Raw genomic sequence first — 61,330 nt, forward strand, 5'->3', positions numbered from 1 at the left:
GCAGCACAATCGTTGGAAGAGGGGTGCAAGCTGTGTTGGGAACTTTCTAGGGTTCTTCGTACCTTCAAGGGGGGTGGTGACGCTCACGAGAACGAGAGTGAAGAAGGGCATTTGGTGTGGGGGAGAGAGAACGTTTGAGAGAGAAAAGAGAGATGAGGTTGAGAGTGTTTTAAAAAAATGAGAAGGGAAAAGGGCGCGTGAGAAATGAAGAGGTTCTTATATAGTGTAACCTAAACCTTATATCTATTCGTTTCCCAGAGGTTGGCAGTGAAGGGTTGCACAGGAATGGTTTTAGGGTTAAGTTAAGTGAAACACCCTTTTGCCTCCCCTTCTTTTTTTTTTTTTTTCCTTTTGAAAGGTTGCGCCTCACGGTGTCCAGGTGCATGCGAAACGTCCCTTCAAGAGCATTAAATGCTCAGAGTGTAAAAGAAGCAAGCCATTAATGCTTCCCACGTCTCCATAGGCCAGCCATTATGATGGAGTGACTAAGTAGGGTTTTGACTTGGGCAAGAGTGAGTGGCTAGAGTATATTGGCGACTAGGGTTTTGATTTGTGGAGGGAATGGGTTTAAACCCTTCGTATCCCATGAAATTGAAAGGGTTGTGTCTCTTGTGTGGCTGTGTAAATGAAAAGGTCTTTTAAGTGGAATTTAATGGTGGCACGGTTTCAAGGGAAGTGATTGCCCCAGGTGCAGAGTTTTAAATGTGGGTGGCAGTTTAAGTTGTTGGAGAAGGGAATAATCATGCAACGTCCATTTGAATTTCTCATAAAGTGACGCCTTTTTAGGGTAGTACACGCACATAATCTTGTAATGATTAGCCATGAATGCAAAGCAATTAAGGCAAGGATACTCAATTAATATCATGCACGATTTTAGGGTTTTAAATGCATCATGGGAGAGTTTCTACATTGACTCACGCTTATCCTTAGTGTGGTTGACGGTTCCAATCATTTGGGGGAGAAAATTGGGGTGTGTCTATATGTTTTCCTCGAGGGGATTAAAGCTGAGTGGGAAGTAATCAAGCATGATTAATTCTCTAATAAATGGTCATTGAAATAAATGTCAAACTGAAATTTTGTGGCTGGCTAATTAAGAGCACGAGAATTTGGAAGGGTTACGTTTTGGGGAAGAGATTTTGGGGTTCCTAATTTCCTTTAATTCACGGCTGCACCATTAATGAGGGGGTTATAATATTTATCACACAAAAATGGGAGTCTAGGGAAAGAAAAACGGGTGCATCTAATTAGGGTAACTAGGGAATTAATAATCTCATTAAATACAATGTTTCATGCTCCAATTCTAGGCCATTATGGCCGGTTTTTCTCTCTCCTGTATAAGCAAATAACGAAAATCTGATTGCCTTATTTAAAAGAGGGGTATTAAATAAAATCATAAGGTGCATTAATGAATAGGGTAGCAATTATGTGTAAGTGCCGAGAATATGGAAAGTTTTCTTAACAAAGGTTATTGGGTTCTTGCTAATCTCGAATTAATCATAATCAAATGCGTGAGAATATGGAAAGTCTATTCTTGTAGAAGAGGATTGTAGCTTTAAATTTTTGGTTGCACTATAAAAGGAAAGTTTTTAAATAAGGTCCAAATTAAAATATGGCAGTCCAAGAGGTGGCGGCTGTATTTATTTAGGGTAAGTAGGAATTATGGATTTTGCATTAAGTGCAGTCAATTTGGGTTAGAATCTAGGTTATCAAATTTGATTCTCTCCCTCCCCTGGACATGAATGACTTTTTAGTTACTAGCACTAAATGAGGAAAGATTGAAACTTGCCTCTTGGATCCTTTGTAGTACACGTGAGTTCTAGGGTAAAAAGGATGGTGGCTCTCATTAATAGTCTAACTTAGTGTGCATGGTACCAGAATAATGGAAAATTTAAGTACACCCATTATTAGAACCTAGTGAACATTCAATATAAGTAAAGAAAATCACACATGCAGTTCCACTTAAATTAAGAAAGCATATCACAAAATTAAATAATAAGAATTAAAAGAACTATGTAATATTAACAACAATAATCAGGGGATAAAAAAAAGTCTACTCATCTGACTCAAAAGACTATCTCACCCCAGGTTAATCTCATTAACCTTGGGTTAAGTCAAGGTAACTTCATCACATAATCATATAGACATGCACATACGAAATTAACCCCACATGCCCTGGGAGAAATAATTATGCAAGCAGGGAACATAATATGATTAAACAATTGTAGCAAGAACTGAACTAGAGTGCTAAAAATCAAATAAAAGAGTTACTAATTAATAATTAACACTCTCTGCCATGCAGGCCAAAATTTGGGATGTTACAGCGATCGTACTTAAAGACTGGGAACACATCTCACACTCTAGTTTGTTATTTCTTTTGATTATGGCTTTGTTTATGATTGTTTTAGTTCTTTTCTTTAGCATGAGTAACTAAGTCCATAGCTAGGGCTATGGGAACTATTGTTCATGAATTTATGGAATTTTGATATTTAAATTTAAATTTGACTTCCGTTTTGTGATTAGATTTTATCCTATTGCTCTTCTTTCTTAATCTTAATTAATTATATCGTCAGGCGACCGTACCTCGGTTAATTAGTAGATCTATAGGGTAAAACGAGACAAAGGATTAGGTGGACCAAACCAATATTTCTCTTCTAATTGTTATTAAATTAACAAGTTCATAGGTTCCTTAAGTTTTCTCAAATTGATGTCTTGCATGACCATTGGGGATATTAATTTAGAGAAAAGAATATTAATATTGCATGACCATTGGATATTAATAGTATTCGTATGAATGATTGGTAATCACAAGGAAATCGAATTTAGAGTTAAATAGAAAAATAATATAAAGGATTGAATGAGAAAACCCATATGCCCTAGGTTCCTCTTCGATAAGTTCAACCAAAACGTGCATTTTTATTCCTTGCTCTTAGTTCTTAGTTTTATAATTGAATTTATAATTTCTTGTTTTTAATTAATCTCGTATCTTTGAAGCTTAAACAATTGAATTAGAAAATTCTTAGTAATTGAAAATCAATCCTTGTGGGACGATATTTCAGGAACTTAATTTAAGAACCCTTTATTACTTCTCGATAGGTACACTTGCCCTCCAAACAGTTAGATTTAGAGCAAGTATATCAATGACAGCTTCTACAACTTGAAGACATGTGGCGCGAAACTTAGGGTAGAATTATGGCATAGAAGAGTAATTACGTAGAACTGTGTGTCGTGTGCTGTGAGATAATGTGGGTCTGTGTGCCGCGTATGAATATGAATATTGTATGTAGCTGAAATGTGTGTGTAAGGGCGTGTTAAATGCAGTTGTGAACGTGCTATGAATGGTTCAGCAATACATTGGAGGTGTGGAAGATGGAGATGGTAGAAATATCTTGGAAAAGAGAGGGTGGTGGTGACGCCAACACTGAGCGTGGGTGCACTATCGGCCGCACACTCTCCTCTTGACTAGACCTTTGACCAACACCTTTGTCAAGCGACTCGTGACCGCACACGTTGTATCTGTGAGGCAGGGGTAACTGATGAAACGAATTTAGCTACTCGTCATGCAAAAGATTGTCGTTAATCCTCATCAAATATGCAAAGAAATGAATGCAGTACTAGGGTGTTATCCTAGGTCGTCTCCAAGGAATTTTTGGTTGAGAACATACATTGAACAAGTGTGAACATGTATTTTAAAGCAAGTAAATTGGGGGGAGGTTTGTCAATTTCCAGATTTTAAACAAGAACGAAATGTAAATTAATGAAATTCAATCAATTAAAATGAGTAATCCCTAATCTAGCAATGAGTTCTATCATTATTCTTCCAAATGATTCAATAATCCCCTTTCTTTCCCTTAAATTAAGTTAATCTAACAAGCGAAGACTAACTTTAACATCCCAATTAAAATTAAGCATCTTAATGGGCTCCAATCTCTATCCCTAAGATTAAGCAACCTCAAGGATTAACCAAAATTAAGCAATTTTGAATTAGAATTTCGTTAGGTAAATTAGGGTTCATTAAGCAATGTTCCCTTCATGCAAATTCCATTTCATTCAGAGATTGGGGTTAATAAATTCAAGAAAAGAAAGATTTGTATTGCAATTAATCCCAAGAATTCAAGATTCATGTGCATTGACTAGGAATTACAAGGAAGTTTAGCCCTCCATGTGGATGGGCTTCACAAAAGAGAGAAAGAAATGCAAGAACGTAAAAATCATTAATGCAAATTCAACAAAAATCAAAAGAGAAATTGGAAATTAAAACCTATAGAGGACCCTTGGCTGTCACCCAAGACTCCAATGTCGTAAGAAATTATCCCAATTTGGCAAAGAAAATTGTGTAAAGTGTCAAAAGTCCCGTACCCTAATTCCTAAAATCTATTTATAGTGGATGACATGTCACCAAAGTGTCCACTTTTGCCTTTGAAAGTGTCCACTTTGGGCCTTGAAAGTGTCTACGCGCATGATGGAAGGATTGCCGCTTCTCTGGAGTTGCCACTATTTGTGCTGAAAGTAGCTACTTTGGTGTGTGTGGTTACTTTGAGAGCCCATAGTAACCACGCGCAGGAAGGCTTCAAAATTAGCGTCCCGGGAGCTTCTGGAGTTGTCACTTTTGGGCTTGATAGTAGCTACTTTGGTGCGCGTGGTTACTTTGAGAGCCCATAGTAACCACGCGCAGGAAGGCTTCAAAATTAGCGTCCCGGGAGCTTCTGGAGTTGTCACTTTTGGGCTTGATAGTAGCTACTTTGGTGCGCGTGGTTACTTTGAGAGCCCATAGTAACCACGCGCATCATGCTTCCAATTTAGCGTCCCTGGAGCTTCTGGAGTTGTCACTTTTGGTCTTGAAAGTGGCTACTTTGGAACTTTTAATGCCCAGACTTGCTGTAGTTGCCACTTTTGCTCCCAAAAGTGGCTACTTTGGGGGCAACTTTCATCTAAGGACCAAGATTTCTCAAATTTAACTTGGGCATTCTGCAAAATCATCAAGATAATTAAAATTGCAATTTATATCTATGTAATTAAATGCAAATTAACCAAAAATTAATAAACCTATGATATTTACTCAAAATGTGATTTCTATATTATTTGCACTATCTAAGTCTATTTTTTCTATTAAGGAGCACCAAAAAGGCAAGTAAAAATATAATTAAAAATGAATTCATATCAACCCCAAACTTAAACTTTTGCTTGTCCTCAAGCAAATCAAAATTCAAACAAAGCAAACGAAGAGGGTTGGATTTATCCAAATTTTTTTTTTTTTTATTAAGAGATTTTCATTCCAACTTCATGCTTTAATTAGCATTTCCAACATCTTCACAACCATAGACTCATTCAACAGAGTAATCATATTCATGTCAAATATTCCATGCAAAGTCCCACTAAATTGAAACAAAAGAATCAAGCAAGGTTTCATGTGACTCACATAATGCAAAGAAACTATCTATCTCACAAGGTGGTGTTTCATTCATCACTCAACAACATTTCAGGCTAAGTGTTTTCCCTCAATCCATGCATTTAGCCTCACCCTACCATAGGCTTGCCCATATTCTCAATCTCCTTTGCCTAGATACAACGAACCACCTATCATGAGGGCTTTGTTGGTCACAAATGGGGTTAGGATAGGCTCAAATTTTAACCAGGGAGGGTGACAAGATCAAGTAGGTACTCAAGAGGAGAGAGTTCTTTTGAGTGATTTAGTGCAACAACTAGAGTGGAATGCCTTAAATGATGTAGCTTAAGAGGTTAAAGCATTCTTTCACCACATTAATTTTTTTATTTGCCTTATGTGGAGATCCTTTTTCAACTCAAATGCCTTGCTATATTTTTCTTTCTTTCTTTTCTCCTTTTTCATTCATTCATATTTTTGTGATATCAAGGACTTTGACAATCAAATTTTTTTTTTTTACATGTATTATGAACATGTATGTTGTCCACCACCCCAAACTTAAGACATTGCTTGTCCTCAAGCAACTACAAGCATAATCAACACCCCAAACTTAGTTTCTTGCACTCAATCTTGAGGCAACTCAAAAGAAATATCTCTATTAAGGAAAGGGAAATATATTTGTTGACTAAGTTTGGCAAAAGCAAGAAGTGGGGAACAGGGAAGTGAAGTGCAAGGGTGGGGGGGAAAGGTATGTGCAAAGAAGGCCTCAATCATCTAGATGAAAAATTGCACAATGCATATTGAATTAAGAAACAGGGCAAGTTCTAGAGGATGAATGCAACAATACATGTAATATGCACACAGAAAAAGAAGTAAGAGGCCCAATTCACTACCATGGTAAAAGTGATAATAACTTGCAAAATGAGAGCACAATTCACCCGACAAGAAAATATGTTCAAAATGGTAGGGACAGTAAATATGTACAAAAATGAGAATGAGTAGGAGTTAGATGGGAAATTCAATCAGAGCATAAAAGCAAAATACGAAAGAGAACTAGATTAAAATGAAAAGAGAAGAAATGAAATAAGGAAAATATTTTTTTTTTAATTATTATTAGTACTGTGCAGGAAAAGTAAGCTACAAATAAATGCAAAATAGAGACAAAGAGTTCACTCCCCCTTTTATAGATGGTGTATTCAAAGTTCAGGGTAAAATGATGCTCCTCTTGATGGAACTGAGGGCATCTCTGCACAATGATAACAAGAGTTCAGAAAAAGAACGAAAAGGGAGGTAACATAACTGTTTGAAGGAAAGTAACATGAAAGCAGGAACGGAAAGACAATAAAAGGACAAGTGGTTCCTAATTACTTGGGAAAATAAAAGAAAATAAGTACAAGCAGAGAAATAAAAGAAAACACGAAAAGTGGACTAAATGGCATCTTCATCAGAGGTGGATGAGGTGGCGCCTTCATCTTCTTCTACTTCTTCTGCTTCCTCTGAGGAACTGGAGTTGCGGACATCTCTGGGAGCATTGGGATTGAATGGGGGCAAGTCATTCTGAACAGCAGCTCGGAGGAAAGAGGCAGGGAAACAATGGGCCTGATATATCTGGTCTGAAGTCATCCCCATCTTCTTGCCAATGTTCAGCATCATGGTCTCCATGAGGAGGAGCATGTTGGTTTGACCAGAGTGGATGGCAGACTGCCTCTGTGCTATTTGCTGCAGCTGCTCCTTGATTGTTGCAGGGGTTTCCTTCTTGTATTCGGGTGGCAAGGTGAGACTGGGGTCTGAAGACTTCTTTGGCTTAAATAGGTCCTTTACCAAGGCAGTGGAAATGGGAGGAAGTGCTCTAATTCTCTGCTGGTAGTCTCCAAAATCGACACCTGCATCCTGGCACAACATAGTGATTAGAGAGGGAAAAGCTAAAGAATCTCTGCTCCTTTTAAGGACTTCCAGCATGGCGCTGCTAATGACCTCCCCAACATGGATGGGCATGCCAGTGAGAATAGCATAGATGAGTTCTGCCCTCTTTACTGCAATGGTGGAGGTGTGGATGACTGGCATGAATGAGCTGACAACAAAGATACTCCACACCTTGGCAGGAGGGAGAAGGTGTTTAGTGGTCAGATTCTTGGGCTGCATTTTACAATCAAATTCCTAATTTTCTCCTTCAATGCAGATTGCTTGAAGTATAGGCTGGTAATCCTTTTCCTTTTGTTTAGAGAATGCAGTGAAATCCAATTGGCCAGGTTGCTTCTGCAGAGGGGGGATGTTTAAAACCCTCTGGATGGTGGCTGGAGTGAAACTAACTTGCTTACCCCTGACCATGGTGTGCCTGGGAGGGTAAGTGCATCTTCCAGGCGCAGGGCATTAGCATAGAATTCCTGGGTGATGTCCTTCCATCCATTGCCTACACAAGAAGTGAAAAGTCCCCAGCCACGTCTGTCTATCTCCTCCTGAAACTGTGGAAATGTCCCCTGCTGGATTTCAAAATTCCTGTCCTGAACGATCTGGCGCCGCAGGATGTTCTCTTTGAAATATTGTTCATGCTCTGGGGACCTAAACCTTGGGTCATGAGTAGGAGGGGGTTGTGATGAAGAGGCTTCAGCTGTCCTACTCCTCTTGGTTCTAGGTGTGTTCCTTCTAGGATTGCCCGACATTATCTGCAGAGAAGAGAGAATATGTGAATGAATAGTGTAGGGGCTGCAAAATAATTTGATATCATCTTAAGTGATGTGTGTGCAAAAGGGTGTATTTTGCTACATATGACCCAGAGGGCAATCAATTTCAATCATAGCCTACAAACATAGAGCTCAAATGGGATAGACAAGAGCAATTAAGCACAAAGAATGGTGTGACATACGTACACTATGTATAGCAATCCAATGGATAGTAGAATATGACTTTTAAGGCTTTGAAGCTCAAGGATCATAATGCAGCAATTAATGAAATTAAAATCACGAAAAGCATGTTCAACACCCAGAAAGAGCAACAATTATGGTTAATTTTGTAATATGCATGAGAATCAAGTGCAGCAAAAGTAAAATGGCATGGAATTGAAAAGCAAAACAGCAAAATGGAGGGGCCAAAACTAAATGGAAATAGGCACGAACCAAATTTAGGCATTAACACACATGAACAAGAAGTTTAAAAGCACTATTGGCATGTTTAGAGCATAAAAATGAGGGAGGGGAGCATAACAAAAACAACAAATGAGAGTTTTGGCAAAGAGGGAGTGGGCGTGGCCACTATTGGGGCCAAAAGTGGGAACGCTCACTTGAATGGGATTAATACGCTCCTTTGGGTGTAATTTAGTGACCTCTCCCTCTCTAATTCAAGTAAGAATGCTTAATTGTACAAGAATTACACCTCAATTTCAAGAAAAAACAAGTAAAATTGAAAAGCCCCAAATTGGGGAATCTATGAACCCTAACCATAAATGGAGAGAAAGTGAGAGAATTACCTTGTTTGAAGCCTTGGGTGTGGTGAAGGGAGGTGCGTTTTGGCCCTAGGAGTGAGTGGGTGTGAGTAGGTGTGAGTGGGTGACATGAAAATGGTGCGTGCTGGACGTTGGGCGGTGTGAATGCGTCGTGAAGTGGGAGGTGTGTGTGTGAAATAGTGAGCGTGTTCACTTTGAAGGGAATTAGTGCCTACTATGGGTTGGGCCCAAGGGGAATAGTGCAAATGGTGTACGTGCCTATCCTAAACAAGTAACGTGGGGCACCTAAAAAGCCAAAATTTGGTTCCAAATTGCGCGTAGCCACTATGAAGCTTCAAAGTGGGAACTACAGTGAAGGTGTTTTGTGGGATGTCATTTGCGCGTGGCTACTTTGGAGGCCTAAAGTGGGAACTCCAGAGAGGCTACAATGCAAGGAGATTTACGCGTGGCTACTTTGGAGCTTCAAAGTGTCCACGCGCAAATGATTGAGCTCCTGGGCGCCAAAGTGGTCACTCCCACTCTTAAAAGTGGGAACTACAGAGAAGGAGTTGCTTACCTTGAGCCAAAGTAGTCACTATAGCCTACGAGAGTGGCCACTTTCATGAAGGATGAATTGCATCTAGCAAGAATGAGTGCCCAAAGTGCTGCTGCTGCTAGAATTCCTACAAAATTGTGCATCCACAAAGAATTATTTACACAAAATTGAAGCATATCAAAAATTGCTTAGCTCATTACACCTCAAATGAAGACAAAAATGTAATTGAAAGAATGCAAAGGAGAAATAATGAAAAGACAAAATTGCTTATCCACTTGTGAGTTGCCTCTCACAGAGCACTTCTTTAACGTCATTAGCTTGATGTTGGAAGTGATTTACTCATGGCAAGGGTCTTGGTTGGAGGGAATGATGGGGCAATACACATCCATCTCTTCAATCTCCTCCACAGGAACTGAGTTCTCTAAAAAATGCTTCAGGCGATGTCCATTCACTGTGAAACATTTGGTAGTGGATTCACTCTTGATTTCCACTGCACCATTAGGAAACACTTGTGTGACTATAAATGGACCAATCCACCTTGAGCGAAGCTTTCCAGGCATGAATTTGAGGCGGGAGTTGAACAAGAGCACCTTTTGACCAACACAAAATTCTTTCTTGGCTATCAACTTGTCATGGTATCTCTTGGTTCTCTCCTTATACATTCTGGAATTTTCATATGCCTCTAGACGTAACTCTTCCAACTCTTGCAATTGAAGCTTTCTTTGCTCTCCAGCTGAGTCATAGTGCATATTACAAGCCTTCACTGCCCAGTATGCCTTGTGCTCTATCTCCACTGATAAATGGCAAGCCTTGCCAAAGATTATTCCGTAAGGAGACATGCCCAAGGGTGCTTTGAATGCAGTCCTGTGTGCCCATAAGGCATCATCTAGTCTGCGGCTCCAATCTTTTCTGTGGGGCTGTACAACTCTTTCAAGTATTTTCTTTATTTCTCTGTTGGAAAGTTCTGCTTGGCCATTTGTTTGCGGGTGGTAGGCTGTGGAAACTTTGTGCAGAACTCCATATTTTCTCAGCAGGACTTCCATTGTCTTGTTGCAAAAATGACTCCCTTGGTCACTAATGATGGCACGTGGGATGCCAAACCTGCAAAATAGGTTAGAGCGAACAAATTCTGCAACCACTCTAGCATCATTAGTCTTGGTAGCTTTAGCTTCTACCCATTTTGAAACATAGTCAACAGCAAGTAAAATGTATAAGAAACCAAAAGAAGAGGAAAAGGGACCCATGAAGTCAATACCCCAGACATCAAAGATGTCACAATATAGGATAGGTTGCTGAGGCATTTCCTGCCTCTTGGTGATCATTCCTCTTGACCTCTGGCAGCTCTCACAGACAGAATATGTTCGCCAAGAGTCCTTGAAAATGGAGGGCCAGTATAATCCTGAGTCCAACACCTTTCTTGCTGTTCTTTGAGGTCCAAGGTGTCCTCCCACAACCGAATTGTGGCAGAACTGCAATATGGATGGGATCTCTTCATCAGGGATGCATCTTCTGATCACTTGATCATTACAGAACTTCCATAAGTAAGGGTTGTCCCACACATAATGTTTGGCATCGCTCTTAATTTTGTCCCTTTGAATTTTTGATGCATTTGTAGGGAAAATTCCTGAAACCAAAAAATTAACCAAATCAGCATACCAAGGTACATGGGATGTGCACAACTCTAAGAGTTGTTCATCAGGAAAATCATCCTTGAGGGGAATGAGTTCAGGGACTCCCTCTATTCTGCTTAAATGGTCTGCCACCAAGTTTTGTGCTCCACTTCTGTCTTTAATCTCCAAGTCAAATTCTTGAAGTAAGAGCATCCACCTTATCAGCCTGGGTTTAGAATCTGTCTTTTTTAGCAAACACTTCAAAGTAGAATGATCAGTGAACACCACAACTTTTGATCCTAACAGATATGATCTGAATTTATCTAATGCAAACACTATGGCCAACAATTCCTTTTCAGTTGTGGTGTAATTGGATTGTGCAGTGTCTAAGGTCCTAGAAGCATAATAAATGACATGAGGGACCTTACCAACCCGCTGTGCAAGGACAGCTCCCACTGCATAATTTGAGGCATCACACATCAGCTCAAAGGGTATTGACCAATCTGGAGGTTGGATAATTGGTGTGGTGGTTAAGGCTTTTTTAAGGAAGTTGAAAGCCTCCTTGCAGTCCTCATCAAAGTCGAATTCAACATCTTTTTGCAGCAGCTTTGAAAGAGGAATTGCAATCTTGGAAAAATTCTGGATAAACCTCCTGTAAAATCCTGCATGGCCCAAAAAAGAACGAACCTCCCTCACGCATGAGGGGTAAGGAAGGTGTGAAATAACATCCAATTTTGCAGGATCAACCTCAATACCTTTTTCAGAGATTATGTGTCCTAGAACTACACCCTGCTCTACCATGAAATGGCATTTCTCAAAGTTAAGTACAAGGTTAGTTTCAATACATCTCTTCAAGACTTTTTCTAAATTGACTAAACATGCATGAAAGGAGGTGCCATAAACTGTGAAATCATCCATGAATACCTCTATGCAATGCTCCACTAAATCAGAAAAAATACTCAACATGCATCTCTGGAATGTGCCAGGAGCATTACATAGGCCAAAAGGCATTCTTCGATAAGCGAAGGTGCCAAAGGGACATGTAAATGTGGTTTTCTCCTGGTCTTGAGGGGCAATACAAATTTGAAAATAACCAGAGTAACCATCTAGAAAGCAATAGTGGGATTTACCTGCCAATCTTTCAAGCATTTGATCAATGAAAGGTAGTGGAAAGTGGTCCTTCCTTGTGGCCTGGTTCAGCCGCCGGTAGTCTATGCAGACTCTCCAACTGTTCTGGACTCTGGTAGGTATCATTTCATTCTTCTCATTCCTGACCACTGTAAGTCCAGATTTCTTGGGGACCACTTGCACAGGGCTAACCCAAGTGCTATCAGAGATTGGGTAAATGATCCCAGCTTGAAGCAACTTTGTGACCTCCTTCTTCACCACATCTAGGATGATGGGATTCACCCTCCTTTGAGGTTGTCTCACCGGTTTAGCATCTTCTTCCAACAAAATTCTATGCATGCACATGGAGGGACTAATTCCTGGTATATCAGCAAGTGTCCACCCAATGGCTCTTTTGTGCTTTTTGATCACTTCTAACAACTTCTCCTCTTGATCACTATCAAGCTTGGTAGAGATGATAACTGGGAGCTTTTCATTTGGTTCCAAATAGACATATTTCAAATGCTCCAGTAGAGGTTTTAACTCCAATGTGGGAGGTTGCTCTATAGAGGGAAGTGATTTAGCATTTTCATTTGACAATATTTCTGCAACATTCAAATCAAAAGGGTTAGATTCAACTGTATTTGCTAAATCCAATACTTCACATTCCACCCTTATGGAATTATCAACTTCATCAACACTAAAACTTTTAGAACTTTCATTCAAATAATCAGAATTTTCAGCACAAGTATCATACAAAGAATTTTCATAAGATTCACAAACAAAAGCATCTACATAATGGGAAAAATTAAGAAAAGAGTTTCTCAAAATTTCGGTCCAGCTCTCATCCACTAATGCATCAAATACGTCAATATGGAAGACAGAATGTTCTTCAATCGGATGTTTCATGGCATCCAATATGTTGAAGCGCACAATGTTATCCCCAAATTCCATGGTGAGTGAACCGGCATGTACGTCAATCTTCGTTCTTGCAGTCTTCAAGAACGGTCTTCCCAAAATGATAGGTGCAGAATTTTTGAGTGACTCTTCTTCTTGCATGTCAAGGATGTAGAAGTCAGCTGGAAATATGAGGTCATTCACCTTCACCAACACATCTTCAACAAGTCCAGCTGGGTGTGTTGTACTTCTATTGGCCAACTGAATCACTACACCTGTGGGTTGCAAGGGACCAAGAGATAGAGAAGAAAAAATAGACAACGGCATAACATTAATGGATGCTCCTAGATCTAGCATTGCATTGTCTATCCTATTATTACCAATGATGCATGGAATAGTAAATGTTCCTGGGTCTTTACACTTCTCAGGCATTGTGGTTCTTTGTTTTTCAAAAAGTGAAGAAACATTCCTACCCATGTTGATTCTTTCATTACCCTTCAGACGTCTTCTATGTGTACACAAATCTTTCAAGAACTTGGTGTACTTGGGTATTTGTTTAATTGCCTCCAGCAAGGGTATGTTTACCTCAACTTTTCTGAAAGTGTCCAAGATTTCTTTGTCACTCTCCTCAGCTTTCTTACTTGGTTTGGCAATCATAACCCTTTGAGGGAAAGGTGGTGGAATTGCCCTTTCAGCTTCTTCTACCACTTCTTGAGTGGTGGGTGCATTTTCTTCCTCCCTTTCATCAACCAAGGGGCTTGGGATCTCCTTCTCCCTAGGCATTTCAGGCTCTTGCATTACCTTCCCAGACCGCAGAGTAATTGCACTAACATTCTTTGTGTTTGTGACTGTCTGTGCTGGGAGGTTGCCTGAACCTTGGGACTGAATTTGATTTATAGAGGAAACCAACTATCCCATCTGGTTCTCAATTGTTCTGATACTGGCCTCTGTTCGCTGTTGAAAATTAATGTTGCTTATGGCCATTTGCTTCACAAGCTCCTCCAATGATGGCTCATTCTTCTGACAAGAAGAGGCTTGGGATGAGGATGCTTGCTGCTGTTGGTGAGGTTGTTGCCCATGTTGTTGATCATTCCATTGGCGTGGCTGATGTGGCCTACCTTGACCAGCTTGGTAATTGTTACTTTGCTGATTTTGCTGGTTGGAATTTCCTCCCCACCTCAAGTTTGGATGATTTCTCCAGCCCGAGTTATACCGGTTTGAAGAAAGATCCCAGTTTGGTTGTTGCTGCTGCTGCTGAAAAGGAAATTTGTTAGTGTAAATATTTGCAGCATAGGCTTGGGGATTACCTTCAGGAGTATCTGACTCCTGCAATGTGGGGCAGCTGTCTCTATAATGATCTGCAGCTGAGCATATTCCACAAAGTGTAGCTGGAACTGGTGGTGGAGGTGTTGCAGAGACAACACTCTTTTGCATTGCAGCTAATTGCTTTACCATGGAGGCTAGCTTATCAATCTTGTGCTCCAATTTGTTTGGTTCTGTAGCTTGAACTTCATGCACACCTCTAGTAACACAAGAATTCTGTCTAGTTGCAAATTGCTGGGAGTTGGCAGCCATGTTTTCTATCAAGTTCCTGGCTGCCACAGGGGTCTTGTCTACCAAAGCTCCTCCACTCGCTGCATCGATCATACTCCTATCCATTGGGTGTAATCCCTCATAGAAGTACTGGATCAGCAATTGATCGCTAATTTGGTGGTGGGGGCAGCTGGCACATAGTCTTTTAAACCTCTCCCAGTATTCATAGAGAGTTTCTCTTTCTAGCTGCCTAATTCCACAAATCTCCTTTCTTATAGATGCAGCTCGGGAGGCCGGAAAGAACTTCTCTAGAAAGAGTCTTTTGAGGTTGTCCCAACTTGTTATTGATCCCGGTGGAAGGTAGTACAACCAGTCCTTTGCAGTGTCCATTAATGAGAAAGGGAAGGCCTTCAATTTGACATGCTCCTCTGGGACACCTTGAGGTCGCATGGTGGAGCAAACAATATGAAACTCCTTCAAGTGTTTGTGAGGGTCTTCACCTGCAAAACCATGGAATTTAGGTAGAAGGTGAATTAATCCAGTTTTTAAAACAAAAGGGGCATCTACATCTGGATATTGGATGCACAATGTTTGGTATGTGACATCCGGTGCAGCTAGTTCCTTAAGAGTCCTCTCGTCACCTGCCATTGCTCCAAAACTAGAGTTAAGTGAAAATGGAGAAGAGTAAATAGAATTTGGTGTCACAGATTGCAAAGATGCAGTAGGTGATGATAATGATTCAGAGTGTTCTGAGTGATCCCTATGTGTCCTAAGGTTCCTATAAAAAGTCCTATCAATCTCTTGGTCTAATGGATACAAATCTCCAGGGTTTGATCGGGTCATGCACTAGATATCAACTAACTAAATTGAAAGCAAATTGAGTAAATGAAATGACAAGAACAATTTAAAATTTCTCTGCAGAATTCTGCAGAATTATGCAGTAAAAGTGCAGAAAAACAGAGAAATATGCAGCAAAATGAGTGCAGAAAATTGAAAGTGAGTAATTGATAAGTTGCAACACTTGAATGAAGGAAATGATGCAAAAAATCATGCAACAACAATGCAGAAACAGATCACAAAATTCGTATGACTTTCAACACAACACAAAAACTCAAAATGAAACAAACACACTAACATGCAAGACACAAAAACAGAGTACCAAGCATGTTCAACATAAGTTCAGCACCAAAAACTCCTCGGCAACAGCGCCAATTTGATGAAACGAATTTAGCTACTCGTCATGCAAAAGATTGTCGTTAATCCTCATCAAATATGCAAAGAAATGAATGCAGTACTAGGGTGTTATCCTAGGTCGTCTCCAAGGAATTTTTGGTTGAGAACATACATCGAACAAGTGTGAACATGTATTTTAAAGCAAGTAAATTGGGGGGAGGTTTGTCAATTTCCATGATTTTAAACAAGAACGAAATGTAAATTAATGAAATTCAATCAATTAAAATGAGTAATCCCTAGTCTAGCAATGAGTTCTATCATTATTCTTCCAAATGATTCAATAATCCCCTTTCTTTCCCTTAAATTAAGTTAATCTAACAAGCGAAGACTAACTTTAACATCCCAATTAAAATTAAGCATCTTAATGGGCTCCAATCTCTATCCCTAAGATTAAGCAACCTCAAGGATTAACCAAAATTAAGCAATTTTGAATTAGAATTTCGTTAGGTAAATTAGGGTTCATTAAGCAATGTTCCCTTCATGCAAATTCCATTTCATTCAGAGATTGGGGTTAATAAATTCAAGAAAAGAAAGATTTGTATTGCAATTAATCCCAAGAATTCAAGATTCATGTGCATTGACTAGGAATTACAAGGAAGTTTAGCCCTCCATGTGGATGGGCTTCACAAAAGAGAGAAAGAAATGCAAGAACGTAAAAATCATTAATGAAAATTCAACAAAAATCAAAAGAGAAATTGGAAATTAAAACCTATAGAGGACCCTTGGCTATCACCCAAGACTCCAATGTCGTAAGAAATTATCCCAATTTGGCAAAGAAAATTGTGTAAAGTGTCAAAAGTCCCATACCCTAATTCCTAAAATCTATTTATAGTGGATGACATGTCACCAAAGTGTCCACTTTTGCCTTTGAAAGTGTCCACTTTGGGCCTTGAAAGTGTCTACGCGCATGATGGAAGGATTGCCGCTTCTCTAGAGTTGCCACTATTTGTGCTGAAAGTAGCTACTTTGGTGCGCGTGGTTACTTTGAGAGCCCATAGTAACCACGCGCAGGAAGGCTTCAAAATTAGCGTCCCAGGAGCTTCTGGAGTTGTCACTTTTGGGCTTGATAGTAGCTACTTTGGTGCGCGTGGTTACTTTGAGAGCCCATAGTAACCACGTGCATCATGCTTCCAATTTAGCGTCCCTGGAGCTTCTGGAGTTGTCACTTTTGGTCTTGAAAGTGGCTACTTTGGAACTTTTAATGCCCAGACTTGCTGTAGTTGCCACTTTTGCTCCCAAAAGTGGCTACTTTGGGGGCAACTTTCATCTAAGGACCAAGATTTCTCAAATTTAACTTGGGCATTCTGCAAAATCATCAAGATAATTAAAATTGCAATCTATATCTATGTAATTAAATGCAAATTAACCAAAAATTAATAAACCTATGATATTTACTCAAAATGTGATTTCTATATTATTTGCACTATCTAAGTCCATTTTTTCTATTAAGGAGCACCAAAAAGGCAAGTAAAAATATAATTAAAAATGAATTCATCAGTAACCGGCAACAATTCATGGTATGAAACTGTGATCACAGTGCCACAATCAGTGTGGCTGCGTGCAGTGAACGCACGTGTGTGTGGAAGATTGTTGGTGCAGTGAGTGCACTTTCTGTAAATTGAAATACATTGCTTGTGATTGCTAATGTTGGGTTTGAAACATGCTAGAAAAATGTGTAGATTAGGCAAGGTGAGACCCTATACTTGTTTGTGCGTGTATAATAGTGTAGAGTACTCATCCTTATATTTATTTTTCAGGTGACCAAGACGATCAGCACCGGTTCAGTGAAGGATGCATGAAACTGCTACAAGACTTAGAAATTTATTTTGAAAATTTAATGTATTAATTAAGTCCAGTAGTAATTATTGATACAAATTGTAATCTATCTCCATTTCAAAATATTTTATTGAACTACGCTTTGGAAACCATTTTAATGAAAATTTCTATTATTCTTAATTTTGCGAAATTTATTTATTTAGAAAATTAAATTTATGTATTACACAGAAGGGTAAAGAATTTTGGCACAAAAGCTTGACTAGTGGCAATTAAATAAAAAAACACCATTAAAATCCTTTTCTTTACTAGCAGTTACATAAAAACCAACAAAAAATCTTAATTTTTGCTGGCATTTTTTAAAATCGACAATAAACTCCTTTATTTTGCCCACGCTTGTTAAAACTGACATTAAATTTATTTTTTTGCATTATTTTACTGGCAATTTTTTGCAACTGCAATTAATGAACCGAAGTTAAACACCACAATTCTTGTAGTGTCACTCTTGCATTCTGTCTATGTTTGCGTGAGTGTGTGTGTGTGTTGCAATGATCGTACTGTAGTACGTGAGCAGATGTGATAGGTGTTGTAGCTACTTCTCAAACTGAAAGGTCTAGCTGAGGAACGTTGGAATTGACCTACTTTTGAGAGAAAATTGTAGCTTTAATTATTTTGTCAGTCTAAGTTTTAGTGATAAGTCTAGACTGTTTAGTTACAGTTTTCAAGAAATGTAATTATTATTTGAAAACTTGTACTTTGAGCTCCACGCAGAATAATTGTTGTAAATATGTATATATATATATATATATATATATATATATATATATAAAACAAGCCAAAATCCATCACATTACTTAGCTAAGGAAAAATTTTCCTCAGTTTTACAAATGGAACCTGAGTTTTGGGATAAGAACTCGTACAAAGAAATTTCTAGTCTTTCCTCCTAGATTTCATTTTAGGCCATTAGCCTTAAATAGGACCAAACAATTCTATGAATTCATTTTAATAGTTTCAGATCTTGTTTCCATCAAACATTATAATGATAAAAAAGATCCATCAATTATTACCTATTCTACAATTTAGATTCTTAAGGTTTTAACCCCAAAAGGAAAAAAAAAAATCTAAATTCTTACAAAAAAATTTCTCAATCTTTTGACCGTGTAGGATATAACTACATGATTATATAGATACATGGACAAGAGTATTTTGGTTTCAGAATAAACTTAACCGTCATTCCTGGTTAATTTATTTCAAAAGGACCAACACTTCAATTTCCCAAATTGGTTTCTTCAATGATGGGACTTCTTCAAGCCTATTGAAGCAATATCTCCTTCTCCTGTTAAAGAAGGATTTGAACGATTCAAGAATAGGTATGCCCCTGATTCAAAAATCAGTGCAGATCTCAAGTACTTTTGCTCTAGCCTGAGTATTCTTATAGCAATACAGATACAGCAAGACACAAAATGAAAATGTTCTCCCCATACTTCATAGGTATTCCTTTGTAAAATTGTGGAATCAGTTTAATGCAGATCATGCTGGACCCCCAGAAGTTAATAAATTCTTTGGAATCAATCCTCAATTTTCGAAGCTTGCTGACCTAGCAACATTCCAATTCCTAAATCAGAAATACAGAATTGCAGCCTTTTTGTCAGGATATGATTCAAAAGAAAAATTAAAGGATAATCTAACAAATCCTTCTTCTCCAAAATCAAGATAAAGCAGAGACCTCTACAAAGAAGGAATCTCAGTCAAAAATGCCAAAAACTTTTATCAAAATGAAAATGATTGTTTTGGTATAGTTGGCCTATTCCATGAGACATTGGATATCATTAGGGGTGATTGGTTCATCAGGATTTTTGGTTTTGAATGGCATTGCCATTACTGGATTGCCACTATTGTCTTTCAATTTGGGCAATTGATACTGAGTTGTTGGAGGCAGTTCACTCTGAATGTGGGATCTATTACTACCTTTATAATTCTAGAAAAATTAATCCCTCTAAAGTTTCCAATCCTCGGAATAGAAATCTTTCCTAAGGGTTTCTTTATCTATAATAAATTGATGAGACAATATCATAAGACTCATTAAAGGAGGAATAATTCTTCCTTATCAGAAGTTTGATAAATAGTTCTAGGAATACTAGAAGAGTATCCAAACCCTGTAGGTTTATATGAGAAGGATCATGAGATACAAATCTGGGTATCTTGGATCTAAAGATTTGGGATTTGGAAGAGAAAGATCTCCTCACAAAGGCAAAATTAGATTGTCTGCTAAAAGCATCAATCCTAGAGGAGAAAGAATTTATCCTATTGAAGGTTATTTCTACTTTCCCAGAATTATCCTGAGAAATTTCTTGAATTTGAGACGCACGCCTAGGAACGCAAGGCGTAGCCTTGTCCATAACCCACTTCTCTGGAAGAGTTACCTCATTCCACTTGATGATTCTAGGTAGCCTTTTTCATATCAGTGATAAACAAAGTAGTCTCACCTTTCTGAGGTTTGAGGAGGACTGTAGAAGCACAAGAATTCATAACCTTGTACTGAATCCTATAGATTAAGGCTACGGGAATGGATCCCTCTTTCATGTCTAAACTATGCTTTGGTTAATCTCTTCAAAGTGAACTTCTTCGTCGAAGAGGTTGTGTTTTGGAGTATTCTCAAGAGATTGTTTTTCCTGATCATATAGTAGTATATTTTTTGAGGGAGAGGAGGAAGATAAACTAAAACTAGAATGGAGAGAAATGTGAGAGAAGGATCGAAGGAGTCTAGACATCATTAAAATAAATCTCTGGTTCATCACCCTCATTTGGTTCCATAAAAACATATACTATTAGATCTTTTATAACTTTATCTTCTAGATCTGGTTATTTGTGAAATTTGAACTATCTTCACTATAGACACCAGCTTCTTATGTTATTTTATTTCTTTTGAATACAACATCGTCGAATTAGCCTTACTGCCCTAAACACACATAGGACTTACTGCTGCAACTTCATTCAAAAGAACAAAGAACTGTTGTACTTCCAGTAATGATATTTCAAGATAATAAAATTGTACATCATAAACTAAATTTTCAGATCCAGATGAATATAGTTATTTAAGATCCACAGATATATATATATACTTATGTAATTTTCTTTTTATTATATGAAAATGCCCTCAAGGCTTTGTTATTCTGTTGATTGGGATGTTGAAGTATAATTTCTAAAAAATTATATTCCTTATTCTATGAATGTATTATCCTATAAGTGAATTTCGAATTTAGGAGTGGTAACATAGGATGTCAAAGATCTTTTACAAAAAAGAGTTTGTCAAAAGGTGTTTTTGAGTACATGATTGATAATAAATATTTATTTATTTTGCTTGCTTAACAAATTTAAATGAGATGAATGTAAGATTTTATCTATTAATTTTTTCTTTAATTTAATAATTAAATGAATCAAGTAGTAAAACAATAAATATTTTTAAAATAGTGTGATGTTAATTTTAAAAAAAATAATAACAAGAAAATAAAAATAAAAATTTTTTTTTTTAAAAAGTGTTAGTTTTTAGAGTGAATTTTTTTAATAATTATAAAAATTAAAAATAGAAATTTTTAAAATATTAATCTTTAGAGAGAGAAAATATTTATTTTTTATATTTTTTGAAAAAAATTAAAAATCTCATTTACTCTTCTCTCTTACTATTAAATATTCAAACAAGGGAGGAGTCTAATTTTTTCCTTTGTTTTTTTCTCTTTCCTTTCAAACTCTTTCTTTTTAATCTTTTAAACTCTTAAATAAAATCTTAAAATAATGTTGAAAAAATAATAATAAAAAATACATAAAGAAAGTAAAGTGTAGTTTTCTATTTAAAAAAAACAAATATTTTTTATTATATAAAATTATGAGTTATAGATTTATTTTTTTTTACATTAATTACTTTGATTTCCACTGTCATGATGCTTGTCATGATGCTTTTCAAATTTCTTTAAACAAATTCACTATTTCTTGATTCTACCATGACATTAGATTCACAGACTTAGAGTTTATAAATATTGTAATTTTTTAAGCACTTTCTAAAATGATACCTTTTGAAGTTATTATTCTAATTTTCTTCTTTTATGATCTGAATGATCTCTTAGAAAGCTTAACATTCATGTTACTCCAATATTTGGTGGTCTATCATAATTTTGAACCACGTCACTTATTTCAAGCCTATTCTTAACCTTTTTAGGGTCTTAGACAAAATAGAAAATTAGGCTTATTACAAAAAAATTATAAAATATAATAAAAGCATATGCCAATAATTCTATTAAAATAATACGACTTTTTTAAGAGAATATAATTTTTTTTAATAAAATTACAAAAAAAAATATTTTTTCAATCAAACAACTCCTATGTTATAATTAACTTCAAAAACACAAAAAATTATAAAAAATAGGTTCTATGAATATTTTGATATGTAAAATCATTAATGATAACATTAACTCAATATTTTCTAAAAATTCTTTCTCAATTGATAAAATTATAAGATTATTCAACCGTTCTTGTGACATTGATGACTTTAAATAGGTTTTGATCAACTTTAACTTTAAAAAGATTCTTTCAGCTAATACTATAGTTTTTGAGACTGTAAAAAAATAAATCTATAAGTAATTAAAATATTTGGATAGCAATCTATAGATTTGACAAACTCAAGAACTGTTTAATTTTTGAAAAAAACTAAAATTCTCCATGAGTTTTAATGCTAAGAAGAATGGAATTTGAGAATTAAATGAAGTTTTGAGTTTAGAGAAGTTAAGAAGTTAACTACATTTATAGCAAGTGAGATGCAAAAAATTGAAAGGTCTTTTTCATTTTTCTATTTTTCTAACTACAAACTGCAATTAAAAGTTATAAATTTTTTTCCACATGAAAGCAAAATGCAGATTTTACTTTGGGCCCCTTTCAAGCCTAAGCCTTGACTGATCGCACTTCTAAACTACCTTTAGGATTTAGCCTACTTATTTTAATTAGTCAGTAAATTAATTTTTTATTTATTTAATTTATATTTTTAAAATTGACATCATTAGGTCCAAATTAAGCCATCAACGCAAGATTGCCGGTGGTTTAATACGTTCCCTAGCTACATGACATACAATCGATGCTTATTCTAACATATTTATAAATAAGTTAATCTGACATTATTTGATATCATTGCATTTACCATATCAAATAGTGTTTTATTCTTTCTTTTTACCAAACCACTTTGTTATGCGGTATAAGATGCACCAATAATTAGTGCACTATGCTTCTCACAGTAGCTAGAAAATTTAATAGAAAAACATCCTCCTTCTGTGTGTTACTTCTAAGAATCTTAAATTTTTTTCATTAATTTTTTGGTTTTCTACTACGACTTGATAACATACTCGATACATCAAAGACACAATCTTTTGATTTCATCATATAAACATAGATATATACGTAAAATAATTATCAATAAATGTAAAAATATTTCCTTCTTTAATTTTGTTAGAACTGATAATTTCACAAATATCAACATACACACGTTAAAGGTTCTCTGTATAGAAGGAAAGTAAGTTCTAGTTATTTTAGCCTGAATAATTTTACCATATAATTGATAATTTGATATCAGAAATCAAGCCACATACATATTCTACTAACTTTTAACTACATTAATATGCCAATCTATCATGCCATAAGGTTGAAAAAATGTCCAACGTGTACAGATATAGAAACACATATTATCACTAATGCCGACAAAACCCTCAGGCGAATCAACTTCAATTTTCATAAATAATAGTAATAATAAAAGATCACAAAACCACTATAAGAAACATGAAAATATATATAATTGACCCTAACATCTTTACGTATAAGCGGTCCATTTACTATTTTATGCGTCTAAGCATACCATATTGCATTCTTAATAATTTCGTATTAAAATAATGAGATGTATTCGAAACTTTTCATATAGGAATCATAATGTTGAGAATCTAAGCATCAATTAGGTTTTATTGACTTATCCAATATGAAAGTTAGAAAGAGTTCTGGAATTTTATAAAAAAATTAAAACCTAACGAATTCGAATTTATAAAAGAAGAAATGCTATTGCCACAAAAGATTGTCAAAAACATAATTTAACCTAAAGTAAGAGCTATGTGATAAAACATTATGGTATTAGAGACTTCTTTATAGGTTTGTTTAGGTCGGATCTGTCTCAGAACATGAAAATGCACAAATGTGCTCCACTTATGTGAGCAGTACGAATAATAAGATTATAATATTATCCAATAATTAAATTAAGGGCATTGGTGTATGTGTTTATTATTATATGGATATAAGTGGAATGGCAGTGGGGACCAAACCTTAATTAATAAGCCTTCGATTCTAAAACTGAAATTCTTCAATAGTAGTTCCGGCCACATGTGTATAACATATGATTTATAATCTTCTACTCACCTTTATTCCAACCCAAAATAGAAAGGAGATGGCAAGTTCCACATTTTTAAGTGGATTTCCTCAGAAAAACCGCCACATATATACGCCATTAATTATTATTATTATTGTTGTTGTTATATCTCTTAAGCTCTATTTAAATAAATAATTTAATTAAGCACTTATTTAATAAATTTTTATGATATAAAAACTTAAGTTGTAAGTATTTAAATTCAAGGGCTATTTGTATTTAAATATATACTTTAAAAATTACTTATATAAAAAAATTGTTTGGATACGCATCTTTATATATAAACTTATATTTAAAAAACAAAAGTGAAAAATTTTAAAATCAAACAATGACTAAAATAAACTTGAAAACAAATTAAACATAATGAGTATCATTAGACTAGTGACTACGATGAAAAATTTTAAAAATTACCCACCATTCGCATATTTATAATTTTAAAACATTTAAAATTTCTAAGAATGAATTGAATACTTAACACTTAAATACTTATTATAAATGAGAAAGATAATAATAACAAATATCATATTAAAAAGATTTTAATGCAAACAAAAATATTGATTATATTTTTAATGTGTATTATATTCATAAAATGATTAATAAGAAACAAAGAAAACAATAAATAATATTACCTGTAATTTAGAATAAAACTTTCTTTTTCATGTATACAAGTGAAAAAGCAAATGAATAAAAAAATAGTAACGATTGACAAAATATTTATAACGTGCTATAAATAATAGGCCTAGGAAGGATAAAAATGTAAACGCACGACATGTTGCAAGTCATTCTAAAGGTAGGACTGAAAAGCAATGTAGAAGTTCCTTTGTGTGTCTAAAAACGAAAAAAAAAAAGAGTGATAGATTAAAATCGATAAGAGTATGAGTGAAAAAGTTCATAAACACTAAAAATTAATTCCTCTAAATAACTTATTAAAATAAATTTAAATCAACTTTTGAGAAAAACATAAATATTTTATATGAATTTATCCAAATAATAACATAAGTGCTTATGAATATGAATTAAAATAAGTTCAAATAAGCTGTACAAAAATAAATTATCTCTAATAGAACCTAATTATGTTTTGATGTGTTATACGACACGAAACAAAATTAATGTTAATAGGGAGAGGAAGTAGCATAATATAAATACCCTTAATCTAACACATTGATGTCTTTTTTTTTTCAGTAGAATACGTTGTGTGCTTGTATTTATGAAAAAAGTTAAAAATTATGTCTTAAATTTTAGCCATTTCGAAAAAAAGAAAAAATTTGAGAAATTAGGTTATTGTTATACTTCAACTATAACTAATATTACTAATTTCTTAAAATTTAAATAAATTCATTTTTTGAAAAACACAGTAGTTAAGACGGATTATATATTGTCAGATTGAAAAACTCATCATCACTTATGTTAAATCAATTCATATTTTTATTGCAATTTTTTCTCTTATAGCATGATTTATTGTCATGTCTTTATAAAAAGGGAGAACTTAGATATGATCTATTAATGTTTAGCATCACAATAAACATACCAACATTTTCACATGTGACATTCGAATCGTGTTTCACAAAATTACACATTCACTTACACACACATGTGTAATCAGATAGTCTATTTAAAACAGGTGTGTATAATCAAAATCTCTAAGAAAATAGTTTGTTATTTGACTTTAGAAAATGGTGGATGAGCAAGATAGAGCATTGCCCATTGCAAATGTGGGTAGAATCATGAAACAAATTCTCCCTCCAAGTGCAAAGATCTCCAAAGAAGGGAAACAACTAATGCAAGAGTGTGTGACAGAGTTCATAAGTTTTGTGACTGGTGAAGCATCTGACAAGTGTCATAAGGAGAATCGCAAGACCGTTAATGGAGATGACATCTGTTGGGCTCTAAGTTCCTTAGGGTTTGACAACTATGCTGAGGCTATAGGAAGGTACTTGCATAAATACAGGCAACTTGAAAGGGAGAAAATGACTAAGAACAGGCTCGATAGCACCAAAGAAAATCATGAAGGATTACCAACAAAAACAACCACACAACTTGAGCAGCAAACTCAAATCGATCTGTAGGGTTACTAACAAGTTGGAAACCCTCCTGCAAATCTTTCTAGATCAACATATAGTTTGTCTTTCTGAAGATCAAACATGGTACAACACAAAGAAGGTTTCTAATTTTGTTGGATATTGTGAGGTAATTTGCAACTATATATACATCCTGTCAAATAATTAAGGGGACTCCCTTTTTAAGTTATCTTTTAAATAGTGTCCCATTGTATTGAGCTTCTCTAATGTTGTATATCTATTAAAGACTACCCAATTAATTCCTGCAGCTCTCAATTTTCTATGATTAGTAGCAGTGGTTCATTGATAAAATAGATCTGATTCATCTTGTGTTAATTTGCACAGGTATTTTTATCAGGTATTTGCATCATATTGAAATATTGAGTTCATTTGCCATGATGTTATTATGAAGATTGGAAAGTAGATTTCTTGTTATCCTTGGAAAAATATGATCGTCATGTTCAAGACTAAGAGGAAAATTTTTCTAAGACATATCATTAATGAATTTACTTTTTAAATCCAGCTTATACAGTCCAAATCCAGCGAAGTTTTGAAATGAATTGAAAGGACAAGTCAACTCGTAATGAAACTGATTTTCTCATCCTTTTTCTAGTTCTTTTTATGGTTCCTTTTCTTGTATTTTAGCACTACTGCACTAGAAATTTCTTCTCTCTAATCTGGCATATTGATCCGGGGATTCCTTCAACCATTCATATGCTCCAGAACTACAACTTCCCTACGTAGTGATGTAATTTATTGTCCTGCATCTTGAGTCAATCACTATAATTTAGAACGCTAGTAAACTGTTTATACAGAAAACAAGTTTAGTGCTCAAAATCCTCATGACCAAGCCTTCCCTCCATTAAAATACACATCTAGTATGGAAAGAAAAAGTTGATTGATGAGTTGATCAATTATGCCTGTGACAGATCTCTCAATTTCTCTTTATCTAATTATACATCATGCAGTTAGTATAGCATTTGCCATAATGAGGGTTTAACAGCGAAGAACAATATTAAGCTTACAACCAAATGCAAATAAACTTTTAGTCAGCAACAGTAAAAGGTCCTAAAATAAACTGGCACATACATGTACTAGGTTTTGGTTTTCTAACCCTAGAACCGGGGACCACAATCTCGTTGCTTTAAATGTGCATAATTAACCGTGAAAATCGAATCATATCTCAGGCATGCCTGAATTCTACTATATTTCAAATGAACTAAGTCCCATTAAAGTTGACAGCAAAGTCCTTCTCACTTTGAACTTCTGTCGGATCGGAATTAGGGTTTCAGTATGGATATGGCCTGAGATTGTTACAAACCCTTGGGACCACTTCTCAACTATTACCTTAATGGCTTATATATACTCTCTGACACATATGCATACACTAGCATCGTGAGTTCTGAGGTCTTGTACAGAACAAACTTCTCCAGCATTAACTGATAAATTCTGATGAGGAAGAAGTAATATATATATTAGAAGGATCGTGGAATTTTAATTATTTACATTTGACACTGTAACGGATGAAAACCTCAAAACCAAAGAATTTATATCGGTTTAGAATTAATATTTTGAAGGTCGTCCAGAAATCACAAAACTTTTTGAACCATCCTTGCCAATGCAATGATGGATAGTTGGCCTAATTACTTTGAAAACAGTAAACCCATCACAAGACAAGCTATATTTATGTACTACCATAATGAAAATATGGTTTAATTTCTTGATAGAATAACTGCATACATCAAAATTAGTAACGGATTATAAATCATGGAAGATTTGCACAGTTGAACACTTTGAAATGAACAGTGTTCCCATTAGCTCCGACCACGAAATTGCGGTATTGGGATTCATAACGTGCCAGCTAAGGGCAGAGCATTGTAATAGCGGAGAGGAATTATGGCTCCTTAAAACAAAAGTAAAACATTTATTAAGTATATAAATTTTTTATTAGTAAATTCTCTTGATAAATTAAGAAATTTGTTTATGGTTTTTGAACAAAACTTTTTGAACCTCAAAACCTCATAATTTTTCATACACATGTATTGCGGTATTGTGATGACATTTGTTTATGGTTTATTGTTTTAAATTTAAGCAGTTAAAGCTCAAAAATCAATGATACAAATTCAAAAAAAAAAATGAATAATAAATTTATTGCAGATAAACAATACATGTTTCATGACCTTAAAAATATTAATTATTTTGACTTCCTCACTATGATCGATCAAATTTCACCTTTACTTTTAGATAAATTTCACTAAATATATATTTTGTGTAAGCAGCCTTTCATCAAATTTAAAAAACTAATTTGTTAGTTCAAATTAATCTTTTCTTGTAAGTTATTGTTTTAAATTTAAACAAGTCTGGTCAAATATCAATAACAAAAATTTAAATAATAAAAAAGTAATATTTAAGCACAACATGTATGTGTATATAACTTGGGACGACGTACGTACATACAGCCTTGCATAAACTTCTGATTATATTAATTATTTTGCCTTTGCTTGCAATCAATCAAAATATTGCTGCCTGCACAAAGCATTCCTTTCGAGGGAGTGGAGAGTGGCAATTATCAACCAATATGGCAAACCGCGTTAGATGTGCCTTTTTTTCAGGATCATGGGCTGTTGTCCATATAAGTTGCAGAACCTCAACACAAAAAGTGGAGCACATATTCTACACAAATAACGATTTTCTTGGAGCACTTTTTCTAGGGGCTGCAATCTTTTTGTTACTTACAATAACTGTTCATCTTCAAATTTAATATTAATTTTGTGGAATTTAGTGAATGCTTGTAACTGTGGTGGCACTTTTCCATGCAGAAACTCTGAAAATTAGATTCTATAACATGACATGATAGTAAATCAGTCCAAGTTATAAATTCTTATGGTCATTTCATTAACACATTAATTAGTTTACACCAAACTTTCAAGCTGAAAGCTTCTCATATGCATGAGTTAATTGTTTTGTTCTATGAAACTTCTTAAATTTCCATCACCAAAATGGCATTTCAACCCTGATTCCGAATGTACCTTCTCTTCCACCGATCTTCCCCCATCTGTAGAAATGAAATCTTCAGCTCTAGTCATTTTTTCACGTTATGATATATTGTTCGTGCTGATTCTTTTGTTACATGAACAGTACTAATCAGTTCTTAAAACATCTAATCATTGCTGTGGATAAGAAAAAAATATCAGATATTTATTGAACAGACTATATACATACTACGAGCCCACTGGATTAATCGAAATTTCATTATCCATTTCTTGGTAGTTAGCCTTTTTTTTCCACGGTTCTTTTCCGAATTATTTCAGACTTAGAGAAACCATTGGGAACTGATGATTATGGATCGACAGCGAGCAAGTGTCTAATTATAGTTGAGTTATATGTTTTATGATTTAAGCTTTTAGAATAAAAATTAATTAGCTCAGTTAATAAGCTGGTCATAACTTTAAAAAGCGAGTTTGGTCATAACTTTACCACCAAATTATCTGTGTCTATCTTGAATCATATGACTGCCCATCATTACTTTTTCAGCTAGCATCTTAACATCCACCTCTGTCTGCCTATTACATTTTAAAGTGAACGTAAACGAGATATTTTAACTAAATAATTTATTTTTAAAAAAATATAATTTTGAGTTAAAATTTATTATTTGGATACTTAATTTTAAAGAATTTAAAATTTTAGAGATTTTTAATAGATTAAAATTAAAGAATTTCAAATTCTAATAAAAAAAAGTGAGAATTTATAATTCTTTTTTTATTTATTGTGTGTTCTACTCATATTTTTATTTAGTTGTAGTTAACTTAATAATTTAAATTTTATGTTTTTAATTAATTTTACCTTTTTTAAAAGAATGTAAGTAACTAAATTACTTTATCCAGATAAAAATATTTAAAATAAAAGAAAATCAACTATTCTATTCAAACAAAATATTTTAAAATTATACAAATTAAAATGATATAATTTAAATTTTTAAATTTTTAAAATTTTAAAATCTCTAAAATTTTTATTACTTCATCCAAACACAATTTTAGGCTTCACACAAGTAGATTTGAATAACCTTTTTTCGCAGATACCAAACTAATACATAATATCAATCAAACTTAACAGTAATAAATGTGCTACTCAAAAAAACTTGCTAGCTCAATCGGATGAAAAAAAAAAAGCAATTTCCAAAGAAAGGAGGTCGAATATAAATGTAAAATGATAGATGAAGAGAATATTAGCACCCAAATATCATTAAACATCGCTTCAAGTTCTACTCTGAACGGCATGAGATGTGGAAGCAATTATGCTGCGTTGTTTCTTTCTTTCTATGCAGAAAAAGGAAATGGCCTGGAACTGTCAGACCCAAAATGCATTAGCGTTTGATTTTTATTTATTTTTACTTGATATCGTTGCACTAATATTTGCAAAAAATTGTAACTTTGATTATTTTGTTCCTTATTTTTAATACTTTGTAAAGGAAATTATAAAAGAAATTATTACCGTTTAATTCACGGCATCTTCAAAATAGAAAATAATCTAATATTTCTGTATTAATTAAAAAACAAAAATTAACTTTAAAAATAAAATACAAATCAAATCAAATGTAATAAAATTCCAACCAAGAAATGGAATTAATCCAGATTATATAACTAAATGTTTAGTTAAAAGCTCACCAAAAAAGTGTTTAATTAAAAATGTTCACAGCATTGATTAGCAAGGGGCAAAACAAACAAATACAAACCACTCAAGCAGCAGGACTAGACAAAATAAAAACATGAACACCAGATTTTTGAACCATAAGAAGAGACTGCCAGAAAGTTAATAATATATATAAATAACAAAGAAATAAGAAATTAGAGAGAAGACATAAAATTTGGACTTCACTGTTGTACAAATCAATTTAATCTTGATTCTCTCCAAATCAGTTATTAACTGCTCAATTTCCTGAATCTAGATTATTATAAATGGATTTTAAGTTAAGGTTTCTATTCTCTCAATCAGACTATTTGCTTGATTAAATAGAGGGAAAAGAAACCCTTATTTCTAAATACTTAGAAGAAGAAGCAAATATATTTAGGATTGAAAACTGGCAACTAATCTCTCCTTAGGCTTAGCCACTGTTGAAATCATTTACTCTTTTAAGCCAAACGCAAATACAAGCCTCAGCATAGAATGCGAGACGCGCGCAGAGGAAGAACAGCTGCATCGGTTAATACAAGCCTATATTTAGTAACCGTGATTTCTGGTGACCTTTTTCATGCAATCTCTGCATATGATTTTCATCAAATTTTTAAGAATATATTGTTTTGAATTGAAATATTAGATTCATTCTACATTCTAATCTTAGATTCGTTAAATAAATTACGCGAAGGATATATAACTGAGCACTGATCGATTACTATGAGATCAAAATAGATAAAATCGGACAAAAAGGTGAACTCGATCTAATGAATTAGGGCTCTGCCATGGTTATTTGGCTACACTCAAACTCAAATCGTACAATGTAAACATCAATAAGAGTGAAGAGATTACTGAAACTTACAAAAAGTGAAGATTATAATAAAGGGAGATGATGATTTGGACAAGATTCACGTGTTTGCATTCTCCCTCCGCTACAGCATGACAAATTAAGCGCAGATCCAAAACAGTGCCAATTGTATAAGCTTATAGATTATAAACAAATTCAAAGACTCTTCTGTTCGCTATATAAGTGTACAGTACAGTATGCGATAAGATATATACTCTTATGAAAAGTAAAAAGTGGCGTTTGTGTTTTGAGAATGATAAATGTGTGTGTGAGAGAGAATGATGAAGAGTTTAAAAAGTAAGAAAGGGAAGAGAAAAGGACGGTTAAAAACATATAATTAAATGAGTTTTGAAAAAGTTTATAAAACCTTAAATTCTCATCTAAAAATTCTCAAATAAAAATAATTATTGCATAACTCTTTTCTTAACTTCCAAAAATCAACTCACACAATTTTTTAATAATTTGTAAAATTATATATACAAATAATACATCTGGATCCTTTCAATTTCTCTATAAAAAGATATATTTATAAAATTGTTTTAACTTATTAATTTTTATTAACGTTAAATACTTGCTTCCAAAAAAAAGTTAACTCAAGCTCTATTATATAATATTTATATCATATATCTCTTTTCGGTCACCAAAACAATAAGTTAGTTAGTGAAATAGAACAAAACGAAAAGCATCTTGATTTTTATATACAGAAAAAAAATAACGGAAAGTAAAAATTATTTAACATAATATGAGAAGGATAAATTTAAACCATTAGATGCATAATTATAATTAAAACACATTATTTAAGTGAGTTTTTTAAAAATTATGTGATATTTTTAAGTAACCACTTTAACTTTAAACAAAATTTAACGTTGATCATACTCCAAGAAAAATAATTAGAGTGGCAAAAACTATGAAACAAGAAAAACTTACAAATTAAAAAAAAAGAGCAAGACCTTAATAACAAGAAACCAAGTCCCCAGACCCCTACTTGTTAGTTATTTTCACTTAATATTATTATCTCATTTTGTTAAACACGATTGGTTTATGAATTTTGACATACATTGAGAGGCCTTCTCCATCCATAGTTTTCGGTCAATAATCCCTTAATTATCATCAAGATTTAGTGTTTAGGATTTAACTATTTAAGATGAATGAACCCTTATTATCAGGTGGTGGTGGGTATTTGTCGTCTTCTTTTTTTGGTTGATAGGTATTTGCCTTCTTTAGAAGGGAACGAAAAAACGGCGAGCATTGAGCAATTATTGGGTTCGGAAAGAAGGAAAATTGGTCCAGAATTTTGTCTTGATAATGTTCGTATTTCAATCTTGGTAGCAATGGAGTGAAATGTTTCCAGTGAGTCTTATAGTTATTTATTTCTCTTTCCCATTTCTATTCTCAACAAACAAGAAAAATGCTCTAATTTCACCCTATCTCCATCCATCTTTTTTTTTCCACCTCATTTCTATCCAAACAAATAATGGTTATAAGCCACAAGATCTGATACCACTACTATAACGGGGGCCACTAGGTTTCAAGGAATATACACACCTAAACCCTGCACCTTAACATCATTCTGCCTAATCAAGTCTACAATCAGTGGACAACTCATCATTGGTTGATACATCTCATGCTAGGTAAGGTCTAATGAAGTGCAGGGAACTGAAAGCAGACTTAAAGGGTTGTTTAGGATATAAGTTTTTTGGCTGACTATCATAGACAAATTTTTTTGTTGGATTTGATATCCTTTTTGGTTATGTGCAGTGGACATATGTTGTGTAAACGAGGTTCATTTTTTGTACACTACACAAATAGATAGTTAACAATGTTTAGAATATGAATATAGGGGTTGCTTTCAGTGGCGGCACTTTCACATATATTTTGCATTAATGTTTTGATCAAGAATTGTAACGAGTGCAGATCAATGGAAGTCCACGTACATAGGGGTTATAGTTTGCCTTGAATTCGATCCATATATATCTATCTAATATAACAAACCTTTGATTTATTCGTAGGAATACCTTCTTCTTCTTCTTCTTTTTTGTAGAACTATATATTATGGAACAACATTTTGCTGGAATTAAGGATTATAAATACAAAATTATTCTTCCTATGGTATGCCATTGACAATATAGCATGTTCAAAGAAGGCCAAGAACAGTGTAAAATTTCGTACAAATTCAAATTGCATTCCAAACGTAGGGAATAATGGTAAAATACTCAACAAATTACACATATATACCCACCAGAGTAGCAGAACGTTGCAGTAATGGCTCAAACCAAAGTTTCAAAAATACACCATATCCATATGCTAGTAAATCCTTATCTACCCCTATAGAAATGTCTTCCACCCACATCATTTCCTAATATATACAAATTTAACGCCAACCAACCACCTAAGTGATAAAATTTATATGTTATTCTTTAGGTGCTGTTTATGTTGTTTATTAATTAAAATTAAAATTTTATTTTAATAAAATATTTGTATTTAACGCTATTGGAAATTACTTAAGTAAAAAAGAAAAATACCTAATACATATTTTCAAAACATAATATCATTTCGCCTTAACAAATGCATTGTTCTCATTCAATGCCAACTTGTTGACTTTACCTTTTTCCATATAAAAGAAGAGCTGAAAATGTCATTTCTTACCATCACTGTCATCCCGCCACAAGAAATGAATACCCACAATATGGCTCTCTCTCCTGTGAAAAAAAACTCGGTACTTCAGCTAGAGGCGCAATTTTGTAGATGAATACTAGATAACATAATGAGGTATTGATCTTTCCAGCTTGTATTGTAGTTCCCCCAGAGAATGGTATATTTGGATTCTTGGTGTTGGGAGCAAATAGAAGAAGAATAAAGAGAGCAAAGCAACACAAGAATTCGTGGTTCGGTACATAATGTATGTATATCCACGGCGACAATCACATTAAAAAATTATTTAATTCACTAAGAGTTTGTTTAAAAGCATTATACGGTATTACTTATACAATAACAATAAAGGAAAAATCTCTTAAAAATACTAAATAAGAGACTAAATAAGAATCAGTGAGATGAGAGTTAAATTGGACTACACAATCCTAACACTTGATAATTCAAAGGTGTACACTACCGCATTCCTCGACACCCACATTTGGGAGTAGTACCCCAACTATGATGACACCTTGTTCCAACACTAGCTGCACTCAACTCACTCCTGCTAGATGCTTTTATTCGAGCGCTGATTCCACATAGTTAACATTCCGATTCCACAGCCACTTACAGCTATCAAACATTGCCGAACAAATTGTGATTTCTTGGCTCAGAGTGATAAAGAGAATCGCGAAGCAAATGAAGAACTGGAAATTTGCGTTTTCAAATGCAAACGCAGACACATTCCATTTATGCCACTTAAGTCACTAAAGATGTCACCTCCAAAATTATGTTAAATGTAATGAAGTTAACTAAGGGATTAACATGACCTATGTTGGTAAAATCTATCAAAGGGAAATTAACCTAAGGATTAATGCAACACATGTTGGTAAATTTTAAGAATAAAAGTAAGTTTGAATAATTATTTATTTACGCTTATTTGATAAACTCTTTTCCAAACAGTAATTTATATAATAAGTTTAGCAATAAAACTTATTGAAATAAGAAAAAATGACTTATTTTAATAAGTTATACGAAGTATAAGTTGAAAACAATTTAGAGATTCATAAATTGTTCATGACTTCTTGCTAATAGATCCTAATTTTAAATTTCTTAGTTTTAAAATTCTCTTAATTACTAAATAAAAAATACATTAAATTTTTTCATATTTTTAAAGTAACAGATGCTTACACTATTTTATTTAATACTCATTTTATAAAATATTAAAGAGAATTATAAGATATGTACGAGTATATAGCAAAGCTCAAATTTTAAATATGTCTAACTCTTACGCTGTCAAGTTCATTTGGTTACGTAGGTCTAACCCTGCCTCCATTTCTGTTCTGTAAGTACAGCTTAACATTGGCCATGTTGAGTCATTAACCTCGCCCACAAAATGAATTTTGACAATCTTAAGGTTGAAACTTCAACTAGAACTCAGACGAATTCAAATTCAGTGGTAAAGAAGCATAGATGGAGAGGTAAAGATACTTTCACAAGGTACAAGCTCAGTCAACTTCAGTAGCCTATCTGAAAAACAAGTTTTCACAAAGTTCAATCTTAGTCAACTACAGTTTCGGACAAGATCCCTAAAAGGCTATAATAATGCGCAAATCAAAAAGTGCACGCCGAGTAAAACCCATCTATCAAGCCTTAATAGATATACCTCTCCAGCATTCTTTTATACATGATACTCTCAATTTTCCTAAAGACTGGTTAGTTTATGAAGCCTTTGAAGAATAGAAACCGCAGGCAGCTTACCGAGGAGCCACACAGCCACTTACATATTTCATAAGAATGAAGCACTATCAACTCTTATCTAAAACAAATAAGATCAATTCATTTGATTAATTACAGCTTCCACAAATCCCCACCCATCATCAGCATCAGGTCCTACCCAATAACCAGATATAACTATCTCAGTATAATAAGCTACATCCAAGTTGTGTGAACAAGTTTCATGTAGAAATCTCGTGTGCGACATGAAGCAACGTTGGCAGCTTCCTTTCCCGGATAACACACGTTTATTTGAACTGCAAGATCCAAGAATCTTTTGAGCTGCAAATATAGTATATGCTGTCAGATTAACAAGGCTATAGTACAAACGTGATGCAATTATTCAAAACAAAAAACTCTGCCTTTTATAAAACTCCAAAAAGTTGCATATGTTTGAATCCTGAAGTTGAAGTTGAAGCTAGCAAAGATATATGTATGAATATACTAGCAACATGTTTCTGTACTCGTGTAACCAAACATTACCTAACAAGATAAAATCATTTAACTTTCAGTTTTGCCTTATAATTTCTCATATCCATTGTCGTATCTCCCCATGCATGTTTTCTGAAATGCATATAAATTCCTAATGGACAGGGGTGAAAGAAGACAACAAAGATCTAGAAGGGAAAATTAACCCCACAAAGAATGGATAATTCTGAAATCTGAAGTAAATTCTGGTCTGAGGCAGCCATGACATAAGCAATATTACTATACAATTAACTCTGAAAAAATACTCCCAAGCAGAAAGTTTTCAACCCAGGCTGCAGCTTAGAACATTGTAATTTTGTACATTTCAAAGAATCTAAGCTAAGCTAAACCATGGGCAGGTTTTAAAATGCAATATGTCTGTTCTCCACTTTGTTTTTTAAGACTGAGGGAGAACAAGATAGGTGAGCTTCACCTTTTTATTTACAAGATTTGGCTTTTCTTTTTATCCTCTTATATCCTTCTTCTTCTTCTTCCTCATGGTCGATCTCCCTCCATAAACTGGAAATTTATAATACCTCCCACAGACATTTCTTTTCGATGCATGTCAAAAAGCAAGTGCCAAATTAAGATGCAGATTTAAAGCTCTAATCCAACCAAATGGATGAAGCTGCTCTACCCTAACAGCACGGATTTACTTCGAAGAAGCCAACATGACACCCAAAAATGATTAAATAGGCTGCAGGTTTAAATTTGATATATTGATTAATGATATTTGACAGTTTCACATTATATTCATTACTGGGGCGAAAATTCCACAATCTTGGCTGTGAACTGTGACTTTGTCTTAATGTAACAAGAAACCATGAGCACATTTGGTTTAAGGTTTGCTGAATTAATCTTTAACGTTTGAATATAATTGTTTGACGAAATTCATTTGAACTCCATATTTGCATTAAAATGTGTTTTTTCATTGAAAAATAAGAGAATTAATTTCATAAATTTAAAACAAACAGGGCTAGGATCTTATCCCAAACCGACGTAGGCATAGAAAATCAAATCAAAGTTATAAAACATTTATAAAGCAAAAAGAGTGAAAAGTTCTATAAATCAAGTTTCTAACGGCAAAGTAGATGGTAATTATTAAGCGAGCGGTCGAAAAGAAAAACCTGGACGAAATGTTGCCTTGCTTGAAAATCTACTCAGAGAAAAATCTAACTGATGCAGTCCCTGTTGGTAAGTAATCAAAAGTAATAATTATTCATTTGCACAATATCATATAGAATAAAAAATATAAATAATTGGTGCACTTTGAGTTTGAATTAGCCTACAGCCAAATGAAAAAATATTATAAAATTCACTACTAGAGCCAAGGAACAAGAGTGGATGCTTATGCACATTGTGGAACCAAAATGGGTTTATGGCAATGAGAAAAGGTACTTTACTCCATTCCATTTTTACTCTAAAAAGCCAAAACTTGAGCGGAACCAAATTGAACAAAGCTGGGTTATGTTATGTGTACTACACAAAGAAAGTACCTTGTTTAGTGATAGCATTGGTGAAAAGCGCAGAGGAACGACGAAGCTCGTGGAAACTAAGCACGCCATTTTGAAGGATTCTGTTCAACTTTCGAGCCTGCACCGTGCGGGAACGGTAACTAACATTCGTCGAGCGGCGAAGGACCCAATGTCATTAGGCTGGCCCAATCCAGATTTTTATTTTAGGTTGCACCAAGCTGGCTATCTGGGCCTGTGCTGGCCTATTAGCTAGCCCTACATAAGTTATATGGATTATTTAGCTTTGTTCCTGGTCCATGCCCTAAAAACACCATATTCAAATAATCTTATCTTAGTTGATCAAACTAATAATGATAATAATCTTATCTTATATATTTACCCAAAAGAATCTTATCTTATAAAAAAATATCTCCCTCTTCGTTATTTAGAAATGATATAACCTCAAATAATTCAACTTATCTATTAATTTTATTTATGGAGGTGATTTTTTATATATATACTTTATTCTAGATTATTTGTGACAGAAAAATTTGAAGGGAAGTGAAAGAAAGGATAATTTTTTTATTTTAAATAAATATATTTTAAGTTTTTTTATCAAAATAAATTGCATAAAATAATAAATTAACATAAATTTAATATATTTATTATTATAAATAATATATAATTCTCTTCTTTTTAAAATTAAAAAATATGACTTGTGATACTTATTCAAAACTGGTAAATGATAGGTAATTTCACTTTCATACCATTTAATTTTTCTTTCCTCATAAGCCACGTTGGAAATCTTGAAATCAATTATTCATAAAGATGGAAGTGTTTTTAAAATTTTGGAACAATTGAAGTGACGAGCTATAAGATAAACTTCATCGTTTATACCAGCCTCTTTGTCAATTCGAAAGTCTTGGGTCTAAATATATGTTTGATTTGTTGATTTATAATTGTTGTTGAGATTTATTGGCTTAACCAGAAAATGATGCAACTATTACTAGCCAAAAGATTAAGGGACTAAATACTCGCAAACAACTTATAAAAATATTTTATAATTATCATAAAAAAAAAATGTCAACTTGATTTAAGCAGTTTTTTTGTTATAAATTATAAAAATAAGTCATTTTTAACTTATTTTAATAAGTTTTATGATTAAATGTATGTCATAAATTTTTCTATTATTTTTTATTAAACACTTAATTAAATTTGTATACCTAAATGCATCCAAAATTGCAGTTATGATTGTTAAATAAAAACCCGCCTTTAAAATATTTCGAACTACTTTTAACATTATTGTCCCATAAAAAAAAACCACTTGGGGGTACTAATATGTGACACGATTAAATAGAAAATATACAGACGTCACTTTAAAATAAGAAACCTTTCTTTAATTTTGTCAAATTAATAGAAGGTTTACATGACTGTAGCAAAACTACATGAAAAAAAAAAAAAAAAAAAAACATGAAAAACAATAGATGGATGTATTTTGAAATGCTAAAACAATTTTAGGGTTTGAACGTCAAAGGTGGACCAATAGATTGCAAAGTTGAAAAAAAGTGATTAAAAAATCATTTAAATTTTAATGAAATACAAACAAGTACTAACATATGGATTTATTAACGCCTTCTCCTACCATGTTCTCATGATCGTAACTTACATTGTGATTCTCAAGCGTACACCGATACCTCAGACGATCGATCCATCGTTAAAGAGTGGTGGAGGAAAAGATTGACTATCATAATCAATAACTTCTCGCATAAATGGAACTGTGGGAGAAAAGATTTGTAGTTTAAAAAGAATTAGCTGTTGATCATCTCCAGAAGTGAAATGTTGCAACAATAAAATATTAAAAACACTTCAAAACACCACGTGAGCACAGAGTATTAATTGAAGCATTTTCGTACACCATATTATTTGAGGCAATAAATTCATTTGAGCGTAAACAAATCATACAAACAGCAACTGAGGGCCATAAGTGTAGTAACAATATCAATAAATCAGACTCACTAACGCTCTTGGATCTAGGATGAGAGAATATATAGACAACAGATCATCCTTCATGTCCAAACAGAAACATAAAAATTGCCATCCAAAATTCAGAAGATAAGTAGCTCAACTGAAAGGAATATATAGCTAGACAAGAGATGTTATGTTGCTTCATTTGAACTCTTTTTGGACTTGTGCTTTGATTTCTTCTCCCGCTTTTTGCCCCTGTAAAACAATCCAAAATTATCATAAAACACGAAATTTTCTCTGTAAACATTTTTCTGAGGTAGTGGGGATAAGGGCTGGATGTGTAGGACAGGCACGTAAGGGTAAAAAAGTACTCGTCATGAGAGCTGTGACCCCAGCAAGACTTCAGTTTTCTGTTGATATGCTTCAATTCCTTCTCCGAAGGACTTTTGTATTTTCTAACCTGCATATTGCCAAGGCCACAATGGTCCATGTAAAAACCGCATTCCCAGCTAATACAAAGTGTTGATTTGGAACTATACATCAATCATTCAGTCAAAGAATGAGAAAAAATTACCCAAGAATCAATGGCATTCAATGATTCAAAAAGCTCAGACATTGTATGCATGGAATTCTGACGGGAAAAAATGCTGCTCAGATAACTGCAAGCAGCAGTGTAAGGGTGAATGTCTCAGCAGAAACATAAATTCAGATCAAAGAATATACTACAAGATCACATCGGAGCAGGCCAATTAAAAGGAGAGGGGGAGGGGTCAGAGTAAATTATTGTAAAGAAACATGGGAAGCAATAACAAGTACCTATCAAAGTCAATAACTTTACCGAGTGCATTTGAGTTGCGCAAAGCAGCCAAGGCCAACTGCATCAAAAGACTCAAACATTTAGTTAGATTTTGACGTAAAAGGTTTAAAACAAAGTTGGACATTGATAAGAAAATGTCTTGTTGCAACTCAACATTTATGAAAAGTATAGCCATGATTTTTTTCCTCCTTAATCCTTATGATTTAGAAAACCCTGGCAAGCATATTTCCAATTTAGGAACAATCAACTGAAATTAAAAATTAAAAATGGTTATTCAATTTAAATAAAGTGATTAATGGTTGGTGACCACTCTTTCTCAAAATTGGTTCATTTATTTTCATCAGGATTTCCTAAATTGTAATTTTTCACACACACACACACACAGATATTGTCTAAGTTGTGAATTGTGATACAGATTATTTGTTTTTGGCTGCTACTTGTAACAAACAACACACTGCTATGAGGGAGTTGCAAAAATTTACAGATTACTCTGAGAATACCTGCCCAGGAGGAAATAAAAGTGGTGCATCAGTGAGCATCATTTTATCAATTTCCAATCTTGCTGTATCTTGCAAAGTCTACATTAGGAGAAAATATATCATGGGACAAGAAGCTATTTAAACATCATGACATCAGTGAAGAGGATGCACAAATTTTCTTGTAATAAGGGAAGAACAACAGTTAAACAGATAAAAATTATTGTTCCATGAGAAAAGGGAATAGAGGAAACAATCACTAAGTATATACACTTACCCATATCAGGCGAACAAAGAATAATTAAAATCTTGATCATCCATGTAAGATTGAATGGTCAAGATTAGCCCGTAAAACTTCTCACTTGATATGCCCTATTTGTGTTTGTGTGGGTGTGGGGAGGGGGGGGGAGAGAGACAGAGAGAGAAAGAATGACTTGATATCCTTTACTTTTGAGGGCAGTATTTCATTTAATTGAAATATAAATTTTAAAAAAATCATTATATTTATATTTTTTTTAAAATCATTATATTTATATTTCAAGTAAAACACAGTTAAATGGATGGAGAACATCTACAGTTTAGACAGAAATTGCAAGCTGTGCAGTTCCCAATTAATTGATTTAACACCCCCCCCCCCCCACCCCACAAATCAACCAGAGAAATAGCCAACATATAAAATAATAAGGCAAAAGAATCCCCATCTCCTCATGCTCAACAATTAGATTGGAAAATAGGATTAGTACCTTGAGCATTTGAAGCTGATCGTCACCAGCATTGCAAAATTCCTGTTAAAGCAAACAATAACAGTTTCCACCATAAAAAAAATCATTAAAAAATGTTGAAAGAAGGCAAATCATACTCATAGACCAAACCAGACAAACCTCCATATCATTTATAAAACCTTCAACCGAGCGATAGGGTGCATAAACAATAAGATCAAAGTCCAAACTCTGCAAAACAAGGGTTTCACGTCATAGATGAACAAAACAAAACAAAAAGACATAGATCACTTTGTTATTTGAGGTCTATCCATGCCTGATAAACTATCATCTCATTATTGAGAATCATTTGATGATCCTGTGAAATCCCCTTACCAAGCTCCTCAGCTGACACATGATTTTCTTCTATCTTACAAGCAGCATATATGCAGGTCAACCTGTGCAAAAAGTTCAACGTGAGTTACTGAGAAGTTAACAAGTAAATAATTTTTTTAAAAAAGTAAAAAAAACATGCAAATCCAACACTGACTTTGATGAAGTATATGACAGCTAGACAGGAAATCAATCAAACATTAACATAAAAAATAAGTAATTTGTTCAAAAGGATAAAAAGATTAATTAAACGAGAAAGCTTATGACTAATCCACACAAGCAGTACACCTTGTGCAATCATCCTGACCAACACCAACATCCTCAACTAAATTAAGCATGAATTCACTATAATGACAAAAGAGTTTATTCCAACTTAATATTGCCCAAAAAAACAAATGTAGTACATCCTTAGTTTAGAGGTCCTCATAAGACTGAAACAAATCTTACATTATATGTTTTGGTTGATGTTCCATCACTGACCATTGCAGATAGAATCTTTTAAAATAGATAAGGGCTGTTGCCTGTATATCATAAACTATTTCAAAAGGTTGACAACAGAAAACATCGCCACCATAATCATCTCATTAACACAAAAAGCTTCACAATTACATTTACAATATCTGGAGAAGAGCTTGCATACCTGTATCTTATGAGGGAAGTGGAAATTTTTACATACTTCTTGTAGCTTGTTTTCATAAAATACTCTTATACATTGCTCTTCTTCAACACTAAGAGGTTTTGTCCGAGAATGCTTTTCAGCTGACATAAAATACTACCCTTGTGAACAGTAGAAAATAGAAATTCACACAAACAATCAAGGGGAACAAAATCTTAATGAAATACTTTGAAAACAATTAATTAAAAATTAAAAACAGAATGCCATCCACATATTGACAAAAAGATGAGCCAAAATTCCAGAAATAACATTACCATTGTCCTTTGCAGTCATCTGGGATTCAGGATACGACAATGAACCATCAACATCTATTTCCATTAGAGTTGCTCCACACTTATTAAAACAATCAATAGTTATCAGCAACCAGATAATAAACTTTCAAATGATAGTATGAAATATTATGCCTGCAAGGAATAAGAGAAAAGCAGTCTCCCGCAAAGGCCACAGTTATGTCTATAAGGCAGGGGTAAAATCTGCATACCTTCTCTAGAATTTGTTTGGCTCTTTGATTAGCAGCTCTATATTTCTCAACCTAAAACAGACATAGGTATAAAAACATGAAAACGGATAATGGTACACATAATGTAAGGGAAAATAGAATTTCCTATTTCCTTGATGCCCCTCTCATACACCAACTACATAAAATCAGTTAATTATAACATCTAATAAACTGAAATTATTAACCCAACCCACTTTTCAATTTTGAAAACAGCAGTCCTCACAATTTGCAAAAATAGTGTCTGGTTCTATAGCAATGTTATGAATTTGTGCAAAAAAAACTAGACCAAACTGTTAGTGGAAGAACAAATGTGACTGAGAATCATGACTTCAAATAATAGCAAAGACAGAAACAAATGAAGTACCAGCTGTTGCGGTGAGAAAATCCACTTAGCTCGGTGAGTAGAGGTCAGAAAATCTGCCATGGCCAATCAGAAACCCAAGCACCGGTGATAGTGCCAAGTTATTTTACCCACAAACTAAAATGGACAAACATTGATTGATTGAAAGCCCAAAGTTCTCCAAGCTGAGAGCAAGTCAGGTAGCAGTGCTAATGCTGAAAAGCATTTCGACTATCAACCATACAGATTTTAGAGGTAACTGGTAAGAAATTGCTGAATAACTAAAACCATAGGTAATATAAAATAAAAGACTACCACATATGTCTCTCTTTTAGAATGACATGATAGCACCTAGAATGAAGGACTTAAAAGCTATCCAAGAAAAACAGAAAGATTTTTCAATTGTTTCTGTGATTTATAATTGTACAGGGGGTAAGGCAAAAACGAGGCAAGGCAAGAAGATGAGGTGACTAACTAGGTCATAATTGGAGAATCATAAAATACATTAGAAAATACAGCCATTCTTACCCGCACATATAAGCAGTAGTAGGACAACACAGAAAAAACAATCTTAAGTAGCATGGCAACCCAAACATTTCCAATGGAAGAAATTAAATATTTCACTCAGTTCTTGAGAGCTAGAATTCTGAAAAGAGGGGTTTAGGGAAACGGGAACAAACAGAATAGAAGTAGAAACTTATATTGGTAGAGATTCCGCCCCAACATAAAATCACAATTATTCAAAGTAGGATATCTCATTTTCAACACTACACTTAAAATCAAAAAACATAACAGAATCAGGGAATTCCAAAACGGATCAGAATTATTTTTTTTCTTTCATTCAAATATGGGGAACATCCAAAAACGATCAACATCAAACACTCCACTCAACCAAACAAAATCCCTACCATATAAGAATCCGGGAGCATCATTAACCATTCAAAGTCATATTTCCGGCGACCAAAACTGAACACTTCAAATTGCAAAACCTCATAAACCGATAGAAAAAGAAAAACAAAAAAGAAAATCTTTCAACTCCTAAAAAATCGCCATCTATAGAATCCAAACCTGCAATGTGTAAAAATCATGAGGAGCCCGCTAGTACTGCTCCAACAACTTGCGTGGGGAAGGAAAGATTGATGAACAATAATGAACAGCAGGCACCGGGACTCGTCTGGCGGATGAGAACGGCGGCGCCGTTGGTGGACGGAAACGGTGGCACGGTGACGAACTGATTATGAAAGACGGTAAACTTTTAGGATTAGGGTTTACAGTTCCTAATTTAAAAAATGAAAAAAAATTTAAAAAAAAAAAAAAGACTAATGAGTGGGCTACGCATTGCCTGTGTGAGAAAAGGGTCAGAATTTTACAAAATAAAAACAATTCAAGGGCCTAAACTCTTTAAAAGAGGTGTTTTCTTTTTTAATGTATGTCATAATAAAAATAAGTAAATGACAAGAAAAATCATATAATAATAATTTGTGTGTATTAAATTTTTATTAAAAATAATTAAATATTATTCATATATTCATAATATTTAATGATATAATTTTTAATAAAAAATTATTATTTTTAATTTCTTAATATTTATTTTTAATCATATCTTACATAGTCTTGTAACCTAATTTTATATATATATATATATATATTTATATTTAGACGTGTATAAAAAATAAATATTTTTTAGAGTCAACCTATTTTATATTAATTCTATAAATTTTGTATTTTAAGTTTTTTAATTATATAATTCAGGTAAAAAAATTAATTTTTAAATTTTTTTTTTTTGGTTATTTGTATTGTTAGGAATAGAAATAGGTTGGATTTCACGTATATAGGTTTAACTTATTTAATAATTTTAAAAGTTAAGTCTAACCTATTATCTATCCTAGATTTTTATTAAGTTTAGTCTAATCTTTTTAAAATTTGATTTGACCTATTAGTCTTTTTAATGTTCTATTTTGTATTGAGGTCAATGATAAGTTATTAAGCCTCATTACAAATAAGCTATTAAATTATATAAATAAGTATGTATCGATAAAATTCATAAAATTTATATTTAAATAAGTCATAAAAAATATTCAACACCTTAAATATTTATATTAAAATTGCATATTCTTATTTATTACTTTCAAACCACATATTTCATACATACACACACAATTAAAGAAGATAATGGGTGAGATGAACCTGCAATAAATGTCAAAATCTTTTTTTGGGAAGAATTTGTGACATATTATTCAATTAAAACCTGTATAAATTTTAGGCATTTAAAAAGAATTGAAACGTAACTTAGGATGATCAATGAAAAATAAAGATAACTCACATCTTAATGATAAAGTAGGACCTAAGGGACATCATTATAAAATTCTGAATATATATATATATATATATATATATATGTGTGTGTGTGTGTGTGTGTGTGTGTATAATTGTCTCTTAATAATATTTACAAGAGTTGCTTGACATGGAGCTTAAAAGAATACGAAGTTAAAAAGGATGAGTGTCACATAGCTTAGAGAACGCTAACTAACAAGTGTACTAGGTAGTTGTAACAAGTAATAAATTTTGGAATTCATTTGAATCTCAAGTATTGTCCTCAGGGATTAGTTCTTTCAATTACTACTTCACAACTCAATAACTAGTTGAGGTAAATAAATTTGGAGAGATTTTGAATCATTTAACAATTGAAGTAAAAAGTGCAATAAAATGCAAAGGTTTAGTTAAACAGAGTTTAGAAATGAGGTGATGTGTGAATGAAGTTAGGAATGGTTTCACCTATTTATCAATTGCAAAACTGAATGAGATCTGAACTTTAAGTTACTTAATGGATTGATGATCAATTTCACTAGATTAATCAAAGTTTAATTTTTTGACTCAATGATCCTAATATTCAATTAACTACCCTAATTCCTTAGGTGTAAATCAATCAAACATTGCATTAGGCATGAGAAATTAAGAGATCACAAGATCATGAATTCTTATCCCTAAGATTTCCATAACCTTGACATTTAATTCAAATCTAAGAAATTAACTCAACTTTCATTGATGAAAATCCTCTAGGTTTAATTCAATTGAATAGCTAATCTAAGAATTGCATTAAAGATAGAATTAAATGTTCAATACAATCAAGATCTTAAAATCTAGATTCACAATCAATTTACAATATCAAAATCAGATCTATCAATCCTTAATAAAAAGAAATCAGAGCATGTTCTTAAAAGAAAAAGAGAAAGAAAGAGTAGAAGAAGAGGAGTTGCAGAAATTCTTCATAAATCTAATACGTAGCTTGATTTCTCAAGGTATAGAGCTTGAAAGTTGCCCACAATCTTCCTTTCTAACTCTCTTAGGGTGTAGAAATGAAGAAAAAAAAAGAAAAAATATTCCAAAAATACTGACTTTCTAGCTTTTCATAAAATTCCTATGCTTCTGGCGTGGTTACTATCAATGCTGAAAGTAACCACGCACAAGGTATTTTCCTGACAGCACTTTGTAATGATCATTTTTAGTGCTGATAGTAACTACGCACTTAGAGTGATCACTCTCAATGCTGATAGTAGCTACATGTAATTGTGTTCCCTCTAACAGACTTGTGCGTGTTTACTCTGAGTATTCAAAGTGTTTACATGCAACCCTTCTCTTGGATTTTGCCTCTAAAATGTTCACTTTGAGTATTCAGAGTGTTTATGCGCAACCCTTCTCTTGGATTTTTCCTCTGAAGTTTTCACTCTGAGTATTCAAAGCGTGCAACCCTTCTCTTAGATTTTGCCTCTGAAGTGTTCACTTTGAGTAGAAATAGTGAACACTTTCATTATATTTTGCTAAATCTACTCTAGAGTTGTCATTTTACGCACCCATAGTGATAACTTTCAAGATACATCTTTGGATTCTTCACTCTTTTTGTCCAGATTTGTCACTTTCTTCTATTTTTCTCTTCTTGAATCCTTATCCTCAAGACTCTTAGCTTAGAATCTCCTACAAAACTAGTTCAATCAACAAAATTCATTAGAATTCTATTAAATTCACACAATTTGAGTTACTAAAGGCAAAAATTGACTTTATTGAACATTTACATATTTTTGTGCAATTTTTACCTTCCAAATTACATTTTTTTTTGTCAAAAATAACATAGAAAACTACTTAAAAATATAGTAAAATATGGATTTACCATCACCCCAAACTTCGATTTTTAGCTTGTCCTCAAGCAAACTAGAACACACCAATGGGGTCAATCAATCCATCATCAAAACAACAATGAAAATCTTATATATATTTTTTCAATTTGTACAGAATTATTCATTCCACATCATTCTTTCCAATTATCCTTTCAACAGATCATTCATGCATTCAATCATAATGAAAGTTACACTTAAACAAATCTTTTTATGCATAATCTTACAAATCTGAGCTAATGAACAACAAAGCTACATGTGAAAATTAATGAAAGATGTCATCACCACTCCTAAGAAAGTGTTTCCCTTTCACTCATAAGTGTTTAAGGTGAGTGTTTACTTTCAAGATCATCAACTTTACCTCACCCTACAATATGCTTACCCATATTTTCAATCTCCTCTGCTTAAATATAGTCAATCACACATCAGGAGGACTTTTACAAGTTATAATGGGGCGAAGGTTAAAGTAAGTATTGAACAAAATGGGAAACAATACAAGCAATTCCAAAAAGAAAAGAGATATTTTGAATGAGTGAACTTAAAACTAGCATGGAACTGCATTATTTTTCAATAATTCTTCAATTATGCAACAAATAGAATTTTTTCAAGTCAAAAGCATTGTTACATTTATGCAAAATAATTCCAATTCTTTTATTTTGCTTTCATTCACTATTTTCTTTTTAGTTTTTTCATTAATTTTCTTTTTCTACAGCATTTTGCTACATATTTTCTTTTGTTTTTTTTATTTCCTTTGCAATCATAACTCATATAGCTTTGCTATTCTCCACCCCAAACTTAGTATTAAACTTATCATTAATTAGACTCAATATGCCTCTTTTCCTTTGGATGGTTAAAATGGATTTTCATCAAGGCTTGTAATAAGGAAAAATCAAGGAAATAATATTAAACTTAAAGGGGGTGAACTAGGACTTTCAAGCACAAATGGATGGTTCATTTAGGCTAACTAGGCACAATCAAAGAAAGCCTCCATCATATATGTGACAATTGTAAAATTGCATATTCAACCAAGAAATAACGCAAGTTCTAGAAGATGCGGCAAAATTATGATCAATTACACATGAAAGAATGTATTCTACAAAGCTCAAATTCTTACCATTGGAATAAAGGTGATAATATCAATCAATCATGTTCACAATTCACCTTAAAAATTCATATGCACAAAATGGTAAGAACCTCCTTATTTTTAAAAATGAAGTGTGACAATCACATGAAGAAGTACACAAACAATTCGTTTACTCAGAAATCAGAAATAGAGAAATGGAAGAAAGATTTTGAATTATTCATCACAAAATGGAAAAAAAAGCTAATACACAAACAATTATGAACATATACATATTTTTATGTTTTCTTAGTTTAGTTAAGCAGGAAATATGATACAATTCATCACATGTATCAAGAGGTAAAGAAAGAAATAACCCCCCCTTTTCATAAAAAGTGTTTACAATGAGTGCTCTAACAAAAGTCTTGATAAGTCTATATTTAGGCCCTCTTTTATAGCTCATATATTTATGTTTGATTTTTATTTTATTTGGATTTTATGCTAATTTATATTTTAATTATGTAGTTTAGTATGAAGGGCCACAAGTGGATTTTGGGTGCGTTTTAGGCCCAAATTGATGCAAGATCAAAGCTTTGCAGCAATCAATATGCCTAGACCTTTTCAACAAAGACGGGGTGCTTCGAGCCTATGCATGGTCATGCTTAAGGCCTTGCACGGCTGTGCTCATTGCGGGAAGCCCAATTATAAAGAGCTTTTAGGGTTTTCAAACCCTATAAAAGAGAGACCTTAGCCATCCTGTTGAGACGTTTTGAACATCTTGTCTTTTGCTCTCTGATACACCTCTCATCTCGTCTCTCTTCCACGAAATCTTTGACATACTCTCAGTGGGTCTTGGAGATTCGAGCGATCGTACTTGACGACCAAAAACTCATCTCATTCTAGTTTATTTTTCTCTATGGCTTTGTCTATGATTATCTATTTCTTTCCTTTAGCATGAGTAACTAAGTCCACAGTTGGGGCTTTAAGAACTCTTGTTCATGAATTTATGGGATTTTGATGTTTGAATCTAAATTTGGTTTCTGTTTGTACTTAGTTTTTATCTTATTGCACATAATTATATAATCCTAATTAATTATATCGTCAGGCAACCGTACCATGATTAATTAATGGATCTATAGGATAAAACGAGACAAAGGATTAGGTGGACCACACCAATCTTTCTCTTCTAATTGTTATTAATTTAACAAGTTTATAGGTGCTTTAAGCTTTCTTGAATTAATATCTTGCATGACCATTAGGGATGTTAGTTCAGAGAAAATAATAGTAATATTGCATGACCATTGGGTATTAATAGTAATTGTATGAATGGTTGGTAATTACAAGAAAATCAAAATTAGAGTTAAACAGAAAAATAGCATAAAAGATTGAATGAGAAAACTCATATGCCCTAAGTTCCTCTCTGATAAGTTCAACCAAGACGTGTATTGTATTATAAATTTATAATTGATTTTATAATTAAATTCTTATTTTTAATTCATCTCATATCCTTTAAGCCTAAACAATTAAATTAGAAAATTCTTAATAATTAAAAAATAATCCTTATAGGATGATATTTCAGAAACTTATTTTTGAACTCTTTATTACTTCTTGACGAGTACACTTGCCCTCCAAACAACTCTCTTCTTAAATTTGTCAAATATAGCCTCTACGTAACCAATTTTGACGCTAAGAGTGAAAGTTCCAGTGACCCAAACTCCTTAAATCCTTCAACATGATTACGCGTAACCACTTTTATGCAAAAAGTAGTTACGCGCAGCTCTTCTAACCAAGAAGTACTTGCGCGTTGTTAATCTTGATGGATATAATGTATACGCGCAACCTCATAATGATTACTTTTTGTGCCAAAAGTATTCACTCCAGTAAGTTAACTCAGAAATCTCCTCATAAATTGGTACTTTTGCTTCCAAAAGAACTTACCTATAACCAAAAACTTAGATTATGCAGAAAAATAAAATCAAAAACCAAAAATTAAAAAAAATTAAAGAGAAAGAAGTGTGAGTTGTAACGCCCTAAATTTTGGTAATGATATTTTGGTTTTTAATATAAATATGTGGATTACTAGTTGGATGTGCGTTTGACTTGTGTGGTGATGTGTATAAGTGTGTAAATACATGTGGATGTATATATATTTGTGCATTATGGTTGAAAGGTGAATAAGCACTTGTGATTGGATTGGAATGTAGGCTAAGCGTGTGATGCAGGGGCATTCTCGCTAGGCGTAGGGCATGAATCTGTTGCGTTCTCGCTGCAGTGACAATCTCCTCGTTGTAGTAAGAGGGCAATAGAGGAGGGTGCATTTCTGAATGTAGTCTCGCTGTAGTGAGATTCTGCATAAACTAGAGTGCATATTCTTTTGAGATTTTTATTGCAGCAAGGAAGGGTTTCATTGTAGCAAGAGTGTTGCGAATCCTAGGGTATTTGAGGGGTTTAGAGTTCGGGAAACTCATTTCCCACTTTTCCTTTCGAACATTCTTTCTATTCTCTCGATTTTCAACCTTTTTCCACCTATTAAATTGCCTCAAAAGCCATTCGTGAGTTAGATTGAAGGTTGGAATCACGTTTGGAGCATTTGGAGGTGAGTTTAAAGAGCTAGAGTTTATGCTTTTCATCCTCTCTCTATTCTCCTCGGTTACTCATGGAGTTTTCTATGTGTCTAAGATGAAAATTCGTATGTGGAGCACTTCCATTATTGATTTATGTTGTGAGTCTTCATTCTGAGGTAAGGGGGGACTCTACCCTATCTCTTGTGTTTAAATTTCGTATATAATGTTATGCAATGGATTGTGATTGAGTTAGAGCATAGGAAAGTGTGTGCATTGGTAGAAATTTCATATTAGTTATAATGTAGTAGATGTTGGGTAATGTGTGTGATGCAAATTATGTGAATTGCATTATGGTGGTAATGGAAATCATGTGTTTAAGTATAATGTAGTTGATATGTGTGAACATGCCATTGATTGAGAATGAATACTATGAAATGATTGAGAATGTGGATGAATGTGTGTGAATGGTATGTTGAATATGATTGTGTTTGAAATGTTGGAAAACCTATGAATAGTTCAGCAATACATTGGGAGTGTGGGAGATAGGAGCAATAGAAATACCTTGGGGAAGAGAAGGTGATGGTGCACCAATAGTGAGCGTGAGTGCACCACAGGCCACACACTCTCCTCCTGACTCAGCCTCTGACTAACACCTTTGCTAGGGGACTTAGTACTGCACATGTTGCATCCGTGGAGCAGGGGCTATTCGACGACCATCCATGATGTGAAACTGAGTAATTTTCTGAGGTTGAGGGCATAAGGAAACTGCGATCACAGTGCCACAGTGAGTGTGGCTAATGTGCAGTGAGCGCATGTATGTATGACTTGATGTGTAAACATGTGAGTGTTTTGTGGAAAGGAATGAAACGTTTGGAATGTTTGAAAAACATGAAAGTATGTTGTTTGAAGTATGATTTGAATTATGTTGGAAATGTGTGGAAGCATGCAAGGTGAGTCTTTATGCTTGTGTGTGTTTGATAATGTAGAGTGCTCACCCTTACATTTAATTTTAATGGGACCAAGACGATCAACATCAGACTTAGTAAAGGGATGGATGAAAAATGCTATAGGACTTAGAAAGTTTATTTTTGGAAATTATGATGTATTTAAATTAGTCTTATAGCACTGATTTGATTCAAAATTTGTAATATATCCTTATTTTTAAATATTTTATTAAACTACATATTGAGAACCCTTTAATAAAAATTTTATTATTCCTACTTGTTGCAAAATTTACTTAGTTAGAAAATTGAATTAAAGTGTTATACTTTTAGTATCAGAGCAGTTCATCCAAAATCGGACTGGGGTATTGGGGCTGAAGTGTCCAAGCTATGTGTTGATGTGTTTTATTTACTTTAATTACTAGTGTTGTTATTGATATGATGTGTTAAAATGTGGTTTGTCGAATTGTTTGCAAAATTATATTAGAAATGACCAATAGAGGTAGAGGTGCTGGAATCACCAACGACCTTCTAGAGTGAATGACCCAAGTTCTAGAGACCTTGGTGCATAACCAAGATGGAGAACCGACTGAATACCGAGGGCTGTCTGTCTCCACTAGGAATAACCCTCCAAAGTTTGAAAGGAAGTTTGACCCTGAGGGAGCCTAGAGATGGGTAGCAGATGTGGAGAAACTCTTCCATGCAATGGGGTGTAGGGAAGAACATAAGGTGACCTACGCCACATACATGTTATGTGGGGAAGCGGAAGACTAATGGAGGTTTGCCAATCAGACTTTGCCACAAAAGGGTGGCTATATTCAGTAGGAGGCGTTCAAGACAAGCTTCCTGAGAAACTATTTTTCCCGAGATTTGAAGAATTAGAAGGCCTGGGAGTTCCTTGATTTGAAGCAAGGGAATCTAACAGTGGGAGCCAAGTTTCAAGAGCTGATAAAGTACTGACCTCACTATCAATATGAGGATGGAAAAGAAGACCTGTGTGCTCAGTTTGAGCATGAGCTAAGGCCAGAGATCCGTGCTGCTATCAATATGTTTCAACTAACTGACTTGCCCACTTTGGTGAGCAAGTGTAGAATTTTTTAAGCCAATTCGAAGGGCAAGACCATGGACACCAAGGGGAGTGGTCCAATGAGGCAAGATAGAAGACCCCCTACGTTCTCGAAGGGGCCGTATTCGAGCTCTAGCCATTCTCAGTCCAAAGGGACTTCATCTTAATAGAAAAGCAGTAGGAGTGGCTCAGGTTCAAGCTCTTTCATACGGCCAATCAAATGTTTTAGGTGTGGAGGGCCACACATGTTGAGGGACTTCCCGTAGCCACGAACTAACTGTGGCAACTACAGAAAGTTGGGGCACACTGCTAATATGTGATGGACTACTAAGATGAGTGGTAATACGAGTACAACCCAGAGACCTGAGTCGAGAGGAAGCACAGGGCCAAAGCCGAGTATTCCTGGGAGAGTTTTTGCTATGAGTAGAGCAAAGGCTTCACAGTCTGTGGAGTTAATTCAAGGTAAATGTGTTCTAAAAGGCAGATTGTTGGATGTCTTATTTGACTCGGGTGTTATGCACTCTTTTGTTTCCGTGGATTGTATGAAGTGTTTGGGTTTGTACGTGGCTGAATTATTGTGCAATGTTGTGGTGACTACCCCTATGGGTAAATCGGTCGTAATCTCTTGGGTATGTTTAGGGTGTTCGATAATGGTGCACGAAAAGATTTTGAGGTAGACTTGATCTGTTTGCCTCTTTCTCAATTGGATGTGATTTTGGGAATAGATTGGCTAGCTGCCAACCATGTGTTGCTAGGCTGCAGAGAGAAGACATTGATTTTTGGTACGTCGAAGTCTAAAATTTCAAGGCTTTTGAGTCAAGGTGTGTGGGAGAACACAGTGTATGCTAAGGCCTTTATGGTCATGTTCTCATTGGAGGTTGAAAGTGGAGTGGAGTCAAAGTATATCATAGTGGTGAAGGACTTCTTGGAAGTCTTCCCTAAAGATGTATTAGAATTGTCACCTGAGAGGAAGATAGAGTTCACCATTGACCTCATTCCGTGAGCGAGCCTGATTTGTTTGACACCTTATAGGATGTCACTAGTAGAGTTGGCAGAGGTCAAGAAGAGAGTGGAGGACTTATTGCAAAAGCAGTTTGTGAGACCAAGTGTGTCACCATAGGGAGCGTCAGTGCTTTTGGTGAAGAAGAAAGATAGGAGCATGAGGATGTGTGTTGATTACAGGCAGTTGAATAAAGTGACGATAAAGAACAAATATCTGCTTTCGAGAATCGAATGATTTGATGAACTAATTGAGAGGAGCTGCAATGTTTTCAAAGATCAACTTGAGATCGGGGTACCATCAGATCAAGGTGAATGATGAAGATGTACCTAAGACAGCCTTTAGAACACGTTATGGTCACTATGAGTACTTGGTGATGCCGTTTGGAGTGACCAATGCGCTTGTTGTGTTCATGGACTACATGAATAGAATCTTTCATGAGTTTTTGGATAAGTTTGTGGTCATATCCATTGATGACATCCTAACTTATTCGAAGACCAAGGAAAAGCATACCGAGCACTGGAGGATCGTATTGCAAATTTTGAGAGAAAGGCAGTTGTAAGAAAAGGACAATTCCTTGTCTCATTGATCCTAATGTCTAACTAAACTACCCTAATTTCTCATATATAATTCAACCAAACATTGCATTAAACACTACAAATTAAGAGATCACAAGATCACGAATTCTTATCCCTAAGATATCAATAACCTTTACATTTAATTCAGATATGAGAAATTAACTCAACTTCCATTGATGAAAATTCCTCTAGGTTCAATTCAATTGAATAGCTAATCCAAGAATTGCATTAAGGAAAGAATTAAACGTTCAATACAATCAAGATCTTAAATCTAGATCCATAATCAATTTACAATATCAAAATCGGATCCATCAATCCTCAACAAAAAGAAATTAAAACATGTTCCTAAAAGAAAAAGAGAAAGAAAAAGTAGGAGAAAAGGAGCTACAAAATTTCTTCATAAATTCAATCCCCACCCTAATTCCTCAAGGTCCAAAGCTTGAAAGTCACCCCTAATCTCCCTCTCTAACTCTCCTAAGGTGTGGAAATGAAAAAAATGAGAAAAGATTCCAAATCTGAACTTCCAATCGCTTTTTATACTTTTCCCGCCTTCTTCCACATTGACACTTTAATCACTGAGAGTTGTAACATAGAAGGCCTTCTAGAAGCTTCTAAGGCCGAAGTAGGAACTTTAAATGCCCAAAGTTGACACTTAAAAGCAGTTTCCCAAATTCTGATGTTTTGCGTAAACACTTTAAATAGCAAGAGTGTCCATGCACATGTGTTTTTTGTGAATTTGCCTTGCGCATAGCTACTTTCAGTAGCAAGAGTGTTTACACGCAAGGTTTCTAGACAAATTAGCCTTGGTCATAGCTACTTTCACTAGCAAGAGTGTTTACGCACAAGGTTTATGGACAAATTAGCCTTGGGCGTAGTTACTTTCACTAATAAGAGTGTTTACGCACAAGACCATTCGTGAATTCTGTTGCTGGAGTGATAACTTTCAACACTTAGAGTTGTTACACGATTGATCTTCACGGATTTCCTTTTTCAAAGTGTTAACTCAATGCACCCAAAGTTGCTACATCCAGCACATATCACTTGATTCTTGATCTTTTAAGCTCAAATCTTCCACTTTCTTCAATTGAATCTTCTTCAATCCTTATCCTCAAGACTCTTAGCTTAGAATCTCCTGCAAAACTAACAAAATTACATCAGAATTCTATTAAATTCACGCAATTTGAATTATTAAAGACAAATATTGACTTTATTGAATATTTATATATTTTTGTGCAGTTTTTCACCTTCCAAAATACATTTTCTATCAAAAACAACCTAGAAAACTACTTAAAAACCTAGTAAACTTTGCAATCATCAATGTGTACCTGGTGAGGATTGCAAATCACCGTGTTAAGCAGCTGAGGGGCAAGAATATCCCATTGGTGAAGGTGATATGGAGCAAGTGATGAGGGAGATACTACATGAGAAACAAAGAGTAGAATGAGAGAATTGTATCCAGAGTTGTTTGTATAGTTTGATTGAATTGTAGGGACAAAATTCCCTAAAGGAAGGGCGAGTTGTAACGCCCCAAATTTTGGTAATGATAATTTGGTTATTAATATAAATATGTCGATTATTAGTTGGATGTGCGTTAGACTTGTGTGGTGAATGTATATGTGTGTAAATACATGTGGATGTATATATATTTGTGCATTATGGTTAAAAGGTGAATGAGGACTTGTGATTGAATTGAAATGTAGGCTAAGCGTGTGATGTAGGGGCATTCTCACTGTAGGGAGAAGGCCTTAGGCGTAGGGTATGAATCTGTTGTGTTCTCGCTGTAGTGATAGTCTCCTCGCTGTAGCGAGGTGGCAACAGAGGAGGGTGCGTTTCTGGGTGCTGTCTCGCTATAGCGAGAAGGTCTTGTTGAAGCAAGATTTTGCAGAAACCAGAGTACAGATTCGTCTCAGATTTTCATTGCAACGAGGAAGGGTCTCGCTGTAGCGAGAGTGTCACGAATCCTAGGGTATTTGCTGGGTTTAGGATTCAGGAAACTCATTTCCCACTTTTCCCTTCAAACACTTTTTTGATTCTCTCAATTCTCAACCTTTTTCCACTGATTAAATTGCCTTCAAAGCCGTTTGTGAGTTAAATTGAAGGTTAGAATCATGTTTGGAGGTGAGTTTAAAGAGCTAGGGTTTACACTTTTCATCCTTTCTCTATTCTCCTTGGTTGCTCATGGAGTTTTTCATGTGTTTAGGAAAAAAATTCATGTGGGGAGCACTTTCATTATTGATTTGTGTTGTGGGTCTTCATTCCGAGGTAAAGGGGACTCTACCCTATCTCTTGTGTTTAAATTTTGTTTATAAAGTTATACAATGGATTGTGATTGAGTTAGAGCGTAGGAAAGTGTGTGGATTGATAGAAATTTTGTATTAATTATAATGTAGTAGATGTTGGGTAATGTGTTTGATGCAAATGATGTGAATTGCAATATGGTGGTAATGGAAATCGTGTGTTTGAGTATAATGTAGTTGATATGTGTGAACATGCCATTGATTGAGAATGTGGATGAATGTGTGTGAATGGTATGTTGAATATGATTGTGTTTGAAGTGTTGGAAAAATTATGAATGGTTCAGTGATACATTAAGGGTGTGGACGATAGGGGTGGTAGAAATACCTTGGGAATGAAAGGGTGATGGTGACACCAACAGTGAGCGTGGGTGTACCATAGGCCACATACTCTCCTCTTGACTTGGCCTCTGACTAACACTTTTACTAAGGGCCCAAATTCCGCACACGTTGTATCCGTGGAACAAGGGCTATCCGACGATCATCCATAGTGTGAAATTGAGTAATTCCTTAAGATTGAGGGCATAAGGAAACTGGGATCACAGTGAGCGTGGCTAACGTGCAGTGAGTGCATCTGTGTATGACTTGATGTGCAAACATGTGAGTGTTTTGTTGAGAGGAATGGAACGTTTGGAATGTTTGAAAAGTGTGAAAGTATGTTGTTTGAAGTATGATTTGAATTATGTTGGAAATGTGTGAAAACATGCAAGGTGAGTCTCTATGCTTGTGTGTGTTTGATAGTGTAGAGTACTCATCCTTACATTTATTTTTCAAGTGACTAGACGATCAGCACCGGGCATAGTAAAGGGATGAATGAAACTATTATAGGACTTAGAAAGTTTATTTTTGGAAACTATGATGTATTTAAATTAGTTCTGTAGCAATGATTTGATCAAAATTTGTAATTCATTCTTATTTTGAAATACTTTATTGAACTACATATTAGGAACCCTTTAATGAAAATTTTATTATTCCCACTTGTTGCGAACTTGAGTTATTTGGAAAATTGAATTAAGGTGTTACATGAGTTGCCTCTCACAAAGCACTCTTTTAATGTCACTAGCTTGACACTTATAGATCTTTAGCTCTAGGACTTGAAATCTCCACCATACTTCTTGTGAAAGCAACTTGGCATTGCTCTATTGGGTTCACCATGGTTTTGCTAGGCAATCTCTCATCATTCCTATTTAACAATTGTTCTGAAATTTGTCCTATTTGCATCTCCATCTTCTTCATGGATGCCTCTTGATTCTTTAAATTTGACTGAGTAACTTCCTATGAATTGGAGCAAATTTTCTTCAAGTTTATTCATTCTTTTTGGAAGAGTTTGTAAAGGTTATTATCCTCTTTGAAGTTAAGAATATGATGCTTGAAAATAAGGCTATGAAAATTGAGGACTGAAGAATGGTGTTGTTGCAACAAACATTTATTGATTCCAATTATAATATGGCTGACTCATGTTAGCTTGATATTGATATACAGGAGGAGAGGTAGGTTAAGGTCTTTGAAAATTTTCTCCATAATTGATTTAATCTTGAAAATTTTGGTGTGTGATTTTCACTGTCAAAATCACACACCAAAGAGTGAACACTTTCACTTCTTCCTCTGTACACAGGCTCTAAAGTGTTCACTTTGAGTGCATAGAGTGAACACTTTCACTATATTTTGCTGAATCCACTCCAGAGTTGTCACTTTATATGCCCATAGTCATAACTTTCAGGATACATCTTTGGATTCTTCACTCTTTATCCATACATCCACCCATTTTCAGCTAAATCAAAATTTATATACAAATATCACAATATCCAAAGTGAATAATAAAGGTCATCTAAGGTATGCTCCCTTTACCTGAAAATGAGTTTTCTAAGATCACTCCCTTCATGAGTCCTAAGAGAGAGCTATGGCGTTCAACTACGAAATATCACCCAAAGAACTCATATCTTCTTAGTATGGCAAGGTAGAAAGCTCTTGAGAAAGAGAGATTAAGGGATAAAGAGTGAAGTTGGAGAACTATGCTCTAGAAACTTACTTAGATCTAACAGAATAGTCGTTCACACTCGAATTGAGAAAATGTTTGAGCTTTGAAAGGTTTCCTTTGAGAATTGAAGGTAAGAGAACAAGGAGAAAATGAGAGGAAAGACTGTTTGGTGATAAATGCATATTTTTTGGAAATACCCCTCTAAATTTGCGCGCTCTTGCTTAAGCGAGAAAATCAAACAGTGGCAATACTCAATTTTCTGCTATTCTTGCCTGAGCGAGAAGACAATTAGGGTAGCCTTATCCTATTGTTAGAATTCTAGTGTAACTACCAGAACCAACTTGTAATAAGGTGGTAGGTAAGTGTAATATCCATATGGAACAACAGATTTAAATTCTCTCAAGTATCTAGGTCACTAAGTTATTGACAGCAAAAATGGTTTTGAAATATGTTCCTCTGGAAATTCATTTAATTTGGCAAGAGAAATAGAAATGAAACCTGTAACTAAGATTTAATGCAGAATTTATAGGCTAGGATTGAATGTCATCAACCTCTCTCTTATGTATTATGTTGTTTCAGAGATATATTTCAATCTAGTTTGCAGATCTTTTTACAACACACACTTTTCATCAAATTGATTCCTCAAATATAGAATTCTAAGATGAAATCATCATACCCTGATTCCTTAAAAATACAAGTCATCCAACATTAAATTTAGGTGTCTTAAGGCAATTAACATATTAATATCTATTCTTAGATTATCAACACATCAAGCAACTTATTCAGTTCCAAGTTTGAGAAATACCTCCTTGTTAGAACTCAGATTTTAACATCAAGAACATAATGATCAGATATATTTAAGCATTAAGAACAGAATAAAGAAACCAAGATTTGAAAATACTGAATATCAAATCTATATAGGAGTGAACGAGTCAAAATACATTAAATGGTGTTGATTACATTCAATCCTAGAAAGAAAATTAGTTGTCCATGACAGCCATTACAAGAATTCAGTAGTAGAAATGATTGATACAAGATGAATATTAAGAACTCTGAGTGTTCCCACTCTTCTTCTTTGAGTGCTCTGCGATTTTCTTCTTCCGAAAAGTGTCTTCTCCCCCTAGTTCAGTTGCAGGTCGCTTTAAATATGCTTCAGATGAGTGGATTCTCGATTGGGAGCCAATTCTTGCTCAAGCGAGAGGGAAAACTTCATCCTGAAGAAAGATCCCTTGCTCAGGTGAGCTATCTCAGCTCTGTGAAACACTCTCGCTCAAGCTAACCATTTTCGCTTAAGCAGTGCATGGCAGTGAATGTCTTGCTTGAGCAAGAAATCTTGCTCAAGTGAGCTTAGGTGGCAATAGATTCCTTCTTCTGGTTGAGTCTCTAGCTCAAGTGAGAAATGCTAGCTCAAGCGAGAAATTGTAATTTCCTAACAGCTTTTAACATTCTGCCCTGATGTTCTCTTTAGTTCAATTTACCTACTAAAGTGTAAAATTGGGGCTTAATTATATAGAATTAAGTGTAAAAATGCCTATATCTAAGACATTTCTCACTTAATTACAACACCTATCACCTATCTCGCTTAAGCAAGATCTCTTTAGAATGTCCAATTTAGCATGACTCCATCTCGCTTGAGCAAGAAATCCTGCACCAAAACTCTTATTTCTCTCATAATGAAGGCAATACAAATGAAGGTTTTACAATAGTTAGTTTCACAATAGTTAGTTTCACAATAGTTAGTTTCCCATTACTAATGTACCAAAATAAACAACTAAACAGCACTGTAGACGCATAACTTTCATCTAGTAATTATACAGCTAACACATTTATGTTTCAACATATATAAAAGTTGATACAATTCAAGCATTTACAACCTAATTAAAAGGAATAATATAATATATACATATATATAAATATATAGGCCTGACAATAAACGTAACCGAGATAGCAAAAATACATA

General features: G+C 34.2%; 4 protein-coding genes across 4 annotated transcripts; 2 read left to right on the forward strand and 2 right to left on the reverse strand.

Moving 5' to 3' along the window:
• The first annotated feature begins 25,628 nt into the window (after positions 1-25,628).
• Positions 25,629-26,021, forward strand: LOC113871639 (nuclear transcription factor Y subunit B-4-like). The gene has a single exon (XM_027508737.1). It carries the CDS (start codon positions 25,629-25,631, stop codon positions 26,019-26,021), a length of 393 nt encoding a protein of 130 aa, XP_027364538.1.
• A 9,832-nt stretch (positions 26,022-35,853) lies between these two features.
• Positions 35,854-38,005, reverse strand: LOC113872055. Its single transcript, XM_027509275.1, has 3 exons — positions 37,899-38,005; positions 37,530-37,590; positions 35,854-36,216 (listed from the first exon to the last, which is right to left on the reverse strand). Exons 1-3 carry the CDS (start codon positions 37,965-37,967, stop codon positions 35,993-35,995), a joined length of 354 nt encoding a protein of 117 aa, XP_027365076.1. The 5' UTR covers positions 37,968-38,005; the 3' UTR covers positions 35,854-35,992.
• A 1,693-nt stretch (positions 38,006-39,698) lies between these two features.
• On the reverse strand, positions 39,699-45,068 carry LOC113872054 (cyclin-H1-1). The gene is made up of 14 exons (XM_027509273.1): positions 44,789-45,068; positions 43,745-43,935; positions 43,363-43,413; positions 43,136-43,214; positions 42,846-42,964; positions 42,653-42,726; positions 42,150-42,270; positions 41,996-42,064; positions 41,858-41,899; positions 41,139-41,216; positions 40,638-40,696; positions 40,396-40,480; positions 40,193-40,281; positions 39,699-40,076 (listed from the first exon to the last, which is right to left on the reverse strand). The coding sequence occupies exons 2-14, from the start codon at positions 43,802-43,804 to the stop codon at positions 40,013-40,015; spliced, it is 990 nt and encodes a 329-aa protein (XP_027365074.1). The 5' UTR covers positions 43,805-43,935; positions 44,789-45,068; the 3' UTR covers positions 39,699-40,012.
• Positions 45,069-53,852: 8,784 nt separating this feature from the next.
• Positions 53,853-54,523, forward strand: LOC113871640. Its single transcript, XM_027508739.1, has 2 exons — positions 53,853-54,126; positions 54,246-54,523. Exons 1-2 carry the CDS (start codon positions 53,853-53,855, stop codon positions 54,521-54,523), a joined length of 552 nt encoding a protein of 183 aa, XP_027364540.1.
• The last annotated feature ends 6,807 nt before the right edge of the window (positions 54,524-61,330 follow it).

This window comes from Abrus precatorius, unplaced genomic scaffold (assembly GCF_003935025.1).
Source record: "Abrus precatorius isolate BTA unplaced genomic scaffold, Abrus_2018 Scaffold7, whole genome shotgun sequence".
In the NCBI taxonomy this organism is placed as follows: Eukaryota; Viridiplantae; Streptophyta; class Magnoliopsida; order Fabales; family Fabaceae; genus Abrus; species Abrus precatorius.

What these genes read in the sequence shown, in the direction of transcription:
- LOC113871639 (XM_027508737.1), top strand. Translation starts at nt 25,629, where the DNA reads ATGGTGGATGAGCAAGATAGAGCATTGCCCATTGCAAATGTGGGTAGA.
- LOC113872054 (XM_027509273.1), bottom strand. Translation starts at nt 43,804, where the DNA reads ATGGCAGATTTTCTGACCTCTACTCACCGAGCTAAGTGGATTTTCTCA. An exon ending in GATGACTGCAAAGGACAATG is followed by an intron (nt 42,965 to 43,135) that starts GTAATGTTATTT and finishes ATTTTATGTCAG; the next exon opens with CTGAAAAGCATTCTCGGACA. An exon ending in AAAGTTATTGACTTTGATAG is followed by an intron (nt 40,481 to 40,637) that starts GTACTTGTTATT and finishes TGCTGCTTGCAG; the next exon opens with TTATCTGAGCAGCATTTTTT.
- LOC113872055 (XM_027509275.1), bottom strand. Translation starts at nt 37,967, where the DNA reads ATGGCGTGCTTAGTTTCCACGAGCTTCGTCGTTCCTCTGCGCTTTTCA. An exon ending in CAATGCTATCACTAAACAAG is followed by an intron (nt 37,591 to 37,898) that starts GTACTTTCTTTG and finishes ACTTACCAACAG; the next exon opens with GGACTGCATCAGTTAGATTT. An exon ending in CAAGGCAACATTTCGTCCAG is followed by an intron (nt 36,217 to 37,529) that starts GTTTTTCTTTTC and finishes CTATATTTGCAG; the next exon opens with CTCAAAAGATTCTTGGATCT.
- LOC113871640 (XM_027508739.1), top strand. Translation starts at nt 53,853, where the DNA reads ATGAGTGGTAATACGAGTACAACCCAGAGACCTGAGTCGAGAGGAAGC. An exon ending in TGTGGTGACTACCCCTATGG is followed by an intron (nt 54,127 to 54,245) that starts GTAAATCGGTCG and finishes TTTTGGGAATAG; the next exon opens with ATTGGCTAGCTGCCAACCAT.